Below are 72089 nucleotides of genomic sequence, written 5' to 3'. Positions count from 1 at the left end.
TGGAGCTATGGTGGTGATGAGAGGTAGGAGGTTGGACAATAACCTCTATCACATGGAGGGATTTGCGGTGACCGGAGAGTGTGATGCAGCAGCTGCAGCACAAGACTAGCAGGGGGCTTACAGGATGTGGCACTACCGCCTAGGCCATATGGGTGACAAGGGGCTGAGGGAGTTGAGCAGGAGAGGACCCATCTCTGATCTGGAGGATGGTGCTACAGGGAAGATCTGTGAGCCTTGCCAGATGGGAAAGCAGAGGAGAGTTCAATTCAACATCAGTACAACCCGCAGTGCAGCCCCTCAAGAATTAGTACATATGGATGTGTGGGGACCAGCCCCAGTTTTAGCTAGGAATGGGGCCAAATACTTCATGACCCTGATTGATGATTTCTCAAGGAAACTCTGGATTTACTTTATGAGAGAGAAGTCTGAGGTCTTCACCAAGTTCAAAATCTGGAGTGCTGAGGTGGAGGAGCAGGGGAGGAGCGTGAAGTGTCTGAGGTCAGACAATGGCGGGGAGTACACCAGCAGAGAGTTTCAGGACTACTGTGAGGAGTGTGGGATCAGGAGACACTTCTCAGTTAAGGAGACACCACAGCAGAATAGGGTGGCCGAGAGGATGAACAGAACACTTCTGAAAAAGGCACGATGCATGAGGCTGCAGGCAGGGCTTCCAAAGGCATTCTGGGTTGACACAGTTGACGCAGTGGGTTACTTGGTCAATCGATCACCTCACACCAGGTTGGATGGCAGGCTTCCAGAGGAGGTATGGTCTGGGAGGACAGTTGGGCTGGGCCATCTACGGGTATTTGGGTGCACGGCCTATGTGCACATTGAAGCTGGTGAGTGGAGCAAGCTAGACGCCAGATCATGCAAGACTGTGTTTCTAGGCTATCTGCGAGGAGTTAAGGGATACAGGCTGTGGGATCCCTTGAAAAAGAAGGTCATCATTAGTCAGGATGTGACTTTTGATGAGGAGTCAGTCCTACGGAGGCGAGCAGGCATGGAGGAGTAGCAGGAGCAGGAGGAGGTCCAGCAGGGCGCTGCTGGATAGCTTACCTCTTTGATTTTGCCTCTTGCAGGTACTACGGGAGGACATGACATTCAGGTGGAGAACCTACGTAAGGTGTCTCCACAGGTGGAGAGGACTCGGACAGATGATCGAGGTGAAGAGGTCCAGCAGGAGCGAGCTGGATCGAGGACTGATATCGGTGTTGCCCTACACAAGCCCAAGAGGACCATCAAGCAATCGGACCGATATGACTTCGAGGAAACGCTGTCATATGCCCTGGTGACAGCGAATGGAGATCCATATATGTATCAGGAGGCTATTGAGAGCCAGGACAGAGAGTGATGGGTCCAGGTGATGTCCGAGGAGATGCAGTCTCTCCACCAGAACCAGACGTGGCGATTGGTGCAGTTGCCACAGGAGAAGAGGCCCATTGGCTACAAATGAGTCTACAGTCCCAAGGAAGGGCCTTCAAAGCAGGGAGGTATCAGATTCAAGGTGAGGTTAGTGGCCAAGGGATACTCCCAGAAGGAAGGCATCGACTTCAACGAGGTCTTCTCTCCCATCGTCAGACATACTTCCATCAGAGTGTTGCTGAGCATTATAGCAGCTCAGGATTTAGGGCTGGAGCAGATGGATGTCAAGACGGCATTCCTCCATGGGCATTTGGAGGAGAGGATTTATATGGAGCAGCCACCCGATTTCAGGGATCCAAGATCAGAGGAAAAGGTTTATTTGTTGCAGAAGTCGCTGTATGGGCTGAAGCAGTCGTCGAGGCAATGGTACAAGCGGTTCGACTCCTATATGCGCAGCATTGGACTTTTCAGGTGCGAGTTTGATCCCTGTATTTATGTTCAGTCTCTTGAGGATGGTTCTAGGATGTTCCTACTCTTGTATGTGGATGACATGCTTATAGCATGCAAGAGTAGGAAGGTTGTGCAGGATCTGAAGGCATCCTTATCTCGGGAGTTTAAGATGAAAGATTTGGGCCCTGCAAGGAAGATCCTAGGCATGGAGATTTTCAGAGACTGAGCCCGGAGGGTGCTGCATCTATCTCAGGGGGGCTACATACAGAAGGTCTTAGAGAGGTTCGGGATGAAGGGAGCAAAGCTGGCGGAGCTGCCACTTGCCGGTCACTTCAGACTCTCGAAGACCATGGTGCCACAGACTGAGGTGGAGGCTCAGGAGATGGAGACGGTTCCTTATGCTTCAGGAGTTGGGAGCTTGATGTATGCGATGGTCTATTGTAGGCCAGACATCGCTCATGCAGTGAGTCAGGTTAGCAGGTTCATGGCGCAGCCTGGCAGGGAGCACTGGAGAGCTCTGAAGTGGATATTCAGATACCTGGCGGGTTCAGTTGGAGTTGGCATCTGTTACGAATAGTGAGGAGGTGCAGTGAGATACTCTGACATGTCTAGGGAGGCTCAAGGGCTGATTGGCGGTTATGTAGATGCAGACTTCGGTGGAGATGTGGATACCCGAAGGTCTACGACAGGCTTCATCTTTAGCTTGTATGGAGGTCCTATTTCTTAGAGATCGAGCCTGCAGCCTATCACGGCCCTATCCACTACAGAGGCAGAGTACATCGGGCTGACAGAAGCAGCTGAGGCAATTTGACTGAAGGGTTTGTTGACGGAGATGGGCCTTACTCAGGAGGCCATTAGAGTGCACTGTGACAGCCAGAGTGCACTTCTATTAGCACAGAACTCAGTCTATAATGCAAGGACAAAGCACATTAACACTCGGTATCATCAGATCAGGGAGCTTGTAAAGGATGGCGAGGTGGAGCTGGTAAAGGTACACACCAAGGAGAATCCAGCTGATGCACTTACGAAGGTACTTCCACGGGATAGCTTTCAGAGATGTGTTGAGCTGATTCAGCTGATGGACAGAGTGGAGCTGGTTGAGGCCTTGGGACACCAAGGTGGAAATTGTTGTGATCCAGGTAGTGTGCCCAAGGCCCAGGGGACCAAGGCTAAGGCCAAGGTCCATCATTCATGAGGGCTTCAGAGGCTCTAGGGCTAGTTGGGCCCTAGGTTGAAAGGCTGTGGGCCTTTCGGGTTCTTGAGGTCTAGGTTATGTGAGCCTCAAGGGACCAACTCTTTATGGGCCAGGTCTGGGCCTAGGATAGGTGAGATTAGGTCGAGTCATGGGTGTACATGGGCTTGGATTAACCTAATCTCCCATAGAGTTGGTCAAGGGAGTTTTGGGTTTGGGTCACTTGACCCTGTGTTTATATATACATGCACTGTATAGGTTTGATTAACCTGAGGAGATTGAATGCATGAGCAAGATCCCTTATGCTTCGGTAGTAGGGAGCCTCATGTATGCCATGCTATGTACACGACCTGATATAGTCCATGCTGTGAGTGTCACAAGCAGATATTAATCAAATCCAGACGAAGAGCACTGGACTTCTGTGAAATGTATCCTTAAGTACTTGAGAAGAACTAAGGATATGTTTCTAGTCTTTAGGAATGGAGAACTCCAGATTTAGAGATATACATACTCAGATTTTATGTCTGATATAAATGATCGAAAGTCGACATTTGAGAGTCTGTTCATTTACAATGGTGGTGCAGTTAGCTAGAAGAGTTCCAAGCAGACGATGATTGCTGATTCCACCATGGAGGCAGAGTATATTGCTGCATCGGAAGCTGCGAAGGAGACATTTTGGTACAAAAAATTTGCCACGGAGTTTGGAGTGATGTCATCGGATGCCATCCCTCTTTACTGCGACAATAATGGTGCCATAGCCCTAGCAAGGAGCCAAGATCTCACCAGAAGTCCAAGCATATTGAACGGCGATTCCATCTGATCCGTGATTATCTCGAAAAAAGTTATGTCGAGGTTAAGAGAGTCGACTCCGCACACAATGTGGCAGACCCACTGATAAAGCCATTAGGCCAGCAAAAAATTGAAGCCCACCTTGAGAAGATGGGACTTAGATATGTAGCCAATTGATATTAGGTCAAGTGGGAGTTTGTTAGATATGTACCCTAGATGTCAGATTGGCTGACACATTCCTATATAAATCTAAGGATAAATTTATAATTTTGACTATAAATTAATAAATGGGTTATTCTTCTATCACATTGTGTACATTGTGTCTGTGATACATCCTTTGAGTTAGTAGGAATGTCAATTCATATTTTCAAGAGTTGAAAATTTAAGGCATGAATTTACATAACTAACTCATAAACAGCTCCTGACCATAAGATCATCATGAGGATGGTGATCGATTTGGAAGGTTGGTGTACAATCATTTCCTTAGGGTAGATGTATCTTGAGTCTACGGTGTGGAGACATCGAAGTGAGAGTACAGGTATTCATTGAAAATGAGAGTACTGAGTGTGACCATATCGAGCAGTCATAAGGAAGTCTACCTTCTCGTCGATAACTAGCTCGATGCTGCAGTTGTGTGTCTAGTTCTTTGACCTGAGGTGCATCGACAGTTCACCTTAAGTGTGTTATAGTTTGACTACACCATAACTCGGTCTCCTAGCCATTCAGAACCTTGAGGTGTATGTTGGCTGTAGCATATTCATTGTAGGAACCAGATCGTACCAAGATGGGATCTATCAACCTCGATAGATGAGAGAAGTAGTCCTATGATGATCGAAAGATCGAGTCCTTAAGCCCATGTCCATGACAGAGTGAAATAATGAAAAAGAGTTTTTCATTAGGGTTTCACATCGAACTCGGATCGATCGATTGATTCATATGACTGATGTTGGGTTTGACGAGTTCACCTTAACCCTAATTCAGTCAGGACTCATGATAGAGGAACTCAATCACACAGGTAGCTAAATTGAGAGGTTCATCTTGAGTTCTGATGGGTTGCCACCATATACTGCTAGGTGTCACTGGTGGATTTTGAGAGCAAATAGAATGATCTTGATGATCGATCATTCTAATTGTCTGAATCAGAAGAGTTCTGATCCATCGAAAGGAGTTTTGATGATGTCGATGATGAGATCATGACATGTCTCATTATCATACAGAATTGAACCTAACTGGGTCATACTAACAAGGGTTAGGATCTGGATGTCATCAATTGGACTAACCCAATTGATTTGGATTAGATCCAATTAGGTTCAAGGAAATCATGCTAGCACATGATTGAGCCTAACTTTCTCCTTGTGTAATCTTTTCTATCTCGACTGAGCCAAATATGATTTGACTCACCCAGAGAACCTTGAGAAGGTTTCTCTTAATCTAAATGAAGCTTGTCCAGTTCAAAAAAATCTTGTCTTAATTTATGAGATGAATTTAAGACAACACCTGCTAATTTCTGTCACCTGTCATTTTCAATTTAGGACATCTGTCAAATGTTGACATATGGGTCTTAAACTGAAGGCCACTTGGCAAGAGCTCATTGGAGAGTTTTTGTGGAGTATCCAGATGCCAAATCCACATTAAATTGGACACCATAATCAGATTATGGCATGAGCCCAATTGGATTAAGTGGGCGCCCCAAGTGGATAAGGATGGAGAGTTTTGATCAACATGGACTAGTTGGCGCCAACCTTTCTTTGTGCTTATCCAAAGTTGGTGCCAACTCTTGGAAAGAGGGTGGGGTTTTTATCTGATGTGATCAAATGCAATCACTCCACCAATCAAAATTTTTTTGGATTAAATAAAATTTTTTGATTGATCGAATGATGTGGCACTACGCAGCGCAGCAGGATCTATATAAACCCTGTCTGCGCCTAGGGTTTCATGTGATTGTGCCAAACCCATCAAAGCTGCCACCCCTTTCCTCTTCTCCACATCCCATCTGTAGCTCTCCCTTCCCACTTCACATCCTAGGAGTTGGACGTCCATCTGGCAAAGGTCTAAGGCATGGTGACTCCTTGAATAGGAAGGCTGCAGGACTTCTTCGACAGGCTGCTGTTCCAACTTCTGAAGATCTTTCTAATCAGATTTAGTTTTAATTTTTAGAGTAGAAATTTATGAGGAGAAGATGATTCAGATCCTACCTGAGTGGATATTGGTAGAGGCCAGATGATTGCATGGCTAAATCAGAACCTCAGTCTTGCTGCGATCATCTACAGGGTAATCAGATTACCCTTGAGGTATTTAATATTTCCTCATGATTTTAGATTTATTTTAGAATTAATATTAAATAATAAAATTAGATCTAAAGATTTAAATCTATAATAAATATAGGATAAATTTTTTTAAAATTATTCCACCCCAGATTTGATGAAATCTGGAAGATCCTACAAGAAAAAAGGCAATTTTTCCTTCAACTGGTATCAGAGCCAGGTTCATGGCTCAGTTTCAGATCTGATTTAGATCTGATTTTAATTTTAATTTATTTAATATTAAAAATTTTAGATATCACATCAGATATGATAGGATCTAAAATTAAAATATTTAAAATTAAATCTAAGAAGATCTAACATGCATGAGAAGTATGACTAGACTAGGAATAGTTTTGATCTATGAATAGTCTTGTAAGTTAATATTTTAATGAGATTAAAATATAATTTAAATCTAATTTATTTTTTATTTTTTTGATGATATAAATATTATATTCAGATCAAAAATAGAAAATAAAAATTTGGATAATACATAAGATTGATCTGTTGCATGCCTAGACTAGTTGTAGAATTATTCTAGAAACTATCTAGAATAAATTTTATATTAAATAATTTAATTTAAATTTTATTTTTTAGATGTTACATGTGATGTATTAAATCTGAAAGCATGTTAATTAAATCAATTTTTGATACATAAGATGTATGCAAAGCATGTATTAGTTAGATCTTAAATTGTATATGTGATATGTAAATTTAGATCTAACTAGTTTTGTAGTTAAATTTATATTTTTGATTAAGGTGTTCCTCATGGCCGTCCGGTCATAAGAACAAAGTAGGGTTTAAAGGCCCTCTCCTCCTATTCAATGGGTATTCTTATGACGTGTAGGAGTGCTGCGCGTTCATCCTTAATCAGAAATCAAAATTTATGTTTCTGCAAAATCCTAGATCCTGAAATCCTAGGATTTATTTTATATATTTTGTTTATGAACCCAAGACTTAATTAATGAATTAAGCTTATGAAATTAAATTAGATCTAAAATTGAGAATTTCAGATCTAAGTCATTTTTATAAAATTGGGTTCAAGCTTGGGTAGCTCAATTAGGTCTAGCGGTTAATCAAACCGAATCAACAGTTGGTTAGGTGGGATTATAAAAGCTAATAATTGACCAGCCTAATAGGATTAAGTCTGGGTCAAGGTCGAATCACATTTAGATGTGACTCGATCAAGTTAAGACCTAATTTGGCTCAGTGGTTAGAGCCTGGATTGTAGGCTAACCCAATTAGTTTTGGTTCGACAATTTGGTGTCTAAGGTAAGTTGGACAGATGCGATCGATTAATTTTTAATTGGGAGCTACTCGACTTGAATGCATTCTTATCGAGTTAATGGCATATCCCTTTCACCGATCTCACTTACCAGGCCATATGTGTCGATCCAGTTCTGATAAGAGATGGCTAACAATTTGAGCTAACCCATGCCACTAGGTTAGTCATAATTGTTATGACTATGTCAAGCCAAGTTTAAAGAGACCTAAATCAAATCTCCCTAAGAAAATATTAAGTCTAGGTCTTCCACCATTGTGGATGTATGGGCCCTTCCCGAGGTTGATTGTTCTCGGCTGGATACAGTGGCTCAGTTGCACCGAAAAGATGCAACCATGTCCATTAGGCATTGGATGCTACGAATTAGAGGATGGGTTGGGCTCAATATTTCAGATACGGTGAGGGATCCAATCAAGAATCTAGTTCATGCAAATGGTGGGTTTGACTTAACTAAGGATTGGAGCAATATTCCGAATACGGTGAGCTTCATGAATTAGAGACCAAGTTTTGGGTGCACCATGATTAGAGAATCATTGGATAAGAGTTGTCCACTCATCGGTTGATCTATTACCAATAACTGTTAGGTGAGGTGATGAGCTAGTCGGTGAGACTGCACCACCCACTAGAAATCACTGATCACGGAGATTTTCACATCTCTACCAAGGGAGTGTAGGGATCTAAGAAAATAGTGGGAGCCTAATTTGTTTAAAAATAAAAATTCTAAACAAATTAGTTAAGTCTGATTACAAAATCTAATTAGAAACTTTTGACTCTCTATAGGAAATATATCTGCGTCCAACCCCTTGACCAAAATATTAGACACTCACAGATTGACTGGACCTAATTTCAAGGACTAGTTAAGGAACTACAGAATTGATCTAGGTTTTGAAAAATTGACCCATGTCTTGGACCAGGACCCACCTGCTATGCCAGCACGTCTGACTGCTGAACAGAGAGCGTCTTTAAAAAAGTGGATGGATGATGATAATAAAGCAAGGTACTACATGTTGGGTGCAATGTCTGATGACTTGCAGTGCCAACATGAGAATATTATGACTATCCATCAAATGTTGGCTCACCTACAAGAGTTGTTTGGTGAACAAAGTCGCGCAGCCAAGTATCAAGTCTGCCAAAGACTTTTTAAGGCTAAAATGTGTGATAGGCGTAAGCCAGCACTTTCACACCTTAGAGTCTGGGGGTGCCTGATTTATGTCAAATGGTTAGTTACAGATAAACTTAGACCTAGGACTGACAAATGCACTTTCATAGGGTACCCCAAACAGATCAAAGAATATTTTTTCTACCATGCTGATGAACAAAAGGTGTTCGTTAGCCTTAAGATAATCTTTTAGAAAAGGAGTTCCTTGGTGAAGGAATCGTTGCCTCTAAGGTTGAACTTGATGAAGTTCAACAGGTAGAAAGACCGACACCAATAGCTGAATCTGAGTCGGATTTGATTAGATCAGATCCGGAGCCCAATGTATTTGCACCATTAAGGCGATCCGGTAGAGTACCGCATCAGCTGGACAGATACTATAATTTTTTGATCTGGGATGGTGATTCCATCGAACTCGATGAGAATGATGAGGATCCGATCACCTATATGGATGCAATGCAGAGATCTGATTCTGAAAAATGGCTTGAAGTCATGAAATCTGAAATGGAGTCCATGAAGGTCAACGATGTATGGATATTGATTGACCCACCTGAAGGGGTTAAACCCATTAGGTGTAAATGAGTCTTCAAAAGGAAGAGGGCCGCAGATGAAAAGGTGGAGACCTATAAAACTCATCTGGTTGCCAAGGGGTATCATCAACATTATGGTATTGACTATAACGAGACGTTCTCCCCTGTGGCAATGCTCAAATCCATTCGGATAATGCTCACAATAGCTGCCCATCTGGATTATGAGATCTGGCAGATGGATGTAAAGATAGCTTTTCTGAATGGAGAGCTGACCGAAGAGGTGTATATGATACAACCTGAGGGGTTTACATCCACAGATGAGTCCAAAGTGTGCAAGCTTCAGAGATCTATTTATGGATTGAAGCAAGCTTCTCAAAGTTGGACATGCATTTTGATAAGGTGATCAAAACATATGGCTTCGTTAAGAACGGAGAAGAGTCCTGCATCTATAAATGGGTAAATGATCCAGTTATGGTATTCCTTGTCTTATACATAGATGATATTCTCTTAATCAAAAATTACATCCCCATACTACAGGGAATAAAAGTTTGGTTGTCATCGCAATTCTCCATGAAGGACTTGGGTGAAGCATTTTTACATCCTAGAGATGAAAATCTATAGGGATAAATCTAAAAGGATGCGTGGGTTATCCCAATCCACGTACATAGATACTGTGCTGAAGAGGTTCAGCATGGAGAATTCCAAGAAGGGCTATCTACCGATAGGCCATAGAATTTTTCTCTCTAAGAAGGATTGTCCGATAACTCTTGAAAAGAGAGAGCGTATGAGTAGAGTCCTATATACTTCGGTCGTGGGATCTATCATGTATGCCATGACATGTACAAGGCCAGATGTGGCATACTCACTAGGAGTAGTGAGTAGATACCAATCTGATCCTGAAGAAAACCACTGGAAAGTGGTTAAAGCCATCCTTAAGTATTTTAAAAATACTAAGGACCAATGGTTGGTTTATGGCGAGTCAGATCTGAAATTTATGAGGTTCACAGACTCTAGCTTTCAATCTGATCATGATGATAGTAGAAGCATGTCGGGTTATATCTTTACTCTGAATGGTGGAGCCATCTGCTGGAAGAGTTTCAAGCAGCATACTGTGGCAGAATCTATTTGTGAGACAGAGTACATTATAGCATTGGATGCCGCAAACAAAGCTGTGTGGCTGAGAAAATTCATCACCAAGCTCGAAGTAGCACCCTCCCTCGATGGTCCAGTCCTTCTCTACTGCGACAGTACTAGTGCCATAGCTCAAGCGAAGAAACCTAAAGACACCAGCGAACGAAGCACATTTTGTGCCGCTTCCACCTGATCCAAAAGATCGTGGATCAAGGTGACGTCGACCTTCAAAAGATCGACGGAAAGAAGAACCTGGTCGACCCCTTGACTAAAGCCCTGGCGATAAAGGAGTTCGACAATCATAAGTCGAAGACGGATATTAGATACTGTACCGAGTGGCTTTAGGACAAGTGGGAGTTGTTGAAAAATATATCTCAAAAGCCAATCATCAACCTGTTAACAGTTGAGCAACCTTGTATTGTAATTGATTTGTTAACAAATAAAATATATTTTTGGTATTTTTATCATAAGTTTTCATCTTCTAATGAACTTCATTGTTGTGATGAAGTCCTTAGGACTATTTAGGTTCGATAAAGAGAGGATTTATCGATTAATCCATAAAATTTTTTACGACCAAATGATGGGCTGTTAATAAGGACGATAGCTTCTATCGAGCATAGGTCGCTGTAGGCATATGGGTTGGTTGTCCTCTTAACCAAAGAGTATGGAGATACTGGTATGGCATACAAGTGAGATGTAAGGGTACATCATTATTGAACGTGACCAACTTCAGAGCATTCTACTGTCGAGAATGTCTCTGATGGGATATAGGTATAAGTATCCCTTAGACCTGAGATCGTCTCAGTGATTTACAAGCAACTCACTGTGCTTTGGTACTGGACTAACTGAATTTCTAATTCAGTGATAGAAGGCTTCTGGGCACAGTCAAGTACTTGCGAAGTCAGAGTGTGATCAAGATGGGATTGACCACTCTAAAAGTTGGAGAAGAATGAGTTGCTATATTTTAATTTAGCAAAATCTTGGCCAGGATAATCCATCAGATGGATTTGATATTTTGAAATACAATGTGGACAACCTGATCAGAGTTGATAGTTGAACTCTAAGGTGTCCTATGAGTATTTTGGTCAAGAAGATGAATTATATGGAAACTATATCCTCATGAGTTCTAAGGATGTTGTTCTACACATTCGACCTATCCAACCGTCGGGTACCATTGCTAGATGATCACTTTGATTGGTACAAAAATTTATTTTTATACTACTAACTTAGGTTTGAACCTATGAGGTCACACACATTAGAGTTCACGATCCAATCAGATGGTTGATCAATGATTGAGAATCGTTCTAGGGTTAAACGATCAATACGATTGATATTTAACCTAGTTCAAGTGTTGTAAGAGGATCGATTAGCAATTCGATTGCTAATTGGATTAATTTGATTAAGCCAATGGGCTAAGATTAAGTCTAATTGAATATGATTTAATTAAATTTAGTTTAGGCTTGATTGGATCAAGTCGAATTAGTTTATTGGATAAGCCAAGTGCAAGAAAAAACTAGTCCTAGTCCAATTAGGACTTGGGTCAACCTAATTTCTAATTTGATTAGAAAGTTAAATCAGATTTAAATCTAATTTAATTTGATTAAATTAGGTTCTTAATTAGGTTAAGATCTATTTTAATTGGATTAATTTAATTTTGATTTGATTTTGTTTGAGAAACCAAATTTGAACAAGTCATAGATTGAATCTTAGTAAGACTAGGATTCCACCTTGCGCCACCTTAGCCCCCCACACCCACTCTTTCTTATTTTGTGCGATAAAACCTTCTCTCCCAGGCCTTCATGCATGCCCAAAGCTTTTCACTCTTTCTCTCTTATATGGAATATGGTTGTGGATCAAGTCAAAGTAGGAATTAGTTTGGATTTCAAATTCTATGAGATAGAATTTTAGGAAACCAAAACTCTTTCCTTATGGTACTGATTTTATCTAGATTTTTTTTAGAATTTTTATAGCTTTTATGATATATATTGTGCACCCTTTGCTGGTGGTCCATGGCAAAAAAAGAAGGAGGGGGCACTTAAGAGTTGGGCACCCCTTGTCTTGCCCTGTTTGGATTTTCCTTGACAGTTATTTGACCTAGACAAGGATTCTTCATATCTCATTATTTAAGATGAATTTCTTCTTAAAACTTTCATAGATTATAGAGCATTGAGAGATCTTTGGGGCATATAAAAATTAGGAAGAAAGAGTGTTGGGGCATGGAGATATAATAGACCCAAAACTAAGTATCTGGGTTAGAGCAAAGAGAAGAAGAAGAGGGTCTTCTTCTAGGGTTGCTGAGTTCATCCCTTCTCTTCCTCCATCTGTGAGTTTTCTGAGAGTGTCTCACACCTAAAATTTCTTCTCCAACTTTTCATCTTTGGAAGAATCTAAATCAAGAAGAAGGAGGTATCTGATCAACCATCAAAGAAGGATCAACACAATACTAGCATACTGTGCTGATTTCCTAGATCAGGACTTCTGATCGTGATTCGTGAGCTCATGTGGATGACTCCTAGAGGTCGGATGCATGTGCGGCTTGCAACATCATCCTCAAGTCCAGATCAGCAAAGTTAGAACGTCTAACTTGCAAGGTAATAGATCTGATCTATTATATTTTATATACATTAGATGTAGTATAGAAACATGTTGATATGATCAACATATAATTCTTGCTCTTTATATTTTAATTTTTGATTTAATATCATATAATAATCATGTAATAAGATCTTAGATCTAGAGATTCTCTAGTTTTATAAGATAAATTTTGATTTATTTTAGTCTTCCGCTGCCTGATCTTAAAAAAGTTTCAAGATCTAATCCTGAAACTCTGGATCTAGTTCCTTCAGTCATGACACAGTACTGTAAAGACAATGACACTATAGCCCTTGCTAAGAAGCTAAGGGTCTCACTAAAAGTCCAAGCACATAGAGTAGCAATATACATGACTACCTCGAAAAGAAACATGTCGAGGTGCAAAGAGTAGACTCTGCGGACAACATGACAGATCCACTGACTAAGCAGTTGAGCCAACCGAAAATGGAAGTCCATCTTGAGAAGATGGGACTTAGATTTGTGGCCAATTAGCTTTAATCTAAGTGGAAGATTGTTAGATGTATGTCCTATAAGTCAATATGGCTGACATATTGTAATAAATTTAGGACATAATTTTATACTTAATACATTGATTTGATCGATAAAAAGATAAGTTTATTTTTTATTCAAGTATGATGTACCCTTGAATCATCCATGAAATTAGCTCTCGATATATATTCTCAAAGAGTTGAGAATTAGAGACATATATTTAATTCCTAAATGCTCTCGATCATAGGATCATCATGAGGACGGTGATCAATCCAGATAGACTGGTGCACAGATCGCTTCCTTTGAAATAGATGAGTCTCTAGTCTACAGTGTAGAGACACTGGATAATGAGTACGGATAGTTGTTAGAGAATAACTAGTACTGAGCATGACCATACGAGAGATCACTTAGATTTCTACTCGATCGTCAATGATCATCTCAATGCTGTAGTAGTGTGACTGGTCCTTTGACCTAAGATGATACTGCTACTCGTAGTGAGGCTGCTGAAGTTTGATTGACACATAAATATGTATCTCAATGAGCTCTTGTAATGGATATTGGCGATAGTTGGTCCACTGTAGGAGTAGAGTGTGCATCAAGATGGAATCTATCAACCTTGGTAGAAAGGAGTAGTCCTATGAGATTTGAGAGGCTAAGTCTGAGAATCTATAGCCACAATAGTGTGATTGATGGAAAAGAGTTTTCATAGAAGTCACAACTGAATTTGAGCTAATCGAATCTATCATATGACTGATGTTGAGATTTGACGATTTATCCATGACCTGCCATCAAGTCGGGACTCATGATAAAGAGACTAAATCACATGTTAACTATACCTAGAGATTCATTTCAGTTTTACAGGATTGTCACTATATACTACTAGGTGTCACTGGTAGATTGTGAGAGCTCATTAGGATTGTTCTGGATCAACAATCCTTGATGAGTTAGAGTGGAATTGTTCCGACCCATTAAAAAGAATTTCAATGATACTTTGATAGAGATCATTATATATCTCACTACTAGATAGAATTGAACCTATAGGGTTACACAACAAAAGAATTAGGCCTGAAATTAGCAATTTAGCTTATGAAGTATCAATTGGGTTTAGAAAAATTTGATTGGGTTCAAAATAACTTTGCTAGCACATGGTTGGACCCAATTCCTCTTTTCATTTGAATTTCTTACTTGATAAGATAATTCAAACTTAATTACTTACTAATAACCTACATGAATTAGATTCATAAGACTCCAATTATTGGATATTTAAGATTTTGGATCATATGAATTAAGGATGCAAGTCCCTAATTAATTTTCTTGATAGTTTATCTTGGGCACCACCTTGATTTGATCAAGTTGGACATGTCCTATGATTAGAGAGCCTTTTGATCTTATATGGGGCATCCCTTGGGTGTATTTTGGGATGTAAAATAATGAGTGCAAGGGCTCCAATTATTGGCACCTAAAGGGTCTCCTAAAGTAAGTTGAATAACTTAAGTTATTAGGAAATCCAATGCAAGTAGGACTTATATTATGAGATTGAATAGGATTTAATCCTCATGCCTATTTAAAGAGACCTCTCCTAATGTCCCTAGAGCATCCAACTAGCAGCCCACATCCACCTTTGGAGACTCCCATGCCCTCTCTTCCTCTCCCTTTCTCTTCTCTCTTTGGGACATCCCACACCTTCTCCTTGTTGGGCATCACACCTCTCTTCCATGCCAAGGCTTTGGGCATCTTCTTTTTTACTGGTTTCTGGTGTCTAGTAGCAGCACAAAGTAAGGAGAAAGGTTAGAGAAGAAGAGAAGAAGAACATCAAGAAAAGAGATCAAGTATTGATCGCGATCTAGGCTTCGTTCAGATTCAACAGGCTGAATTTTCTTAGAGAAGAAAATTCAATTTGAAGAAAGCTGTTCCAGGTTGATCCTGAGTGGATATTCATAGAGGTCGAACACTTGTGTGGCTAGAAAAAAAATTTTCTCTTTCAGATTTAGATTTGAAGAAAGAGATTGCGAAATAGGTATGTGAATTGATCACAATATGAATTTCAGCATATGTCAATTTCAGCACATGAACTAGATTCTTGTGGTTTTATATTTTTATGCATGCATGATTCAGATTAAAAATATTTTAATCTTATATTTCACTAGGTATTTAAAAAATAAAGTTTTGAAACACATATGCATGCCCCAAACCTTGAATTCCAACACCAATCCCCTAGATTTGGCAAGTGGGGCTCGCCCCCTTCTCATTGTGGCATGGAGGAGAGAGAGGTGGGGCCACACCCCTTTCTTATTTGGTTAAAAACCCTATTGTGGGGTGCCAAATACCTGACATGTATTCCTATGACACCTCTTGTACATGTTTAAAAGGACTGATTATATACCATTTATATCTGATTTATTTGGTATAAATCAGATTAAAAAGGTAAAGAATTCTTATGAGATAAGTATCCACCTTTCTAAGATAATTAGATTCCTAATATGTGTCAGGATAGTATCTATATAAAGGGAGGTCTCTAGGGTTTCTAGTTAATAGAACTTTTGGTCAACAAGATTCCTCTCTTCCTTCTCCATGCCTCCTCTCCTCCCTCTCTTCCTTTTGATGTCCAAGAGTTGGGCGTCCCCTCTTCCACACATCAAGAGATAATGTTTGGTGACTTAGAGATTGAAGATTAAGGAGAAGAAGAAGAAGGCTGCTGATCAAAGAGTTGATCTTGCAGTCTAGATCAAAGCATTGATCAAAGTGTTCAAGGCTCAGATTCTCTTTGAGAAGAAGAATCTTCTACAAGGAGAAATTAATTTGAGGTCAATCTCGATGGATATCCGTAGAGGTCGGATACATATGCGGCTCGAGCATCTATGAATCCGTGATCATCAAAAGCGGTGAACATCTACCCGTGCCAAGATAAAAAGATCTGATCTCATATTTATATTTAAATTTCAGATGGTATATATGTGTTTTCTCCTGAATTTGGGTAGGATTAGATTTGATCTATTGCATGTGGGGTTAAAGGGTTTAACCTATTTGTTTTTCGCTGTAGTTTTTCAAAGTTTTAAAATCTACATATGCTGCCTACCTGATTTTCTAACATTCATAGCATAGTCATAGCTCATAGAGCTATAAGTCTGAGGCATCCATGATACCACCATAACATATCTCCTACTCCTGAGTCTGAGAATCAGGTGAAAAGAGTACTATTGACATGATGCCTCAATCCATACGTTGTCTTTTTTATTCTTCCTCTAGCGTTCGATTAGTTATCTCTTATGAGTGGCATTGTGTGCCTGTGGTGATCTCATGTCTATGGTATCTAGCTCTTCACATCTTCATATGAGAGACAGTGTGTGCCAGTGGCGAGCTTGTACCTGGGTATCATGCACTTCTCATCTTCGCACGAGAGGCAGTGTGTGCCAGTAGTAAGCTTATGCTTGTGCCATCTTGCACTTCTCATCTTTTCAAGTGACTCGGGCTTTGTAGGGGTCTTGTAAGTTAGCCCTACCTTGGGGTCGTCGAGATCTTCTCAAGGGTCTGGTAAGTTAGCCCTTACAAGTGGTGTTGTGTGTCTGCGATGATCTTGTGCCTGTGGCATACACTCTCGGCAACCTTCTGAGGGTTTGATAAGTTATCCCTCATGAGTGGCATTGTGTGTCCATAGCAATCTTGTGCCTGCGGCATCTAGCATTTTTCATCTTCGTGCGAGAGGCATTATGTACCGATGACAAGCTTATACCTATCGCATGCACTCTCGGTGGCCTTCTGATGGTCTAATAAGTTATCTCTCATGAGTGGTGTTGTGTTTCTACGGCGATTTTGTGCTTGCAGCATCTAGCACTTCTCATCTTCATGCGAGAGGCATTATGTACTAGTGACGAGCTTGTGCCTGTGGTATGCACTCTCGGTGGCCTTTTAAGGGTCTAATAAGTTATCTCTTATGAGTGGCGTGTTGAATGTATGCCCTAAAAGCCAATCTCGACTGACACATATCATACTTTTAGGATATGATTTTATACTTATTGGACATTTATATTACCATTCATATTTTATGTATCCATGAATCATTTAAAAAATTCACAAGATGATGGCACATATTCTCAAAGAATTGAAAATTTGAGACATGTGTCATTGATAGTTAATTCCTAAATTACTCCTGACATAGGATCATCATGGGGATGGTGATTGATTCGGATAGATCAGTGCATGGATCGCTTTCTTCGAGCAGATGGATCTCGAGTCTGTGGTATAGAGACACTGCAGCGAGAGTGCAGGTGGTTGTTAGAGAACAACGAGCACTGAGCATGACCAACACGAGAAGTCACATAGATGTCTGCTCACTTGTTAGTGACTTTCTCGATGCTGCAGTTGTATGACTGATCTTTTGACCTGAGATGGCACGACTGCTTGCAGTGAGGCTGCTGGAGTTTGACTGATACATCAACATGGATCTCAATGAGCTCTTATAGTAGATATTGGCGATAGTTGGTCCACTGTAGGAGTGGGATATACATTAAGATAGGATCCATCGATCCTAGCAGAAAGGAGTAGTCCTATGAAATTTGAGAAGCTGAGTTCTTAAGTCTATGGCCATAGTAGTGTGATTAATGAAAAAGAGTTTTCTTAGAATCACATATGAACTCGAGCTGATTGAATCTATCATATGACTGATGATGAGGTTTGATGATTCATCCATAACCTGCCATCCGATCGGACTCACGATAGAGGGACTGTATCATATGTTAACTGCACCTAGAGGTTCATCACTTTTTATTCTGCTAGATTGCCACTACATACTGCTAGGTGTCATTGATGGATTGTGAGATCCACAAGCATCATCTTGATGATCGATGAGTTTTATGGACAGAGTTGGAACAATTTCAATCCATTGAAAAGAGTTTCAATGATATTATGATAGAGATCATAATATATCTTACTATCAGAAATAATAAAACCTATGGGGTCATACATAAAAAAAAAATTTTACTGATCAGATGATTGAATTATGATTATGAATCATAACAGAATTTGATTATCAATTTGATTGATGATTGATCCAATACAAAAGTTGCATAAAGTAACTCACTAAAGAGTTAGTGAGTTAAAGAAGAATTAATTAGCAATTGGATTGCTAAGCAGCTTAATTTGATTGAGCTATGGGGCTTATATCAAGTCTAATTAAATTGGATTTAATTTGACTTAACATGGGTTTAATTTGATCAAACCTGATTAGACTCAATTCTTAATTAGATTAGGATATATGAGTTTTTATTTAGACTAAAAATTCTCATTTTCATGGGTGCATCAAATTCTAATTAGATTAGGATTAAGTTGAGTTTGACTCAAGCACCAAGGGAGAGTCCAAAAGGACTAGGACTCTTCCAATTAGATGACATCTAATCTAAATAGTTTGGGCTCCAAATCAGATTTGATTTTTCATCTATTTGGGTCTAATCTGGTCTTAACATGATTAGGATTGATTGGAGTTTTATTGGATTTAAAATAGCCACCTAAAAGAAGAGTCCTAAGTTGATTAAACTCCCTTCTCCCATGTGCCATAAAAGTCCTACACCCAAACCAGGTATGATGCCATTCTTCCTTTAATATTTAGCATGTAAGAACCCTACATTATTCTCCCTTTTTGTGTAAAATATGGGGCATAAAAGACCTTGGTGTTGGCGGCATAAAATTTGCAAGAGTCCTAAGCATTATGGACTCTTATCTCCTGCCAATTCTAGAACTCCTTTTCACCTATTTAAAGAGCACCATATGGGATGGTTAGAGAGGTGATTTGCATCAGGTTTTTTACACCCAAAATTAGAGGACGTGCATGGAGAAAATCAAGGGGAGAGGCCATGGTGAAAAGGCTCATGGCATGAGGTTTGTTTTTGTTTTGATCCTTTCTTTCTTAGACAACCAAGAGTTGGTTGTTAGGACATCTCTCTCTCTCTCTTTTGTTCATATTTGGATATGGATGTCTTCTCTTTTTTTTATCCAAAAGTTGGATAAAATTTTTATATCTCTATTGTAGAGATTTGATACATGAATTTTAGAAAAAAAAGAGAAGAAAAGATTCTTCTCATGATCTCTAGCATAGAGATCAAGATTCTTCTATATTCTTCTTCTTCTCTAAGATTGTCTTGAGAGAAAAGAAGATTTTCAACTATCAAGATGCGATCTCTACAAGGAAGCTAGCATCCCGGTGAGATCAAAAGGCTTCTGATCAGATCAGAGTCTCGTGTGGATATCCGTAGAGGTCGGACACTTGTGTGGCTACAAAAAATCTTCGGAAGACATCCATGATCATCTATTTGTGGTGAAGATTGATCCATGCTAAAGTATATTCTTTATTTATTTTTTTTTATTTGATTTCTGTATCTGAATCTTATCTCACATATGATGATTCTATTTATGATTTGAAATTTTGATCTTATGCAAGCTAGGATTAAATTAGATTTAATCTAAAAATTTTAAATTCCACTGCATACTTGTTTTAAAAATTTTTTTGCATGCATAAAATCATGAAACTCCAACATGATGTTGTGTGCCTGCAGCGATCATGTGCCTACAGCATTAGCACTTCTCATCTTTGCATGAGAGGTATTATATACCAACGGTGAGCTTGTGCCTGTGGCATGCACTCTCGATGATCTTTTGAGGGTCTGATAAGTTATCCCTCATGAGTGATGTTGTGTGCCTACGACGATCTTATGCCTACGATATCTAGCACTTCTCATCTTTGTGCGAGATGTATTGTGTACCGGTGGTGAGCTTGTTCTTGTGGCATACACTCTCGATGGTCTTCTAAGGGTCTGATTAGTTATCTCTCATGAGTGACGTAGTGTGCCTGTGGCATCTAGCACTTCTTATCATTGCGTGAGAGGCATTGTGTACTGACAGCGAGCTTGTACCTATGGCATGCACTCTCGATGGCCTTCTGGTGATGTTGACCCTTTGAGACTAGTTTTTTGGAGGTCGTCTCATAGGTTTCACCTCATCTTTATGGCTTTCATTTGATCTTCACTTTAATTTAAATGCTTGAAGATCTGTTGTTCAAAAAGAATGACACAGAATAATAGATAAGATTCAAAAGCTTTTTACCATGAGAGTTGTGAGTACTGTTTGGGAGCTTTTTGGATTTTGCTTGACTCCTATTGTTTGTCTCAGTTTGGGCTTATTTTTAGCTTCAAATTAACCTAATTTTTACCCCAGATCTGTATCCTTGGACCTTAGATTTGCATATTTTATCTTGGATTTGAAGAATTTATCTCAGATTTGAAGGAGTTTACCTCAGATTTGAAGAATTTATCCTAAGATTTGAAGGAGTTTACCTCAGATTTGAAAGATTTATCCTTGAATTTGAAGAATTTATCCTCAGATTTGAAGGATTTGCCTCGGATATGAAGGATTTATCCTTAAAATTCAATCAGAGGTCGGGAGCTTAGACGCTCGGAGAAAGCTCAGAGCAGCACAAGCTCGGAGGAAGAAGCTCAAAGCGATGCAAGCTTAAAGGAAGAGCACTTGCAGTCGGCTCAGTGGGGCCAGGGTGATGCTGATGAGAGCACCGGTGAAGAGGTTGTAGATGTCACTACTGAAGGTGGCGTGCAGATAGGCCTTCGTCGGATGAGGATAAAACAGAAGAGATGGAGGTGGAGCTTCACCACGCAGTGGCCCTCACTGCCGCTGGTGGTACCGACCACCCTCAGAAGGTCAAGCTAGTCAACGAGTATCTCCATCTAGGCTCGCTTCTTCATGCAATAATCAAAATTTGGCCTAGAACATCAACGTCTCTGCCAGTGAGAAGGCTGCCCATGCCGCTGAGCTCGAGGACATCAGGGGAAGAAGAGGACCTCAAGGTCACTCACAAGTCGGTTCCCCGATGCTATCGGAGGTGAAGCACATTAGTGGGGGAGGCTTTAGAGCCTCCAGGCCCAGCTTCGATGTCGGGAGGAGTTTGTGTGCCATAGGAGATGCCAGTGGCACCACCAAGAGAGGTATCAATTGTACCACTGAAAGGGGTGTAGGAGTAGTTTGGACTGTCTGAATAGTGGCCATCAAAATCTGGACCTGCTGAAAGAGTAGGTCAAAATGATCTGTCGTGACCCACACTAGTTGGGTTGGCAGAGGAGCCTCCATCACTAGTGGCTACGTCAATGGTGCATGGCTTTCTTCAGCAGCAACGGCGATTCAAGAGGTGGTAGATCGCTTCGATTGTTTGGTGGCAGTTTTCATTAATCACATGTTATGAAAAGTAGGCCCTTCCTCTATCTGTTGTTGCTTAAATCGATCGAGGTCGGAAGATGGATACCTAAAAACCTCACATGGTGATGCTGGCATTGGAGTGACTTGCAAAACAAGTCCCAAACTAGAGGTTATGGCTCTGGTGACGATCCTCTGATGCTCAAATCAAAAAAATGAAGAACAAAGAAGCAACAACTGGTTCTCTAAAAGAGATTTGATTTGACTTACTTGGGTCCTCAGGGCTCTGGTTGTTCATATAGAAAGATATCGGATAGCTGGTTGTATAGCTGTGTGATCATGTGATCTCAAGATTGTTGGGCTATTAAAATTGCCATAGTGATAGAGATAATTTGGCCCTTGATTGCTCTCGTGAGATCAGGAGAGACTGTATTGAAAAATGTAGGTGATTTTATGTATGTATTTCAAAAATTTTTGAAATAAAAAATAGAGAAAGACAACTAGATTAATCAAATTAATCTAACATACATAAGATCAGATCATTAAATCAACCTACTCTAGGATCTATGACATGATATGTTGCATATAAAATCTGAAATAAACACATGATAAAATCTACATGCATGGATGTAAGCAGTAGATCAAACTACATCTATCTGAGTTTAGAACTCAATACCTGAGCACAGATCGACGATCACCACTACTGAGAGATATGGTAAAGATGATCCTTGCTAGTTGCTCACAGTCACACATGCATCCAGCCTCTACGAAATATCCACTCGAAGTTTCGATCTGATCGGTCTTCTCGAAAATGCTAGTTTGCGCGAAGACCTTCTGGTTGGCTGATCTGGACCCTTTCCTCAAATCTTTAGAATCTTTCTAGAGATTGAAGATGGACTTCTAGAGGAGATGAAGAGATGAAAGAAAGATGGAGAAGAAAATAATTTCTCTCTTATTTTTTCTCTTTTCCCAAGCTCATAGGAATAAAACCCCTAGAAACTAGGTTTTTGCGCACACCTAATAGAGAGAACTCTCCTCTCTTTTTTTTTGCACCAAGAACCATGCCCCAAAGCCCCCAAACATGAAGAGCACTCCCTCTTTTCTATTACACATGCAAAACAAAAAATAAAAACCTTTTATTTTGGCATGTAAGAGGTGGGGTGAAGAGTCCAAAGGATCTTGGACTCTATTAAGATGTGTCGCCCCTCTCATCAATTCACGCCAATACACATCCAAAAAAATATGGGATGCCCCTTCTCATATTTTTGGAATTCCCATATTTTTTGATAATAAATTAGTTCTCCAACTAATTTTTTATAGTAAAGAATTCTTATTTTGTTGCACAAAATAATGGAATAAAAAGAATGTTGGCGGCAAGGTTGTAGATAATGTCAAACATTATCTTTTATGGTATCCAATTCAAATCTCATTTGAATATACCAAATAAAATTAGTTCTCTTCCAATTTTGGATGTAAGAAAGAGAGGCTGAAGGACTCTTTAGCATTAAAAAATCTCATGCAAAACAATTTTGTGCATAAGGAAATATGGCATCCATAATTTAGTGCGCAAGGGAGAAGAGTCCAATGCTATATGGACTCTTTGTTTTCTTATTTGACTTTTAATCCAAATCACATTTGATTAAGGCCAAATAAATAAATAAAATCTAATCTAATTAGATTCATAATTTTTTAATCAAATTTTAATCAAATTAAAAATTAATTGAACCAATGTACTGATCAAATTGGGGATAATTCTCTCTTAGCGATTAGGTCATCTCATAACCTAATCAGGTCAAACCTAATTGAATCTAATTCAATTAGATTTTATTTAATTTTTTTTACTCAATTAAATTAAGATAATTAGTAATTTAATTACTAATTAATCTTTTATTAATTCACTAATCCTTAGTGAATAAGTTTATTGTAACTTTTGCATAAGGTTAATCATCAATCAAATTGACGATTAAGCCCTTGAACGAATCTTAATCGTTGATCAGCCACATGATCAGTCAAAAAAATTTTTTAAGTATGACCTCATAGATTCGAACCTAAGTCAGTAGTGCAGGAATAAATTTTTGAACCAATCGATGTAATCATCTAGCAATGGTGACCCGATGTCCGAATAGGTTGAATGATGGAGAAGCAACATTCAAGAATCTACTGGTGTATGGCTATTATAGAATTTATCCCTTTGACCCTAATGCTCGAGGACGATCTTGGATTTAACTGTCAATCCTAGATAAGTCATCCACATTGTATTTCAATCTTTTAAATCTATTATATGGATTATTCGAACCTAGGTTTTGCTAATTTGAAATATATTGATACATTAACTCCTACTAATTTGGAGAAGTTAATTCCATCTTGACTTATATACCGACTTAATAAGTACTTGATTGTATCCAGAAACCTTCCATCACTGAATTAATAAAACTCAGTTAGTCCGACATCAAAGTATAGTGAGTTGCTTGCAAGTCACCATGGTGATCTCAGATCGGAGGGATACTTATATCCTACCCTTCATGAGCCACTCTTGATAGCAGAGTGCTCCGTAGTTGAACACATTCAATGAGATGTACTCCTACATCTCACTTGCATACTATACCAGTGTCTCCACACCATTTGGTTATGAGGACAACCAATGCATATGGTACACAATGACCTACACTTGATATCACTATTATCCTAGTGATAGTGTATCGTTTGGTCGCGAACCAGTTTAAGGACTACATGATAAATCCTCTTTTATCGATTAAAGTAATCCTAAGGACTTCATCACAACACAAGAGTTCGTTAGAAGATGTAACCTTGTGATGAAAATGGCCAAATAACTTTTATTATTGATTGATTCATATACATTTATAATTAACACAATCATCAAATGATTGGCTTTAGAACACAATTCTCAATAACTCCCACTTGGACTATAGCCAATCAGTATAGTATCATATACCCATCTTCGATTTATCATTTTAGAACTCCTAGATACTAAGGCTTTAGTAAATGGATTGGTCAGGTTCTCCTTTTCATCGATCTTCTAAAGTTCGACATCACCTTAACAGATTTTTCAAATAAGGTGGTAGCGATGTAAAATGCTTGGTAAGCTAATGGGACTTCGGCTCTAAGGTATGAGCTATGGCTCCGATGCTGTACAATACAGCAGGACCATCAATGGAGGATACCACTCCTAACTTGCCAGTGAATCTGTACAATCACATGCTTCCTTACAAGCATCGAATGCTGTAATGCATTCTGCCTCACTAATTTGAATTGGCTATTTACTCTGCTTAGAACTTTTCTAGCAGATTGCTTCATTATTTAGGATAAGGATATACTCTGACACGTTCTTACTATTATTATGTCCAATTAAAAACTGGAATCATACTCTGCAAGTTTTAAGTCAGATTCTCCATAATCGAATCACTGATCTTTAGTATTTCTCAAATACCTAAGGATGACCTTTCAGTGATTTTCATCTAATTCTTGCAGGTATCCACTCACTATGCTAGTGACTATACTATATCCGATCTCATACATGATGTATATGATAGAACAAATTCTATCGATAAATACTCTATGTACGTTACACTGGGATAAGTCAAGCATCCTTTTAGATCTATCTCTATAGATCTTCATCCCTAGGATAAAAGATGCTTTTTTCAAATCCTTTATGAAGAATAATGATAACAGCGAAACCTTTTATTCTCTGTAATGTAAGGAATATCATTCTCGATTAAGAAAATTTTATTCACATACAAAATAAGAAATACACTCATAGAACTATTAACCCATTTGTATTTGTAGGGTTCTTCTTCATTCTCAACGAAGTGATCAAAATGCATGTTCCAACTCCAAAATATTTAGCATTATCACAGGAAAAAATCTCTTGTTACGGTCAATACTATAACGTTGATAATATCCTTAGACAACCAGACGGGCTTTGTAGGTCTTCACCTTCTCATCTGCGTCACTCTGATCCTATTGAAGATCTACTTAGACTCTATGGGTTTTACCCTTTCGAGTGGATCAACGAGTGTCTATACACTGTTGACCTTCACAGATTCTATTTCGAACTTTATGGCTCCAAGCCACTAATCTGAGTCGGACCTCTACATGGCATCCATGTAGATGATCAGATCCTTGTTGTTCTCATCGAGTTCAACAGGATCACATCCTGAAACTAGAAATCGAAGTATCTATCCGACGGACGCGGTACTCTATCGAATCTCTTTAATGGTGCTTCTACAACAGGTTCTGGTTTTAATCTAATCAAATCCAGTTCTCTAGGTTTACTAGATTGTGTCGGTTCTTCTATCTGTCGAACTTCATAGGTTTCACATTAAATGCATCAATTCTTTCACCAAGGTACTCCTTTTTCTAAAAAGAATATCGAATAAATTTTATTTGTTAGCAAGGTAGAAGTTATATTTTCTAGATTCTTTAGGGTTATCCTACAAAATAATATTCATATAGGATCAAGATCTAAGCTAATTGATCTGTAAATACTTTGACATAAATCAAACACTCCGAAATTCTATGGTAAGAAAGTATTGGCTTATGCTTAGTCCATATCTTATATGGAGTTATTGCGACTGATTAATTCAAAATCCAGTTCAAAACATAACAAGCAGTCTTAAAAGCATAACCTTAAAAGGAGACTGACAGATTTGTAAATCTCATTATGGATCAAACTATGTCTAACAAAGTTGATTCTAATAAGAGAGAATTCTACTCTCTTCTAGGTATATCAAAAACTCATCAAAAAAGCATTCTACTCCTTGATCTGATCGAAGAGTTTTAATGCTCTTCCTAGTTTATTTCTCTATCCTATTATGAAATTATTTGAATATTTTAAATATTTTAAATTTATAGTAAACATATTTGTAGATCCAATACATTAGTATGTATCAGATTCAGAACATCATTGGCTTATTCATCTTTTCCAGCAAAAGATGACTTGGTCATCTTACTAAGGAGATAGGATTGACAGATTGATAATGATTCATAATCATTGATATTGTGAATTATCTCCTATTGATCCTATTCTTATTTATATGATCGAGCCTAAATTGTCAAAGATATGAATCCATGACATAATTTACTTTAGGGTGTTTGATTAATGTGTACATTACACTAATAAGCTGTGACTATTCGTAAATGCTATTTCTCAGTTGTCCACATGATTTTGATATCATTCATAATGATATCATAAAAATCATTAGACAATGTGACAATCACTAAAATGATATTGTTAGAATTGAAAATAGACTCGATGATTTCTAAAACTAGGATTAGAACATAACTTCCATCTCCAATGTTCAGAAATCTCTTATGATTTTCAATCTTTCTACTAATCTGAAGTCGTTGCAATAATTTGTATGGACTTCTGATATCTAATACCTAGGTAGTAGTATCACAGATAGAGAAATCACTAGGTGTTATCATATAAGCACCATATCCAGCAATCCTTTGCTGATTTCTCTTTCTTGGCCTGTTCGGATCAAGAGACTCTACCAGACTAAGTTAACCTTAGATGCTTTGTTAGTTCGGGCTCATCAGTCCAAGCATGACTCTTTTGCATCTTTTTTTTTTCTTAAAAGATTGTTGCCTTACTGAAGATACATCTTCAGAGGTATAAAAGAACTCCTTCAATATTTGAAAGATTTTCTTCCACTGAGCATCATCGAATTTACAATTAAATTCATGTTCTTCGCTGCTCTCAAAAATACCACATGGTGATACGATCATTTGGCCACTTTTGATAAGTGCCTTAGATCACATCATATGTGTTGGACGTAGAAACATTAGGTGCCGGATCCATAATCATATATAGGATCATTCATGCTTTAGAACTATTTGCAACTTTCGATACCAACTATCGAAGTTGGATCCTATAAGTAAGTCACTATCAAATAGTGAACGGAGCAATGGACATCTAGTCATAACTGAAAGAAAAACACAAGACCTCTATGTTTATGAACTGATTAAGCCTAAAGACTTGGACTTTAGTCTAAAGGTTCTCCCACTATTTTAGTCGAATTGGTAACCTCTATCTCCAATCTGAGGAATTACCTTAATTCTTTAGCGGGTACTAGAATCTACACAGTTGCACATGAGCTCGACTTTGGCCGGCTCATCCATGTACATCTATAGATAGGTTCTTAACCAATTATTTCAGTAAATAATTTTTAGCAATAAGTTTCACCCTAGGTTTCATTTTAGTAGGTGATGGGCCTCCACTAAAAGTTTCGGTTAGGTCCAACTATTAACATGATCATACTCAAGAATCTAACTACCAAATGATCAGGCCCGACTTTGGTCGGCTAACCTGACCACTCACCAGAGAGACTTGACTGAGTCATCATATTGTGAATGATAATTTCAATAGCAGATGAGCACCAGACCTTTGGACCTCCAATGATCATTATACTAATGGACCCATTATCACCTAACTTAATGGAAGGCTATGATTTAGTTATCATCATAACTAACTCATTTTAGGGACTTAATAATTTAAAAGATTTAATTTATGAATTGAGAAGAGAGGAGATCAATCAGTAAATCATAATCCTTCTACTAACTTCACTAAGTCATTGAATTGAATTAGGGTCATGCTGGTTGAACTGGCACCTAGATCAGTCACACTGATCAACTTTAATGGCATGGGTCAATTCGAATCACCTAGTGGTCTAATCAAGACATAATTCACTAAATTGATCAGGTAAGTGAGATCAGTGGGAGGGTCTACTAAACTTGCCTTAGATACCATCGAAATGGTCAGGTAAGCCACTCTCAATTAAAAATCATTGATCGAAATGTCAAACTTACCTTAGACACCAATTGGTTAATTAATTTTGATTTGACCAATCTAATGAGTCAGATTCAACCACTGAGCCACAATCAAGGTCTATTTGGGCTAATCAAAGATATAGACTTGACCATCTATAATTATTGTATTAGTTCTAGAGAAATCTTGATTTAATCTAATTTAATATTTGGTTAGATTTAATCAATTTCTCTACATAGTTCATTAACTTTTTTATTCTAATTTTAGGTCTAACCCAATTAAGAGGACCTGATTTGAGCTAACTCATGCCCCTATATTTTATGCAATGTCATTAAATTTTAAATCACAATTCTAGATCTAATTGATTTTACACTTAATTTTTAATTAAATTTCAGCATCAACATGGATTTAGGTTTAGGTTTGAAATAATTTCAATTTTTTATTTTATAAATAATTTATAATAAATTTTATGCAAAAATTTTTTACTCTAAAACTAGGTTGACTCAATCAATATTGAGCTGGCTACATAAGGGGACTGGGTCAATCTAGTTCAAAACTGGATTGGCTCAATAATTGTGCGAGCACGATTCAAGGAGTTTCAAATCTGAATATCTTGAATAATCCTAAAATAGAATCAATCATAAACACCTTTTAGATTATATCTAAATTTTTTTATGATTCAAGATTTTTTTTTCATGATTAAAATAATTTTAATCATATAGATTGAATATTTTATTTTTCATACAACTTTGTATCACATACAACAAACCTAGGATTTCAAGATCTAGAGTTTTACAGAAAAATAAGTTCTTCCTTTCACATTCTTCTTCATGGGATCTAATCATATGGCACCCCTACATACCGTAAGAGCACCCCATCGAATGGAAAGAGATGGTCTTTAAAATCTTCTTGCTCCTATGACCGGACGGCTTGATGATCAATCCAATCAAAGTACTTACTAATCAGATCATCTAATCTCATCACATATTATATATATTTAAATTTAGATCTAATCAAAATTATATCAGATCTGATCATAATCTTAGATCATATCTAAATCAAATCATAAACATCACATGTAATAAATAAAATCAGATTTTATCAAAAATCAGCACAAACTAGGATAACCTTTTCACTGTAAGGAGTAAACTCTACAGTAGGATAACCTTATTTTAGTTTGTGTGATCTATCATTAATCAAATTTAGATCTAAGATATCACATATTAGATCTAAATAAAATTAAATTTTAGATTTAATATGCACATATAACATGTCATAACGAATCTGGCTCTGATACCATTGTTGAAAAATATAGATGATTTTATGCATGTATTTTAAAAATTTTTAAAATAAAATATGATGGAAGACAACTAGATTAATCATATTAATCTAACATACATATGATCAGATCATTAAATTAATCTACTCTAAGATCTATGACATGATATGTTGCATATAAAATCTAAAATAAACATATGATAAAAACTGTATGCATGGATGTAAGTAGTAGATCAAATCTACATCTACCTGAGTTCAGAACTCAATACCTGAGCATGGGTTGACGATCGTTGCTACTGAGAGACATGATAAAGATGATCCTTACTAATTTTTTACAGCCACACATATGTCCGACCTCTACAAAAAGTCCACTCGAAGCTCCGATCTGATCGATCTTCTCAGGAATGCTAGTTCGCACAAAGACCTTCTAGTTGGCAGATCTGGATCCTTTCTTCAAATCTCTAAAATCTTTCTAGAGATTGAAGATGGACTTCTAGAGGAGATGAAGAGATGAAAGAAAGATGGAGAAGAAAATAATTTTTTTCTTATTTTTTCTCTCTTCCCAAACTCATAGGAATAAAACCCCTAAAAACTAGGTTTCTACGCACACCTAATAGAGAGGACTCTCCTCTCTTTTTTTCACACCAAGAACCATGCCCCAAGGCCCCCAAACATGAAGAGCACTTCTTCTTCTCTATTATACACACAAAATGAAAAATAAAAACCTTTTATTTTGGCATGTAAGAGGTGGGGTGAAAAGTCCAAAGGATCTTGGACTCTATCAAGATGTGTTGCCGCTCTCATCAATTCATGCCAATAAACATCCAAAAAATTATGGGACACCCCTTCCCATATTTTTCCATAGTAAATTAGTTCTCTAACTAATTTTTCATCATGAAGAATTCTTATTTTATCACACAAAATAATGGAACAAAAAGAATGTGGGTGGCAAGGTTGTAGATAATGTCAAACATTATCTTTTATGGTATCCAATTCAAATCTCATTTGAATATACCAAATAAAATCAGATATCATTTAATTTTGGATGTGAGAAAGAGAGGCTGAAGGACTCTTTGGCATGAAAAAATCTCATGCAAAACAATTTTGTTCTTGAGGAAATTGGCATCCATAATTTGGTGCACAAGGGAGAAGAGTCCAATGCTATATGGACTCTTTGTTTCCTAATTTGACTCTTAATCCAAATCACATCTGGTTAAGCCCAAATAAATAGATGAAATCTAATCTAATTGGGTTTATAATTTTTTAATCAAATTCTAATTAAATTAAAAATCGATTGAACTAAAGTCCTGATCAAATCAGGGATAATTCTCCCTTAGCAATTAGGTCATCTCATAACCTAATCAGATCAAACCTAATTGAATCTAATTCAATTAGATTTTATTTATTCCTTTTTGCTCAATCAAATTAAACTAATCAGTAATCTAATTACTAATTAATCCTTCATTAATTCACTAACACTTGATGAATAAATTTATTATAATTTTTGTATAAGGTTAATCATCAATCAAATTGACGATTAAGCCCTTGAACGATTCTCAATCATTGATCAGCCATATGATCAGTCAGAAACTTATTTTGAGTGTGACCTCAAAGGTTTGAACCTAAGTCAATAGCATAGGAACAGATTTCTGAATCAATTGATGTAACCATCTAGCAATGGTGATCCGACGTCTGGATAGGTCGAATGATGGTAAAGCAACATTCAAGAACCTACTGACATATGGTTACTGTATAATTCATTCTTTTGATCCTAATGCTCGAGGATGACTTAAAATTTAACTATCAATCCTAGATAAGTCATCCATATTTTATTTTAATCTTTCAAATCCATCATATAGATTATCTGGGTCGAGATTTTACTAAATTGAAATATATTGATACATTAACTTCTACTAATTCAGAGGAGTCAATCTCATCTTGACCCACACACCGACTTAATAAGTACTTGACTGCATCCAGAAACCTTCCATCACTAAATTTAAAACTCAGTTAGTCCGACACCAAAGTACAGTGAGTTGCTTGCAAGTCATTAGGGTGATCTCAAATCGGAGGGACACTTATACCCATATCCTTCGTGAGCTATTCTTGACAACAAAGTACTTCGTAGTTGGTCATGTTCAATGAGATGTACTCCTACATCTCACTTACATGCCATACCAGTGTCTTCACATCATTTGGTTACGAGGATAATTAATGCATATGGTACATAATGACCTACACTTGATATCGCTATCGTCCTAGTAATAGCATATCATTTGATCGTGAACTAGTTTAAAGACTACGAGATAAATCTTCTTTTATCGATTAAAGTAGTCCTAAGGATTTCATCACAATATAGGAGTTCGTTAGAAGATATAACCTTGTGATGAAAAAGATCAAATATTTTTTATTATTGATTAATTCATATATATTTATAATTAACACAATCGTCAAACGATTGGCTTTAGGACATAATTCCCAATAGACTATTATCGATAGCATACTGAGTGGAGAATTTGAATACTCCTTTTGAATAACCTTAAAGTCCATGCTGGATTTTTTGGCCTTATTGAATGAGTGGTGTCACCTCATGGCAGATAAGGATCTCACCTATTAATTGCATAGGTTGTCAATCAAGAAAGATTTTAGCCTTCATGTGCTCTCTACGTGGGGACATTTATTGCTTTTGAGCTCAGCTCATATCAGCATAGATGCTCAAGATACCTCATATCAATATAGAGAAACTCATATCAAGGTCAGCTCAGCTCATATGAAGGTAGCTCTTCACAATATGCCTCATCACAGTATAGTCATAGCTCATAAAGCTGTAAATCTGAGGTATCTATGATACCACCATAATAGAAAGTTTTAGTTAGGCATGTCAGTTATAGACGTTGCCTTAATAAGCTTCATTGGAGAATTACAATGTTCCATGAAGATTAATTAGCACTACCTTTTGGGTTTCTAAATGATATTTAGTAATCTCTAATATTAAGACTGGAAGTTGATTTTGAAAAAAAAAAATTGCCCTTTCAAACATGTGCATTTGCATTTGGCTATTCACTATTATAATTAAATACTAGCTTATAACCCTATACGATGCATGGAATGTAACTTTCTTAATGATATTTGATTTTATTATCTATTTTATTAAATTTATTTTATATATATATTAAAAATAATTAAAAAAAAATTAAAAATTGTCCAATGATCTTGATTCCATAAAGCTTCTTTTTTAAAATAAATTAGTTTCAATGGGAGTCTATTTTGGGAAAGATATTTGCAATAAAAAAAGAAAAAGTTTTATATGATTTCTAGATTGTGTTGAGTGCAGGATTGGACTTGGGTTGGATTGGAGTTGCAATTTTATTGGCTCAAATCAAGCCAGAGGTAATTCTCCTGCAAAATGTCCTTCCATTCTATGGTACTTTTCCCAATCTAATTGTTATTATTAGTATCATTACCCTGCATCATTAAATACTTTAAGATTCTTGTATCAAAAGCAAGAAATATTTAAGATGCATGGTAGAGGCATAGCATAAATGCCAAGGAGTCCATGAAAGCTAGGTTGCACCTAAAGTGAAATCCCATCTCATGCAATGAGCCATAATCTACTCCAAAACCATCACTCCATTTACTTTTTGATGCCATCAAATAAAATAGTAAAAAATTAGGAAATAAATAGAGATGTTTATAGAAATCTTGCACACTCACGAGTCCAAATTGCAAATTCCAATAGAGTTTCAATTTATATCTCCAAATTAAACTTATCAACTCAGCAAACTTGTCAACCAGGTCCCATCATAATTCCATCGTGACATTCTTCCCTTTACCACTACAAAATTGGGTCTACTTTTTCACCTTTTCTCAATCAAAATAGGCCCCACCACTTTGCTGATGGAGAGTAAGGCCCATTTTCATGCCACAACCTCCTCATTTTCATTGCCGCTGCAGCCCTCTTCTCTGCCCTTTGTCGTCACACTACCATCCTCACCTTTTTTTTCTTTTTTTTCTCTAATCCTCCTCTCTTCAACCCATTCGCCCTCCACTGCTCCCTCGCCCTCCCCCTCTTTGATCGTGAACCCCCATCTACCATCTTCGCCACCACTTCAAATTTCCTCATCATCGCCTCTCCTCCATTGAGCTCTGGGAGTCTTCCTCCCTCTGCCTCATGTGCATAGGATAAGATGGTTACGACATGGCTGCTGGAGGCCACTAAGGCGGAGGAAGCCGAGGATGATGCACAACGTGGAAGGAAGACTCTCAGGTGGAGGCCACTGAGGATGACGTAAAATATGGCACTATGAGGTTTCGAAAGCACAGGGTGAAGAATACTTCTACAAGGTTCCGAGAGCCACCACCCCTCGGGCTCCCTCCTTGTCACCTCTCCACCACCGAGCTATGGGAGTCTTCCTTCATCCTGCCTCATGTGCACAGGATGCTAGCATTGTGACATGGGTGCCAGAGGTCACCAAGGTGGAGGATGCTGAGGATGATGCGCGACATGGGATGAAGACTTCTAGGTAGAGGCCGTCAAGGATGACGTGCGATGTGGCACCACAAGGTTACAGGAGCACAGGGCGGAGACTACTTCCATGAGATTCGAGTGCTTCTCATTACTGCCATGTGTCAAACAGAGGCTTTTCAATGGTGAGGCCTTGATTTTAATATATATATATATATATTAGATGTCAATGCATTTTATTTCATATGTTGTGGGCATATCCAAATCATCAACGAAATTTTACCTTCGTAACATCTTGAATTGATGAAAATAGTCTTTAAGTTTTTCCCTCATATTATTTCAAGAAAATTCTCAGACAGCCACTAAAAACTCAACAATTTCATTATATTTAAAAGATTCCCCCAAATATATTGTTTTCCAATGATAACTAAACTCAATAAGTAGTGTAAAGGGATCAAATTCCTTGTTGGTCCTAGATGTTGTATCATAATAGAAGGCCTTTCCAAATTGACTATAATTAATTATCATCTTTGCATGTGCCCAAAGTATATTAGCTATTTTTTCTCTAACACCTATTTATTACAAAACAAAATGTCATGTTTTTAATATTTGGGTTTGGAAGTATTTAAGTATAGTCCCCATTTCCTCATGTTTATTCTAGATGAAACTCTATATGTGTGTGTGTGTGTGTGTGTGTGTGTCCGTCCCTCATCAAGACATCTATCCGCATGCTCATAAGAACCTTCAATCCACTAGATCAATCTAAAAAGCCCATGCTTCTAATAGTTTATATTGTGATGGTACCATGACATGACATGAACATACGTTGAGGGACACTGTTTAGTTTTTAAAGTTATAGACTTGATATGTATTGATATTCTTATTAAGTGTATTTGTTATATGAACTTGACAATCAATCCTTATTCTAATACGATGGTTTTGTTTTCCTACACTTGATCATCACATTTGTTTGAAATTTTGAAAGTTTATTTTAATCTATGAGTTTTCTAAAGATTAGTTGATTAGCCTATTTTCTTGGATACTAGAACCAAGCCTCTTTGCATATTTGTTATAGAACTTGTATGCCTCCTTTTCATATTCAAACTCTATAACCTTCTTAGGAATGTTGGCAAAAGGAATTCCTCATAGCATTTGGCATTCTATGCTTTAGATTATCCTCCATAGAACCATCTATCATATTGTTTTGAGGTGTAAAGTAACTAGAAAAATGATATCAAGTGATAAATTGTCATAGGCTAGCAACTTCAACCTTTTCTTTTAATATTAAGTCATTTGAAATTCTACTTGTAACTATTTATGTTCAAAACTATTTATGTAATCTTTTGCAACTATTATATAGTTTTTGCATGATTAACAGATGACAAATACAATTTGAAAATGTTGATAAAAATATAGCATCAACTTGTAAATAAGTAAATTGTTTACCTTGTACAAGTCCCCTAACTAATTCTTTCCACTAAGTACAACACGGTCAAAAGATGATATGTCAAGCCACAAAAACTTATCCATCTATTTAAGATTATTGAGTCATTGTAGCACTGCTCTAACACTGACCATCACTTTGATAAAATGATTAGTAGGAGATGACTATCAATTCACCTTTTCATCATTTTTTTCATGTATAATGAATAGTTCATGGATGCACAAGAAAATCATTGACATTTTCTACAATATTTTTCTTCTTTATAATGACTTCTAGACATTCACTAAATCAAAAAAAAAAAAGGAAAAGAAACTTGTTCAACTATAAAATGTTTCTAAACCATGTAAACTTTTTCTTTTCAATTATTTTTCTCTTGTTTCTTTTCCATCTATGAAAGTTTTCAATAGCAAAAAAAGAGTCCATCCCATTAAGGTATTTTTTTTGTTACTTTTATGTATATGATTTATATTAGTTTGTAAATTTCAACATCTAAGGATGAAAATTATTAAAAATATTATAGTATTATTAATCTATAGAATGATACGGTGATGACAAAGAACACTGATTAGCATCATTTACAGATCCTTTTGCTTCACCATCTTGTAGATCATCAAAGATAGCTCTCGTAATCTTTTGATTAGTCATGCTCCACATCATTTCCTTCTCCAAGTGCAAGTAATAGCTCTCAAAAACATGTGAACTGACCATGACTCTAAAGTCCAACAAGAAGAGCAACTCTAGCTCTAATTGGTTTAGCTCTGTGTTGCTCACGCCTCCAACCCTTGCGAAAAAGGCATTATTGTGATGCCTGTACAGCAAAAAAATAAAGTACCCTCAAAATATTTAACTACATTGAATACATGCTAAAATTGTAGATACAAATTCACCAAAGAGATATCATGATTATCCAATATTAGATGGGAAAAGAATTGTGTCAATTTATGCTCATGTATTTAAAAGAGTAAAAGTTGGAAATTAAATATTAAGAAAATTTGTTTATGTATGATGAATGTGGTTAAAATATATATTCTATCACATATATACTCAAAATCATGATGCGTATCCTACCTTTCTTTTGAGAAAAAGATTAAGTAAAACCCAATAATTCATTAAGATAAAAATAAGTGTAGAAGGTAAAATGACAAAGAATGAATAAGAAAAAGAAAAAGATAAAAGAGAAGAAAATTGAAAAAAATAGAATAGAAAAATTAAGCTAGTATTATTTGCATTACAAAAGATATTTGAAATAATAACCTTTTCCTTCTCGAGACTAGCCCTAAGCTACAAATCTAACATTTTAGTTAATATCCTCAATCACTGCCATCTTAACCAAAAATAGACCTTTGTAAACTTTTCACCTTAGTGTACCTCTACTTGGTCAAGAAATATCATTATTCTATAAGAAAAAGAAATTTATTTTGAGACTATGACCGATGAGTTCTTCAAAAGACTAGCCAAAGAAACACCAAATATACTTGACAAAAGGACAAGTTACCCTATCTTTCTTTTGTGATGGTTGCTTTTTGTTCTTGAAACTTTAAACCATATATATGATTATATAAATATCCTACAACTAGGGTCCTTGAGAATTCATCCTTTTCATTAAAAATGCATTTTAGAACATTCTGTAAAATATCTTGTTTATTTTATAAACTCAAGCATATGTAGGGAATGGAAGTCTAGGCCTCACTTTCGCTTTTGCATATCACAGGTCAAATTTTTAAAGGAAACACTTTTAAAAATAGTTGAGATTTTTATTCTTTCATAAATTTCTTTCTCTTAATTTTTTAAAAAAAATTTTCGAGGCTCAAAACTATGAATTCATAGTTTTCCATTGTTTATAACTAGACTAGATTATGATAGATTAAGAATATATCTCAAAATAAAAGAGGAAATGGGTAAAAAAATGGTTAGCTATAGCCTAACCTTGATTTATTAACAAAAATAATTTTTAAATCATAAAATATACAAAAGTACTCCAAAACCCAAACCAATTACCAAAAAATTTCTTATCGTAGTTGATTTGCTAGGTCGTGCAATAAAATTGGAAGCTTATACTGATGTATTGCGAATGATAACACTTTCATGCATCACACCAATCTCTTGAGGCAATACTCATTATGGCTATGAAAGGCAAAATTCTTTAGAATCAAAGGCCAATCCAAATTATAAAATAGTTGTTAAAAGTAGTGATGGTGAAAAATTGGGTTGGGACCAATATGAGTTGGATTATGATAAGAGATAACTCATATGCCTATTAATCTGAAACTGACACGGTTATTAAATAGGTCAAAAATCCTAAATCAAAGCCAACATCAAAGCCAATATCTAGATATGAATGAGTTAGAGTAGAGTAAAAAAGGTTAAATAAATTTTAAATAAATAGATCTTAAATGATTTATATAAGTTGAATAAGTTTTATACAGATTAAGCTGTAACCATGTCAACCTAACCTGATCATTAAATGGATTTAAATAGGTTAGACATGTTAGTATTTTAAACTTGAACCCTTCCTTTAAAAAAAAAGGCTAACTTGAGTTGGCTTGTTTACAACCCAAATCCATGCATGTCAAGCCTAAACCTGCCTGCATTTTGCCAAATGTAGGTTGGGTCATAGTGCCCACTTGAGTTCATTAAAATTTCATTAAATGGATAGGAGAATGAGTAGTTAGCAAAATCACTTGTTAACTAGGATAAAAATAAGACTAATTGACTTAAGTAAATTAAATCCAACCAAAAGAAATCACACAGCTAGCTTTAAGAGGATCTAAAGTATGGAGAATAAGCAACATGAAAACCATAATTCCATAGTCTTCCAAAAAGAAGCTCAACAAATAAGCTATTAGAGCTTGCTAAATTATACATCCTTTTGCCTAATGAGACATGCCCTTCTATTGATCTAACATGAATTGAAGAACATTATTCTCCATAAAGTTGGGAAATACATTTCCTATTAGAAGAAGGATTTCTCATGATACTAAATTGACAAACAAGGATAAAGCACATTTTAGAAAAGATAGGATTCATGTTCTCCAAATAACCAACAATGTGGAATTCATTGTCTCAACCTAGTTGTTTGATCTATATTCATGTCTTTACTAAGCTGGAATGTTCGTGGTTTGGGAGATCCTATCAAAAGAAGGACTGTGCGAGACTTCATTGTAGTGAATGATTGTCATGCTGTTAGCCTTCAAGATTCGAAACTCCATGAATCTAGCCCAGCCATTCTAGGATCAATCTCAAGGGGAAAAATCTGCAGTTGGGCTGTTTATAACTCAATAGGTTCAGTTGGAAGTTTACTACTGAGTTGGAATGCTAAAAGATTTATTCTACTTAGAAAGGAAATTGGATAAATTTCTATAACTGTTCATTGGCTGGATAATTTTCTAAACACTACTTGGACTTTTACAACTGTGTATGGTCCCACTGACTATGATTTGAAAACCACCTTCTAGCACAAACTTAGACAAGTTAGAGCTGCTTTCAGTGGCCCCTGGATAGTGGGGGGGTGACTTCAATGCCACCATCAAGATGCATGAAAGGAATGGAGCCTCTCAAGCAAAGAAAGTGTCTAAAGCATTCATCTCCTTCATTCATGCATCTCATCTGATTGACTTACCTCTGAAAGATAGGAAATACACCTGGAGCAATCACAAGGAATCACCAATTTTGGCAAAGTCAGATAGATTCTTGGGGGGTGTTTGGTTGGGGAGAGTGGGGATCTGGAATCGAAATTAGAATGGGTGACTCTCATTCTAACAGTTTAGTTAGGAGGAGTCTCATTCTGATTTCGATTCAATGGTGGAATGGGAATAGCTCAATCTATATAGAACTCAATCTCTACTCTTCTCTATGGATTTAAATTTTCATTCTAATTTCGATTCTGATTTCGATTCCGATCACGAACCAAATACTTCGGATGATTTGACCATTTCGATTTCGATTCCGAACCATTTCAATTTTCATTCCCATTCTGATTTTGATTGTGAACCAAACACGCCCTTGATCTCCATTGAATGGGATGATCTCTTTCCTCATGCTCTACAATTTGCACTCGCCAACCCATGCTTAGATCAAACACCTGTGAAACTGACCATTACTACTACATCTAAGAGAAAAGTACTATTTAGGTTTGATTGAAACTAGTTATCTGAAAAATGATATGGCTAAGGTTATTGGTGATGCTTGAAACTCAATTGGCTCAAAGGACTCCGTGTCAAATCTAGTTTTCAAAATTAAAGCAACACAAAAGAGGTTGAAATCTTGGTCTTCAAATGTGAGGTCATAGGTCCGATGCAACAAATCTAGGTTGCTCCTCCTCATTCATGAGCTTGACTCAAAAGAAGAGGTCAATCCGCTTTCCCCTACTGAAATCAATTTGAAGTCACAATTCAAACAAGAGCTATGTCGCATATATAGAGATGAAGAGGTTTATTGGAAACAATGAGCCAAAGTCCATTGACTCAAGGATGGTGATAACAACACCTCTTTTTTCCACAAAGCTGCAAATGCACGTCGGAATTTCAATTGGATCACAAACATTAATGGGTAGGAAAATGAGGTTACTAATAGAAAAGGCATTCTCAAGGTATTCAAATAGAATTTCAAAGGTATCTTTGGCATGCATGGCCTCCACTCCTCAGTCTGATCTGGACTGGGCAGCCCTTTACCCACCCTCAAAACTTGATCTCAATTATCTTGATGCTCCTTTCTCTTTAGAAGAAATCAAAGCTGCTATTTTTAGTTTTCAAGGTGACAAAAGCCTAGTCCTGATGGATTTACCATGATCATTTTTCAGTATTTCCAGGACTTGGTATAGGTTGATCTCCTATCTTTCTTCAATAGATGTATGATGTCAATTTCGATCTTGCCAAAACAAATTATGCCCCTCTCACTCTCATTCCTAAGATTGAAACAGCCTCTCCGACTTTTAATTTTTCATCAATTAGCCTAATTCGTAGTTGCTTGAAAATATTTACCAAAGTGTTAACTAACAAGTTACGGCCTTTTCTAAACTCCTTTATCGATGCGGCACAAACAGTTTATATCAAAAGCAGATCTATCCTGGATAATTTTCTTTGTGCTCTCTGAGATTATTCATCATTTGCATCAAGCTTCTACTGATGATTTGATATGCAAACTAGATTTTTCTAAAGCATTTGATAGAGCATCTCGTGCTTATTTACTGAAGATATTGCGTTAGCACAACTTGCCACCTAGGTGGATTGGGTGGATACAAAATGTACTTTCCTCCTCAATAGTAGATGTTGTTGTAAATGGTAAAGTTGGAGATTGGGTTCATTGTAAACAAGATTTGAAGTAAGGTGACCTCCTATCGCTTTTTCTTTTTATCTTAACGGTCGACCCACTCTTTAGGATGTTTGAAAAGACTGCTTTAGAAAGCATTTTCAAGGGACTTTGTAATCTTTGGATAAGTGGTGGCACAAATTTTTTCAATATACAGATGACACTCTTATCTTATTTAAAGTAAAGAAAAAGTTTATTGCCATCTTAAAGATTATTCTCTTTAGCTTTGAGCAAACCTCCAACCTTGCTATCAATTTTTAAAAGAGTTCAATCTCCTTCATTGTGTCTTGGCTCTTCCAATCAAGTATCTCGGCTTGCCATTGAAAAGTAAAAGACTCTCCAAAGTTGACTGGATAGTTTTGATACAGCGCATTGAATTTAGATTGGCCACTTGAAAAGCTAATTCTCTTTCTTTTGTAGGGTGCCTAATGTTGGTAAACTCCATTCTCACCTCACTACCATTGTTTTGTATGTCATTGTTTAGATTTCCAGCTTGGTTTACCAAAAGGATTGACTCTTATCAATAATCCTTTTTATGGAGTGGGGCTTCTTTTACCAGTAGACTCTTGTAAGATAAATTGAAAAATTGTGTGCATGCAGAAGGGTGAAGAAGGTCTGAGGATAAAAGATATCACTCAATTAAATACCTCCATCCTTGCTAAGTGGGGTTGGAGTATGTTGTCAACTAAGTCTGATCTTTGGAAAAAACTCGTGCAATTGGCTTATCATAAAAAGGTTAGACTCTCTTGCAATTGGAAGCCTATACAACATTGCTCAAATCTTTAGCATAATGTCATAAAAGCTTTATCGATCTTTTGGAATAGAAATCAACACATAGTTAAGAACAACAAAGAAACTTTTTTCTAGAAGGATAATTGGACTTACGAAGTACCACTTCAAATCTTATTCCTAGTACTATAGTCTCAATGTTGTCGCAAAAATGACACTGTGGCACATTTTTTCCACCAACATGCCCACAGATGGAGAATTAAACCACCTTCAAACCCATCTTCTCAAGCCCATGTTGAATTTTAGCAGCCCATTCATTTATTAAATATGGTTACTTTCAACTTAGACGGAGATAGGATTTGTTGGAAAGCCAAGAACTTAGGTAATTTCACAACCTCTTCAATGTATTACTTCCTCAACTCCACTATTGTGAAATGCAAGGTTGCCTCCTGTCTTTGGAATCTATTTGCACCTTTAAAAATCAAATGTTTCATATGGCTTTGTTGGAAAAACAAATTGAATACTAAAGAAGTTGTTGGTAAAAAGCTTGGACAGAATTTAGGAGGTTGCTTGATTTGTGCCACTACACCAGAGTCTATTGAACACATCTTCTCCAATTACAGCCTCTTCTCAAATATTTGGAAAGCAATCAACTCCACTCTCTGAGTTTTTCATCTACAATCATCTCTCAAGTTCTTATGTTAGAAGTGGATCCTTAAGAATTTGGAAAAAAAAAAAACTCAGTCTATTGTTCTCAGAGCGTAATGCTCGTCTTTTCCTTCACAAAAGATCTTCTATTGACAATGTTGCCTCAACCGCTTTAAATTTATTCAATGATTGGTCGGTGTTCTCTAAACTTGCTGCTTTGCTCAATTTAAAATTTTTTTTTAAGTCCTCAAGTAAGTTAGTATTTAGCATTTAAGCATCTGATTACACTTATGAATCGAGTTAAACCAAGCATTTTTAAAAAAAAATTGATGTACAGATTAAAGAGTTTGTGAAATATCGAGGGATCAAATATTAAGAAAACTCGATAAAGAGTTAAGTTTAGAACTTAAACAGTTTTCTTGAGCATTTCTAAATTTTCTTACCAGCGTCAAAAAAGAGTTTACTTCTTATGGGCTTGTATAGGGCAATTATACATTTCTTCATATATATATATATATATAAGTTTTCAAGTACTTCATGCTGAGTAACCGGGCCTCTTTGCCTAAGCAAGCATTGAGTTTCTCGTCAAAAGATATGAAGGGCAAAGAAGCTTGTTGTAAAGCTAGCTTTAACTCGTAGTCTGTTTGATTCGAGCAAGTAGGTCCGAAGGGTATTCTATACTTAGTGCCCTAAAGCCATCTGATTTAAGAGTCATTGGCTGAAAACTGGCTACATGGGTTAAACAGAAAGCTTAAGGGATTAAGATACTCAATAGCAGTACAACATTAAAAGAGAGAGAGAGAGAGAAAATTAATTAATAAATGAAGGACGGAAGTAACAATATATTTATCCATATGTAGGTTAATGATTTGGAGATAAATGTAATAATAATTTAGAAAAATTCAAAAAAAAATTTAGTATTCTTAGTTTAACTCTCATATTAATTAATATTAATATTCCAATGACATATCTCACTCACACTGTACTGGACATCAGTGATTCAAAATTATCTAGTGAAATTTGAAACTTTAAGTTAAACGGTACTTAATTCTAAATTTTTTTTTACTCGAAGACGAGCAAAGTTCAAGTTGGAGGGTGTGATAAATATAAAAATATCAAAATATATACTAATTAACTTTTATTTCTTAATAATTGATGCTTTTTGCTTGTGTTTTACAGGAAAAACAATCAGCAATACAAGAGCTTGATTTGCAGGTTAAAAAGAAGAAAATTGGAAACAAATTGAATTTAAAATGAACTCCGAATGATGATCCAAAGATAGGCCTAAAACTATCTAAAAGCCCGGCCCACAGAAGGTTTGCTCGGCCCAAAATATGGCTTAATGCGGACTGGTGTATCTTCAGAAGGGTCCACATGGGCGTGTTCACAGTGGACATGGGGCGGTCCACAGAAGGTCCATAGAGAGATGTTTAAACATGATTAATGAATGAAAGAAGAAAGCAATTTAAATATAGCTTGTGACGGGGTTTTAAATGTTGGGGTCCACAGCTTCTTTGGGTCCACAATAGCAATTTAAACTAAGAAAACAAAGCAGCCGGCTTCCATGGGATTCAAATCAAAACAATAAAGTGGCCTTTGGTGGTTTAAATGGTTCAGGGCCCACAGGGAATTCAAAAACATATGGACGCTGGGATCTCACGTGAAACACGATGCCGGGATGCGGATAAAGTCTTGAAATCTTAAGACGGTGGGAATTGAAAGTCCTTGGACGTTTATAACTCAAAGAAGTTGTGCTGTAAAAATAGAGGAGTTTGAAATAAGAGAAGAGCAGCAAGCAGAGATCGAGCGAGTGGCAGCACGAGAAGAAGAGCATTTGAAATAAGAGAAAAGCAGCGAGCAGAGACCGAGCGAATGGCAGCACGAGAAGAGGAGCGAATGGCAGCGGAATCAGAGAAAAAAGATAGGAGCAAAAGAAGTAAATCTTGATGTGTGGCTAAATTTTTTCAATCCAGAAATGCAATGAAGTCTGTAAATAAATTTTTTTTTTCATATATTTAATTTTTATATAATAAAATTATATTTTTATTTTATATATTTTTATTTTTTTAAGATATTGATTTAGTCTACACGGCCTATACCCTTCACTGACGTACCATGATCCCTTGATACGGTACGTATCTAGGAGAGATAGATCGTGCTATGTTAGATTAAATTTTATATCTTGTTATTGAATTTAGATAGTTTATACTTTGACACGATGAGCTGTGATCTACTGATACAGTCTGTACCCCTTAAAAAATAAGCTGTACTAATACATTAATCACAAGAATTAATATTACAATATAAAAAAAATCTAATTTATATGATGGATTCGATATTTCTGAATTATTTCTCTAACTTATTTTTTTTTATAAATTAATTTACACTGTTAATTTAATTCTATTCTATTTCTTTTTAATCTTTCTACAATCAATTTTTTTTTATTTTTTTTTTTTTAAAATAATTATCTTAGAACTCTGTAAAAATGATTCCGACTCACCTTATCTATATAGTTTAAGTTAGTTTTTATTTTTGACCATCTACGATAACGATCAGCTGGAGTTTGGAAGACTTGAACTGCTGTAAGGAACTGAATCAATTTTTTATAAAAGAGGCTTGGGTTGCTGTTTTTCTTCCTCTATTATTTTCCTCTCCACTCTTGACCAAGATGGTTGACTGTTATGCTTATGCAATCCTTCAACCCTCACATCTTGCTTGAACTTTTTGTAGACCAAATAGTATTTCTGAATGAGATTAGAAAAACAAGAACATAAATATTCTTTCATCCTCTCTTCCGCATGTGCCTTAATCACATCACTCTAAAGAATTAAAAACTTTTATATTTTTCCCCTTGAGTTGTCTTCCTCTCAAGTTTTCATCTTTAATAAAAGTCTTATGAATCTAAAATTGCTCTTAATTAATCATTAGAAGGTTTTAATTCAACCAATGAACACCCAACTTAACAATTAGAAGAAAAAATTAATCTCACTAGCAAAAGGGTTTTCTGGTACTTTGATGGCACATGGTTCTAAAACCTATTGCAACATTTAATGAAGGATAATTTTATCTAAATTAGGGCTTTTGATAGATAGGCGCATTAAATTTTATCACAGTTACCTTTCTTTGATGCAGTATTCCAGTATTTGATGGTAGTCCAATGATAGTCCAAAAATCATACAAAATTTATATAATATATATATATATATATATATATATATATATATCACAGTTACCTTTCTTTGATGCAGTATTCCAGTATTTGATGGTAGTCCAATGATAGTCCAAAAATCATACAAAATTTATATAATATATATATATATATATATATATATATATATATATATATGTTTGTATTTCGGATATTGAAGCAAGTCCCATCTCATATTGAAAAAATTCAAATAGATGTTAGAAGCCTAAATAAAAACCCAAGTATTCATATAAATGGCCTAAGAATATATAAGCACCATAAAATTCCTATCCTATCGGACATAGAATTATTATTCCCTCAATAGTTATCGACAAAATAAAATAAATATAAACAAGCAATCACATACCATATAGGAAGAAGTTTTATAAAAATTTACCAACTTGCCGCATCACATGCAATGTTTCTGTTTCCGTTTTCTCCTTATTATAATTATTTGGAAGATAATTATTGTTCTTCTAAATGCCAAAGTTTGCTGCATGTGATAGTATGGAAGCCATTCAGTCATTGGGGTTCATAAATATTTGTTGGAGTGTCTTGATTGAACTCCAACCACGCTCACACTCTCTTCATTGTTTGATCAGAATCGGGGGGACAAAAGTTAATTAGTCCAGATCGTCCAAAATTTAAAAGAAAGCAAGAAATAAAATAGCTTACATGTCGTCGAGAACCTTGGAGGCGATCAGGACGCTGGTGAGGATCAGACGGTGGACATTGAGCGATACGACGAGAGATCCCGGGTTGCGGTGGACCGCCCGATCGATGTACACGAATCCCACCACGAAGCATGAGGGGCTGCATCCGGTGTACCGATGAATCCGCTCCAGGTACTTTCCCACGCTGATACTCGGCGGCCGGGCTGCCCGGAACGCCGCCAGGCCCCGTTGCCGCCTTTGCCACCCGTCCTCCGCATTCTCCGGCCATCGCTCCGCCTCCGGGCCGATCCTGTCGTTCCGCGCCACCAGCCGCTCCAGCACCTGCGTCAGCACCGCCAGAACCCTCGGCGGCGCCGCCTCCGCCTCCTCCGTTTCGCCGCCGGGCTCCATTTCTCGCACTGCGCGCGGTCTCCCTTCCCAGTACATATCTTGAGGATCCTTGATATTCAGACTCTTGTTTTTCTATGTGTCCAAGGAAGGGAATTGGAATCTGCGGAGCAGGGAACAGAAATGAGTAGAGTGAAAATATCAAATCAGTGGGGAGGCGGAAGTACGACGGATTTAATGTTTTCTGTAATTGACACGTGGCGTGATGTTGGGGTGGATTGGACGAGTGGACCTTCGTGATGAAGCCGTAGCCGGTTTTCCTTTTATCATTATTATTAATTATTTCAAGGGACAGGAGGGAGAGGGAGTGGATAAGGTTAGGTTACACGTTCCGGCAATGGAGTCCTGGGTAGTTTTTTTCGGGGCAACCGAAAGGAGGAAGGATGCACGTTAGCAGATGGATAGCATTCTGTACGGATATTAAAGTATTTTATTTTTTTTTTGAAATCTATCTTCTCAAAACGGATGCTGTATAATCAAATGATTGGTGGCGTCCCGAAAGATGGAGAATTATTTTTTTTTTTGCCAAAAATACAACTGGAACCCAACAGATATACTATACGTGGATAGTTTCAAAAATTATTTTTAGTAAATAATAATCAAATAAGATATTAAAAAATTAAACACAAAATATATTTATAATTTTATATATTTTTATTTTTTTTAATTGAGAATGATTATATTAAAAAGTTCTAGCATAAAATAGATATATTACAGATAGAAAATCTCTATTGCTCGCATCAATCTCGGTAGCAATTAATCTGGGATCGACTATCGATCCATCTATCAGCTAGCAAATCTCAACTACGATTGATCGTCGTGCATCGACCACCGACCTCTATATCCAACGACCTTCATGCATCATCCAACGACCTTCATGCATCAGCCGCCGACCCATGCCTCGGTCAGCCCTCATGGGTCAGCCATCGATCTATGCTTCAGTCGATCTCTGCTTAGATTGCCATACTTAGAATGATTGATCGGAAGTACCTACATACTCCCTTCAAATCACACAACTGCTGAGAGCAACTATTTATGGACCAAATAAGGCAACCACAACCGCTAAATCCTAAAAATCAGACTGAAAATCTTGGAATGACACATTAGAAGAAGTCGAGATAGCCTTCCACAACTCTTCTCTCCTACGGCTCTCGTCTCAATTTATAAATAGAGATAATCAGGAGACCCTCACGATACGTAATTATTTATTTTCTCGTACTCCTTCTCATCTGTTAGTAAATTTCTGACTTAAATATTGGAGGGTATTGCCAAAGTCAATTCTGATCAGGGACTTCTTTTACAGGTTCGACCACCGTCATCTCACTATCGCCGCTCAACTCCAGCCCAACCAACCCAAGTCAAAAATCTGTAATAATAGATTGACGTTAAAGAAAAGTTTCGATCTTAATTTTTAGGAAGAAGTATGAGATCTATAGCAATGCCACCGTGAATAACTTCCTTACGATGTTCCAATGCCATGATAAGCCAGCTAATAGAAAATCCGATTGAAAATTATGCCCCGACTCAATAGCTGGAGATGCCTTTGCAGCCCTCCCAGCCAGCTGCGGGGGTAAACTAGGATCAGTTCAACATGCTCGTCGCCTAAATACAGGTGTTGGCCGCAACGATGAATGCCACCACGAATAACTTCCTTACAATGTTCCAATGCCATGATAAGCCAACCAATAGAAAATCCAATTGAAAATCATTGCCCGACTCAATAGCCGAAGATGCCTTTGCAGCCCTCCCAGCCAGCTGCAGGGGTAAATTAGGATCAGTTCAACATGCTCGTCGCCTAGATACAGGTGTTGGCTGCAATGATTAATGCCATGCAATAATCTAGCCTGGTGCAAGAGGCACCCCAATAGCAATCACCCCAGCCTCCCCCTTGGAGTCCAAAGGAGGAAGGTAGATGTAGTTGAGTTGACCTCAAAGTCTCAAGCAGAGGAGATGCTCTCTTACCCTTCACTCTAGCAAGGGATCTATTCTGGGCTGATCTTCATCGTGCCAAGTCTATACGACTCGTGATGTTGACATGGACCACAAATTCTAAGGGATGAATCGATAAATTGAGGCACTGCAACATCAGGTTGCTGACTGAAATGATCAAACCAATTTTCATATAGATCCACCTTTTAGCGATAGGATCATGTAAGAGCCACTGCCCACCAACTTCAAAATACCTTAGTTGGAGAACTATGATGGATCAATCGACCTAGTGGATCACTTGGAGAGATTCAAGGCTCTCATGCTTCTTCACGGAGCAACCAATGAAATTCTACACCAAGCCTTCCCCTCGACTCTCAAGAAGACAACACGAGAGTGGTATTCGGATTTGAAATTGTGCTCCATCTATTCATTTAACCAGTTGAGCTAGTCATTCGTAACCCACTTCCTCAGCAGTAAAAGATAGGGATGGAAATTTGATCCCTGATAAACATCAAGCAGAGGGAAGAAAAATCACTCTAAGCCTATATGAGCCATTTCAATATGGCCATCCTAGAAATACGTGATCTGGACCATTTGGTCGTGATGACCATCCTAAAAGGTGGATTTCAGAAGAACTCCCTCCTCTTCTCCCTAGAGAAAAATATCTGAAAGACTTCACAAAAATGCTAGATCAAGCGAAAAAATATTATCGAATCGAAGAAGCCTTCGGGAAGCATGGGACCTCAACCGATGTTATGACTAAGGAAAAGAAGGAAGATTCGAAACTCTCCCTAATCGGGGGAATCCCCCAAGTAGTCGGCTATGGTCCAAAACTCTGCCCTGACATCGATGATCCATAACCTCTCCTCAGGGCTGATGACCTAGAAGCCCTTATGGACAGCTTCATCTTGCCGAGGAGGTTCACAAGCTACACTCCTCAAAATACATCCAGGACTCCAGTGCTCATGAAAATTAGGGAGCAGCTTCCTAAGGTAGAGAGAATGCGGTCTTGATCAGAATAGCATAATTGACATAGGTACTGTCTCTACCACCGTGATCATGGCCACAACACCGAGAACTGCATCTAGCTTTAAGATGAAATCAAGGAGTTCATCTGATGAGATTGACTGGATTGTTTCATCCGATGCATAAGAGGAGAACATAAGGACCCACCAAGGGTGCCTTGTCAGCTAGAACAGCCACGACAAGAAGATCCAGCAAAAAATTGACCTACAGTCAACGTAATTAATGCCATTACTGGGGGGCATGATGGATTAAAGCTCTGGGAGTCTACCGAAAGGCAAAAGTTTGAGGAAGCTATCACTTTCCCCGAAGAAGATACGAAGGAGATTCAGCTCCCGAACAATGATGTGGTGGTTGTATCTTTAAATATTATAATTATGATGTACGTCATATCTTAGTAGATAATTGAAGCTCAGCTAATATTTTATTTTATGATGCATTCTCCAAAATAGGCATTATCTCGGATCGATTGGGTAGACTAGATTCTCTTCTTGTAGGCTTTACTAGAGACACCATACTGATCGACGGGGTCATTATCCTTCCAGTCATGGCTGGTTTGGAGCTCTGATAGTCTACTACCCAAATTGATTTTTTGATCATCAAAGCGCCCTTTGTATATAATGCTATCCTTGGGCGATCGGTGTTGAATGCCCTTAAAGCCCTGGTATCAACCTACTATTTCTAATGAAATTTCCAACTAGGCATGGGGTTAGAGAAGTTTGAGGAGATCAGACGTTCGCTTGGCATTGCTACACAATCACCCTCCAGAGAGCTAGATTATCCAATGCTCTCCTTATTGAAGGGCTAGACACCTGTAATGAGCTAACCGAAGAATGGGGTGTACCAGTGGAGGATCTTGTCACAATTCCCTTGCATGATGGAAGTGACAAGCACATGGTTTAGATTGGGTTGAACCTAAACGAGGTAACCAAAAATTAGCTCGCTTCCTTATTATAGAAAACATGGATGTCTTTTCCTAGTCGGCTGTGGATATGTCAGGAATCGACCCTAAAGCCATAATATGTCGGTTGAATGTGGACTCCTTGTACCGATCCATCAAGCAGAAGAAGCAAAGCTTCACCTCAAAATGGCAAAAAGCTATATCCAAAGAGGTAGATGAACTAATCAATACCATTTTCATTAGGGAGGCGACCTATCCAGATTGGCATGTGAATGTAGTCCTCATGAAGAAGACAAATGAAAAATTGGAGATCTACATAGACTTCATTGAACTAAACAAAGTTTGCCTAAAGGACAGCTATCCTCTATCTTAGATTGATCAACTAGTAGAATCTACATTGGGCCATAAGCTCCTAACCTTCATGAATACTTTTTCTAGCTACAATCAAATCTGGATGGCATCTAAAGATGAGGAGAAAACTACTTTTGTAACCGATCAAGATCTCTTGTATTACAGGATTTTGCCCTTTGACTTGAAAAATGCAAGTGCACCTACCAGTAGCTAGTAAATAAAATCTTTAAAAAATAGATCGATCGAAATATGAAGGTGTATGTGAATGATATGCTGGTTAAGAGTTAAGCCTCAAAAGGTCACATCATCGATCTCAGAGAAACCTTCACCACTCTCGATAAATACCAGATAAAGCTAAATCCTACAAAGTGTGCTTTTAGGGTCACTTCTAAAAAATTTTTCAATTTTATGGTTTCACAATGAGGCATCGAAGCTAACCCAGACAAGATCAAGGCTATACAAGAGCTGAGTCTCTTGAGGTCCATAAAAGAAGTCTGCCACTTCATGGATAGGGTAGCTACCCTCAACCAATTCATCTTCCCATCGACTGAGCATTGCCTCTCCTTCTTCAAGATTCTGAAGCAACCAAAAGAGTTCAAATGGGCCAAGAAAAGTCAGCAGGCATTCGAGGAGCTAAAAGTCTATCTCAGTTTCCCGCTACTCAGCAAGTCAAAGCTAGGTGAAGAGCTGTTCTTTTGTTTAGCTATCTTCCAAATTGCAATAAGCTTGGTGCTCATCTGTGAAGAAAATAAGATCCAAAGGCCAATCTACTATATCAGTAAAACTCTTCATGATGTAGAGATCAAATATTCAAGGCTCAAAAAGCTGATCTACGCCCTCATCATCTTGGCTCAAAAACTTCGACCCTACTTTCAAGCCCATACTATCATGCTTCTAATTGATCAGCTCTTGAAGCCCATCCTGCATCAACCAGATGCATCGGGTCAACTAACAAAGTGCATAATCAAACTCATGGAGTTTGATATAAAGTTCAAAATCCATCTTTTTGTCAAAGCATAAATACTGGCCAACTTCATCTTGAAATGTACCATACCTGAAGAGAACCCCATGAAAGCCAAGTCTGTGAGAGAAGACCTATTCGAGGAAGAGATCGAGGAACTGTGGGTTATGCACATGGATGGATCATCAAGCTCTACAGAGTTAGGAGCAGATTTGATCCTCATTGGATTAGAAGGAACCATTGCGGTGTATGCCTTGTGCTTTGAATTCCAACCATCAATAATGAGATAGAATATGAGGCCCTCATTGTTGGATTTAAAATAGTGAAGAGTTGGAAGTACAAAACTTGAAAGTCTATAGTGGCTCCTAGCTAGTAGTTAGTCAAGTTCGAGGACACTATGAAGCTTGAGAGTAAAATATAAAAAGATACCTGCATAAGGTAAAAAATCTAATCTCCATATTCACCAGCTTTAATATTTAGCATGTGTCGAGGTCAAAAAATTCCCAAGTTGACCTACTATCTAAGCTAGTGACTTCAACACTAGGGACCTACCTAAGGAATCTCTCTTTAAGGTAGTAAAATAGCCCAGCACTAAGGAGCCCACTTCAATACTACAGGTAGATAACAAGCCGAGGTGGATAGACCCTCTAGTCCACTTACTCAGAGATAGGATGCTGTCGTCAGATCTGAAGGAAGATTGAAAACTCAAAAACTAGACATCCCACTGCATCCTCTATGAAGGTAAGTTGTATAGAAGGTCATTTTCTTTACTACTCCTTAAGTGCTTATGCCCCTCCGAGACTGATTATACCCTATGAGATGTGCACGAGAGAATATATGAAAATCATTTGGAGGGTGGACGCTAGCCTATAAAGTGCTTCGATAAGGATATTACTGGTCCACTATACAGCAAGATGCGGTCAATCTATCCAAATGATGTGATCAATGCCAACAGAAAGCTAAAATCTAGCATTGACCTGTCATACCACTGACTTCTAACAGTGTGCCCTGATCCTTCATGCAATAGGAAATGGACATCCTCAGACTATTTTGTCAAGCATCGGACTAACACAAGTTTCTGCTCGTCGCTATCGATTATTTTACTAAGTGGATGAAAGTTGAACCTTTGATATATATCACTGAAGCTAAGGCAAAGAATTTTGTTCGAAAGTCCATCATATACCGATTTGGGCTTCCATGAGTGCTAATCATGGATAACAGCCGCCAATTCATCGGTGTGTTAGATGTGTTCTCTAGAAATCAATTATTGACTAATACATTTATAATTTCAGGATCTATTTTTATACTTATAAAATTTTTATTATTAATAAAGGATATTTTTATCTTCAATCATATTTATGTGTCACTGATTTATCTTAAAAATTAATAAAAATAATTTTATATATTCTCAAGATGTTGAGTATTTGAGACATACATCATTAGTGATTAGTTTCTAAATACTCTCAATCATAGGATCATCATGAAGGATAGTGATCAATTCATTTAAGATCAATACATAGATCACCTCCCTCATGGACAGATGAGTCTCGAGTTTGCAGTGTAAAAACTAGAGTGAGAGTGCAGGTGGTTGCTAGAGAATAACTTACACTGAGTGTGGCCAACATGAAAAATTATTTGGATATCTACTCACTCATCAGTGATTTTCTCGATACTGTAGTGGTGTGAGTGGTCCTTTGATCTACGGTGTGTTGGCTATTCACAACGAGGCTACTAAGTTTAACTACACATTTTTTTGATCCCTAGTATTCAAATTTTTGCTGTATATGTTGGCTACAGTAGGTTTAAGTTCGTTGTTAGAGTAGGATGCACCTAAATAAAATTTATCGATCTTGATAGAAAAGGGATAGTCCTATATGATTAACAAGACTAAGTTCAGAAGTCTTCAACCGAAGCAAGTGTGAATACTGAAAAAAAATTTTCATGAGATTTATAGATGAACTCTAGTTGAGCCAATCTAGCATATGACTGACAATGGGGTTTGACGAGTTCTTCATGATCTTTGTCAAGTCGGGACTCATAATAGAGGAACTGAATCATACGGTAACTGTACCTAGAGATTTAGATTTTTTTATTTTGTTGGGTTGTCACTACATATTGTTAGATATCACTGGTGGATTGTGAAAATTCACTAAGATTATTTTCGGATCAATGATCCTAAAAGAAGAGTGCTCTATAAGCTAATCATATGAGTGATGCGGTGGGATTTTTCTTTATAATCTTTCAATTCTTGTGATGATATTATTTATATATGAGGTATTGATTCATCATTTTAGCTACATCTTACTATGTTTAAGATTATGATGAACCTCAAAGATTAGGGCAATGATTTTAAGAGACATGAATGGGTCATTTTTGTGAGACCTAACATTTTAAAATTCTAATCTTAAATATTTTTGATCGTGGGAGCATTGAGTAGGAGATCAATATTTCGAAAAGACTGACACATCCTATGTATGCTCGATGGAGAGAGTGGCTGATCTTACTAGCCACTTATGTGAGGATACTAATATAAAGATGTGGATGCTTATTAAAAAATGAGTTCACTAAATTGACTCACCAATAGAGAACATCTTATGGAAGTCTTACTTGCATATCAAAAGATCGTTCTCTAAGTAGGAGTTGTCCAAGTGATCCTTAGACTTGAGATCATCATGAAATCTTATGCATATGAACCCATATTTTAGTTTATACCTAGGCATGATATTAAGACATGTACAGGATATTTTAGATATGGAGTAGTGTGTATGGAGCTTGTGAGTCGATTAATAAAAAATCGATCGCTTTTAGTAAGAAGAGATGACATCCTATGAATTCTCATCTCTAGATGACTCTGAAAGTTTCTGACCAAAGCAATATGAAGATTAGATAGGGTTTCTAATATTTCATTAGAGTTATCATTGGTTGATGGAGAATTGATATGAATATATCTTTAAGTTTGACATAATTCTATACTCATGAATATATTCGGGATGCAGGATAATCGAAGGATTGAATTGCATGGTAACTTTTCATTGAAAGATATATTTGATATTTCTATCAAATTTTATATTTTTTAGATAGTTATAATATGTTGCTAGATGTCAATCTTGACTTATAGATTTGATTGAATTAAAAAATTTAATTCGATCGTCAATTAGAAAGGATTCTAATTGCTGAACTCGAATTAGCTCATTTTGGACTTTAATCGATTAGGAGTCTAATCAAATTAGATCAACTTGCATCTAAACCTAATGCTAGCTAGATGTGAAATCCAATGAGTCACACACATAAAAAAATTGGCCAAGGATCATTCTAATAAGATTGATTGAAATTTGGATCTAATCTTAGTTTTTGATAAGTATGATAGCACGTGTGAAAATTCTAGCTTCTTGAGAGACCAAATTGAGAGTCCTTCTGTGATTTGAATTCCATCTCAAAAGAAGGTGTCCCTTATAGATTTGCTTCCTTTTTGAATCTAGATAATACATGGCAAAGTTTCACACAAATTTGGAAGCAGAAGAGATGCCAATTGCATCTTTTTTTGGGCGCGCATGCGTGAGGAGTGATTCGACATACCACACCCTGATGAGTCTTTCTGCTTGAAGACTCTTAGACAAGTGATATGTGAATCAGATATGCCTTTTCAGTAGGGACATGGCTTCTCTGTTGGTGCCTCCTCTGTTGCTATAAATAGGGGGTGGCAGATGAATTGATCATTCAATTCTTACATCCTTTATCCACTCCCTCTCTTGTTGGTGGATGTCTGGCCAGGACACCACCTTTCAGAAACTTTTCGATACTACATGATATAGTAGGAAGAAAGAAGAAATAAAATAAAAAATAATTAAAATATGTGAATCAACTAAAAAAGGGCTCGCCTCCACGGGACATGCAAACTTCACTATGAAAAAAAAATATTACAAGAGGAGATTTCACTCTCAACCCTCGTACACTCAATTTCTTCCTCACAAAAAGTTCTCCCTCACAAAAGCTCTCTCTAGGAAGACCCCCTTGAACCCTTGAAGTGACTGCTGTCCAGGAACCTCCTTGCTCTTTCTTTCCTCAATGTTGCACATCTCTCTCTCTTTTCTCTATGGGTTCTGTTGGTACAGAATTCCACCGACGTCGGAAAAGCTGGAGTCGAGGGGTCGCGTTCGTCATCGGGACCTGCAAGGGAAGTCTAAACCGGAGTTGGGGGTGCTCCGGCAAGATCCTCCGATGCTCAAGTCAGTACTCTACCTCAACAAAAATGGAGTGCTCGAATGAGAATTTTAACAGAGTTTCGAGATAGAATTTTGAGCTTCGAGAAGAACGTATCTGGAGGTTCCTTTTTTATAGACGGAGAGTATAACTAATTGATAGCGACGTCTGTAACCGTCTGGTAGTGGGCCGTTCGGAGCCACATGGAGTTTGTTACGGAGAGTGGAGTGGTGTCTATTGTCGCGACTTGCCAGAGAGTGGTGAAGCTACATGAAATCCGTTACAGGGAGTGGAGCAAAGTAGTGGCCATTGTCGTGACTCGCCAGAGAGTTTGGGTCTGATGGCTGAAGCTCGGCTGGGACGTCTGATGGAGCAGAATGACTCTCTGTCTCAGCAATCCAGGAGAAGCTCGGATGTTTCTGAGGTTGCTGACGAGTCCACTGTTGTCGGGTGCCTTGGGCACTGATGCTGCAGGCGAGAGTCATCTGCTGTAGAAGCTCGGATGGAGAATTTTCTTTGGTGAAGTTCGGTAGAAATCCAATTGCCAGAGAAGCCCATCTGGGATTTGCCTGATGTAGAAGCTTGTCTGAAGATTGTCCATCGGAGAGGTCCGGTTGCACGAGGAATCTGACAGAAGGTCGGCTGGCGCTGTCGAAGGTTGATGGTCGGAGAGATACGAAAGACACCAGAGACAGTCGGTCACTATAAAAATCTAACTGCTGGAGCACGTCCGTTGTAGAAGTTTGCCCGGAATCCAACCGCTGTAGAAGTTTGGATGGAGTCCGATTCCTGTAGGAGTCCGAAAGGAGACCGCTTACCGTAGAAGCCCAGATGGAGATCGATTATCGTAGAAGTTCAGAGTAGACCGCTTATTGTAGGAGTCCGGATGGAGACTAGTTGTCGTAGAAGTTCAGAGTAGACCGCTTATTGTAGGAGTTCCATCGCTGGAGAAGCTCGATCTTTAACGAAGTCCGAAAGAGGTTCAGAGTAGAGATCCTGCTGGTGGAGGCTGTTCGTTGTAGAAGCTTGTCTGTGATCCACCCACTGTAGAAGTTCGGACGGAGCCCAGCCCTGGTAGGAGTTCAGATGAAGTCCACCTGCAATAGAAATTCGGGGTAGAGGTCTGGCTCTCACAGGAGCTTGGGTGAAATCCAGAAGGCGATCGACCGTCGTAGAAACTTGGATGGAGTCTGGTTACTGTAGAAGTCCTACTGTTGGGGAAGCTCGGCCATTGACGAAGTTCAGAGGAAGTTCGGAGTAGAGTTGATCGTGGCTGGAAGAAGTTTGGAAGAGATTCGGAGAATAGTCGATCACTATAAAAAATCGATTGATATTGAAGCCCAAAGAGCATTTGGAGCAGCCCAGTACGTGAATGGAGGAGCTCATTATCGGAGAAGTCCGAATGGTAATATGGAAGCTCAATCGGTCGAGGGAATTCAGAAAGATGCCATACAAGGTCGGAAGCCGGAAGAACCCTGGAAGGTTCGGCCCTTTGCGAACTTCAGCTGGGGCTATTTTATACCTAACACCAGTCCCCCTACTTCCGAGTTCAGGTTTAGACATGTCACTTTCTTGAAAAATAAATTCATCCAAGAAGGAGATAGTGGAAGGACTATTGAATTTAGAGAAGTTTAGGACCTACAAATTGATCCAGAAATATCTGCGGTTGGACTATAAGGAGATCTTCAATCAGAAGTACCCAAGGATGAGGTACATCCATAATACACACCTCCTCTCTGAAGGTCAGATAGAGTACATCAAGCACCTCTAAGATATGATTTTCTTATTGAGAATGATAATTCGATCAACATCATTTAGGATGATGATCCATTGACCTATTCGAAAGCTATCATGAGTAGAGACTCAGACAAATGGCTAGAAACCATGAAATCTGAAATGAACTCTATGTATCCTAACCAAGTGTAGATCTTGGTTGATGCGGCTGAGGGTGTGATCCCAAAGAGTACAAGTGGGTCTTCAAGAAGAAGATCGGAGCAGATGGTCAAATGAAAACCTACGAAACTAGTTGGTGGCGAAGGATTTCAAATAAAGATAAGAAATTGACTATGATGAAACCATCTCACTAGAGGCTATGCTCAAGTTCAATTCAGATTTTGCTTGCCATAGCTACATACTACGACTATGAGATCTGGTAGATGGATATCAAGACCACTTTCCTCAATGGTAATCTTAAGGAAGAGGTCTATATGACTCAGTCAGAGGATTTTGTCTCAAGTGGGAGAGCAAATCAAGTATGCAAGCTAAAAAAATTTATTTATGAATTAAAACAGGTTTCGAGGAGTTAGAACATCCGATTTGATATGGCAGTTGTTGCTCCTTGAATTGATTTTGATGATTACAAAGTATTTGAGGGGGTTACTAATAATTTTCGCTTGAAAAAGACTTATTGTATTTCAGGGGTAAAATTATAATTTTACCAAATTCTGATTTGAAAGCATCAAGAGCAAGAACAGAAGATTTGTGATTCATTGGAGAAAATTTTATAATTTTTAGATGTGTATTTTGAAAGATATTCATGTTTGTAAAATTGAGTCGACCCCATGAGTCGACTCATGGCATAAAGGGCTGAATGGCACGCAGAATTTTTTGGCTGGCACAGTCTGTGAGTTGACCCCATGGGTCGACCCCCAAGCATGAGTCAACCCCATGAGTCGACCTCTGCTGTTTTTTGGCCAAAATTATAGAACCATTATTTTCTGCTATTTTTCACAGAGGTCGACCCCATGAGTCGACCCATGAGCATGAGTCGACCCCATGAGTCGACCCCTGTGACGAAAAAGTTTCGCAACGGCTAGTTTTTAACCCATTTTAAGTACATTTAATGCTCATTTAATGTGGTCTAACAATTCTATTTCAGCCCAGATTGCTCTCCACCATTATTTGAAGATATATATAGGGACTTAAAGGAGGGAATAAAAAATATAGAGAAAAAAAGAAGGGTTTTAAAAGAGGATTCCAAGCATACTTTTCAGCCCTAAACAAGAGCCCACTCAAAGCATTCAAGAAGCTTTTAATTCAAGTTCACCAACTCCTTAAGTGCTCATTCAAGTCTCCAACCACCTTGAGAAAATCGAAAAGAGCTTTCTTCTATTTGAGTAAAGTATATTTAAATCCTCATTCGCTCATTAAAGGAGCTTCTTTTATATTATCTGTGTTGTTAATTGTAATACTCCTTTTGAGTTATTATTTTTTATTTTGGAAGGGTTCCAAAATATGGGAAGGTTGATCCGAACCTTGAATCAGATTGTATTGAGTTGGCTTGTACCCAAAAAATAAGTGGACTAGCTTGGGATAGCTAGAGTCAGAGGTTTCGACGAGTGTATTCAGGTTGAATACAAGTTAGTGGATTAGAATTTCCAAGTAAGAGCTTGGAGAGTGGATGTAGGTGCAAGATTGGCACCGAACCACTATAAATCCTCTTATTTGTATTGTGCCTAATTGCTCTTCTTTAGAACTTCTTTATTCTCTTGGATTCCTGCATCCAACTATTACCCTTGCATAAATTACACTCTCCTTACTTATCTTGCTATTGTTAAATAATCTTCATAAGTTAAAAGTTAAGTTTAAAATTTTTAGAAACCCAATTCACCCCCCCTCTTGGGTTGCATAGCTGGGCAACAAGTGGTATCAGAGTCCGGTGCTCTAGCCCTACTTTGATCTAACCAATCAAAGAGCTAAAGATCTATGGCAACTCAAGTTGGCACTTCTCTAACCGAAGGGCAGTCCACTAACCGACCTCCACTTTTCAATGGATCCAACTATATCTATTGGAAAGCTCGGATGAAAATCTTCATTCAAGCACTCGACTATGATATGTGGAGTATCATAGTAAACGACCCTCACACACCCACTAAAATTATTGATGGTGTGGAATCAGCCAAACCCGAAAAAGATTGGGATGAGGTTGATAAGAAAATGGCTCAACTAAATGCTAAAGCCATGAATATTTTATATTGTGCACTAGATGCTAATGAATTCAATCGTATCTCAACATGCATGTCTGCTAAGAAAATATGAGATAGATTAGAAGTAACTCATGAAAGAACTAATCAAGTGAAAGAATTCAAAATTAACATGCTCGTGCATAAATATAAACTTTTTAAAATGGAGCATGATGAATCTATAACTGAAATATTTACTCGCTTTACTGATATTATAAATGGTTTAAAAAGTCTTGGTAAGTCCTATTCTAACAGTGAGCTCGTAAGAAAGATTCTCAGGTCCTTACCAAGAACTTGGGAAGCTAAAGTGACCGCTATCCAAGAAGCCAAAGATCTGAACATCCTACCTTTGGAAGAGCTTCTTGGATCACTGATGACACATGAGCTGAGCATGAAATAATATCAAGAGGAAGAAGTCAAAAAGAAGAGAACAATCACCCTCAAATCCATAGCTCAACTTGATGAAGAAACTGATGATACCAAAAATGAAGAGCAGGATGAAGAGATGGCTCTCATTACTAGAAGATTCAAGAAGTTTTTGAGGAAAAAGAAACAAGGAATGAGGAAGAGGCCACTCACAAAAGGGAAACATAGCAAAGAAAAGGATAAAGACCAACCTCTTATCTGCTATGAATGCAAGAAATCGGAACACTTTAAGTCTGAATGCCCACAACTGAAGAAGGGTCTCAAGAAGTACAAGAAGAAGGCCATGATGGTCACTTGGAGTGGAAGTGATGACTCAAGCTCTGAAGAAGAAGACTCAAATGAACAAGCCAACTTGTGCCTTATGGCACATGAAAATGAGGTAAATTCCAAAACTCCTAGTGACTTTACCTTTGAAGAACTTCATGAAGCTTTTTATGATTTAATTGATGAACTAAAGAAACTAGAGATAAAGAACAAAGATCTAAAATCAAAAAATCAATCTTTACTGAAACAAAATGAGAGCATTTCAATAGAAAAATCTACCCTGTTTCAAGAAAATCAAAATTTAAAGAATAAAATTGTCAAGCTAAAATCAATAGTTGAAAAATTCACCTTGAGTTCTAATAAACTTAATATGATTCTTGAAAATCAAAAGGCCGTGTATGATAAGGTTGGACTTGGCTATAACCCCTTAAAGAAACAAAAGTATTTAAAAAATATCTATGTAAACTCTTCAAGTAACAAGTTTTCTAATATTACTTGCTTCAAATGTGGTAGAGTAGGACACAAGTCATACACTTGTTTCTCTAACAAATCTATAAACTCAAATGTAAAGAAAATATGGATTCCAAAAGGAACTATTATGACTAACCAAAAAAGACCCAAGAAAGCTTGGGTACCTAAAGCAAAAACTTGACTTTTGCCTGCAGGTGTGTCTAGCATCCCAAGGAGCAAACAGGAAATGGTATCTTGATAGTGGATGCTCGAGACACATGACTGGTGATGAATCTCAATTCATCACACTTGATGTTAAGAATGGAGGGATGGTCACCTTTGGAGACAATGGTAAAGGAAAGATCATCGGTATAGGTAACATTGGTATCACCCCCTCCAAGTACATTGAAAATATTTTGTTAGTAGATGGTTTAAAGCATAATTTACTAAGCATTAGTCAATTTTGTGATAAAGAATATAAAGTTATTTTTGAATCTTCTGTTTGCATTGTAACTAGTCCTATTAATGAAGGCATTAAATTTGTTGGACATAGACATGGTAATGTTTATATGGTAGATTTGAATGATCTATCCAAGATAAACATGCAATGCCTAATATCCTTGAATGCCAAGATTAATGAGACTAGTTGGCTTTGGTATCATAGGTTTGCACATATTAGCATGTATTCACTTTCAAAACTCATTAAGAAGGAATTGGTTCTTGGTTTGCCAAAATTAAACTTTGAAAAGGATAGAATCTGTGATGCATGCCAACTAGGTAAACAAATAAGAGTTTCATTCAAATCTAAAAATGTTGTTTCAACTTCTAGACCATTAGAGCTATTGCACATGGATTTATTTAGACCTACTAGAACTACTAGTCTAGGAGAAAAATGATATGATTTTGTAATTATTGATGATTTCTTTCATTTTACATGGGTTTTCTTTTTGGCACACAAGGATGAAACTTTTCAAGTTTTCTCTAAATTTTATCGAAAATTCACAAATGAGAAAGGATTTTTAATTCAAAATATTCGAAGTGATCATGAAACTGAATTTGAAAATCAAGATTTCAAAAAGTTTTGTGATGAAAAAGAAATTGGCCACAATTTTTTAGCACCTAGGACACCCTAACAAAATGGGGTAGTAGAAAAGAAAAATAGAACCCTAGAAGAAATGGCTCGTACCATGCTATGTGAAAGCAACCTTCCAAGATACTTTTGGACGGAAGCTATTAATACAGTATGTTACATATTAAATCATGCTTTAATTAGACAAATTTTAAAGAAAACTCCCTATGAGCTTTGGAAATGAAGAAAACCTAATATTGTATATTTTCATATTTTTGGTTGCCGATGTTTTGTGTTAAACAATGGTAAAGAAAGACTTGAAAAATTTGATGCAAAATTCGATGAAATGATTTTTCTTGGTTACTCCTCCTCTAGTAAATTTTTTAGAGTTTTTAACAAAAGAACCTTAGTAGTAGAGGAGTCAATACATGTTGTCTTTGATGAAACTAACGATCTTCCTTCAAGAAAGAATGAAGGTGTTGATGATGCAGATCCTCTTATAGAAGGGATGAAGGAGATCACTCTAAAAGATTCAACAATTCAAGATGATGAGGAACATGAAGACAAACAGGATGAAGGAGGTGAAGAACAACAAGAACAACCTCAAGGTACAAATGATCTACCCAAATAATGGAGGTATGTTCACAATCACCCCAAGGAACTAATTATTGGTGATCTTTCACAGGGTATAAGAACTCGTTCTTCACTTAAAGATGCATTCAATCATTTTGCTTTTGTCTCTCATCTTGAACCTAAAACCATTGAAGAAGCTGAAAAAGATTATAATAGAATTAATGCAATGCAAGAAGAACTTAATCAATTTGAAAGAAATAATGTATAGACTTTAGTATCAAGACCTAAAAATTATTCAATAATTGGCACAAAATGGGTTTTTAGGAATAAATTAGATGAACATAGAAATGTAATAAGAAATAAAGTAAGATTGGTTGCTAAAGGTTATAATCAAGAAGAAGGAATTGATTTTGATGAGACCTTTGCACCTGTTACTAGATTAGAGGCAATTAGACTTCTACTTGCATATGCTTGCTTTATGAAATTTAAATTATTCCAAATGAATGTCAAAAGTACCTTTTTAAATGGATATATTGCTGAAGAAGTCTATGTAGAACAACCTCCAGATTTTAAAAATCATGCTTTTCCTAATCATATTTTTAAATTAAATAAAGCTCTATATGGTTTGAAACAAGCACCCAGGGCTTGGTATGAAAGGCTAAGCAAATTTTTACTTAATAATAGTTTTTCAAGAGGTAATGTAGACACAACCCTTTTCATTAAAAAAAATCAAGATGATATATTAGTTATACAAATATATGTTGATGATATTATTTTTGGGTCTACTAATGAAACTCTTTGTCAAGATTTTGCAAAGCTCATGCAGGGGGAGTTCGAGATGAGCATGATGGGAGAACTTACATTCTTCTTCGGACTCCAAATCAAACAAACACAGGAAGGAATCTCCATCACCCAAAGCAAGTACACAAGAGAATTACTCAAAGATTTAGAATGGAGAACTCCAAAGTAATTGGCACACCCATGAGCCCTTCATGTAAGCTTGACAAGGATGAAGAAGGTAAAAGTGTAGACTTAAAATTTTATAGAGGTATGATTGGCTCTCTACTATATTTAACTGCTAGTAGACCTGATATTATGTTTAGTGTTTGTCTTTGTGCTCGATTTCAATCAAATCTAAAAGAATCACACTTGAATGCAGTTAAAAAAATCCTTAAATATTTAAATGGTACACAAACTCTAGGATTATGGTACTCTAAGAACTCATTAATTAAATTAATAGGATATTCAGATGCTGATTTTGCTGGATGTAGATTAGATAGAAAAAGTACTAGTGAAACTTGCCAATTTTTTGAAGTTAACCTAATCTCTTGATTTAGCAAGAAACAAAATTTGGTAGCACTGTCTACGGCCGAGGCCGAATACATTGCAGCCGGAAGTTGTTGTGCTCAAATCTTGTGGATTAAGCAACAACTCGAAGATTTTGGTATCAAACTTAATGAAACTCCTATAAGATGTGATAACACTAGTGCTATAAATCTTACTAAAAATTCAATTCAGCATTCTAGGTCTAAACATATTGAAATCAGGCATCATTTCATAAGAGAACATGTTCAAAATAAAGACATAATTCTTGACTATGTTTGTACTGAAAAATAATTAACCGACATCTTTACAAAGGCCCTAAGTGAAGATAGATTTTGTGAAATTAGGAGAGAACTAAGAATCCTTGATCCATCTGCTTAAATGTCTCTCTGATCCCAAGGGATCAATGTCAAAAACTCTTTGAACTTAATTCTCATCATTTTTCTTGGGCTTAAAAGCTCAAAATTATCATTCTCATAATTAATCTTTGAGTAAATATCCTTCTCCTAAAGTTTCAAATTTTTCGAAAATTGTTTCATCATTTTTCTGAATTTCTCTGTGCCATGAGTCGACCCCTAGGGTCGACCCAAGGGCAAACTTGTAATTTTTGGCCAAATCCCACGGGCTCTCTCTTTTTGTTGAAAATCCCTCCTTGAGCCGACCTGACACACCGTCTTCTTCCTTCCTCCAAGCCATAGGTCCCCTTCTCTTCTTCTCCAAACCCAAGTTTTCCCTCAAGACTCTTCTCCCACCGTCTCTTACACCTCAAATCGACCCTTAGGAACCAAGTTCCTCCCCTTCTCCCTCTTCATTTGGAGCGGTTTGAGCATGCTCTAGATTCTACCCATCTCTTCCAAATCGGGGTATCACTCCTCCAAAAATCCCTATCCTTCCACTAGAAACCCTTCATCTCTCCCTCACATTTGCTCTCCCAAGCTCCGTGCTAGTCTCGTCAGTGCAAATGGCTCCGAAGATGAAGCTTCTACAAAGGAGGAAATCAGTCCGTGGGTTGGAGGAAAATGTGCGCCAAAAGAGGTTACCTACCGAGACCACTTCAGCTTCACACCCTGCTGCTACTTCAACTCCAGCTTCAACAAGGTCACAAATTAGCCCTAGTAAGATTTCCTTATCTGATAAAAAGGTAGAACCCAGCAAAAACATAGATTTCAGATTTTTTGAAAAGGAAGGATTCTCTATCGGATCAAAAATCAAGGATCAAGGTTGGGAATTCTACTGCTCACTTAAAGAAAATACCTATGTGGATCTGGTTAGGGAATTTTATCTGAACTTGAGCTATGGCAATGAAATAGTAAGATCCACTGTAAAGGGTATAGAAATCAATCTAGATCCTATGCTTTTGGGAGAAATACTTCATTTACCCTGTGAGGGATACACAAATATGGAACTCCCAGTTAAGGAGGAGGGAATTAATGTGATTCTAGGAAGAACCTTCTCGGGAAGCCTAAACAAATTAGAGGCCAAGATCCTTTCCATTGAGATGAGGATACTACATCAAATGGTAACTGTTGGGTATAAAATACCCACAGCCGAAGTCCTCAGTAGGATCGGCTCCAGGAGGTCCGCCCAGACTCCTACGAGAGCCGAGCTTCCTCGCCAACGTCAAACACCGGCAAACTTCGTCCGGACTCCTACAGGAGCCGAACTCTGCCGACAACTTCGACCGCAAGTAGACTCCGCCCGAGCTGGGCTCCGTCCTCAACGTCAACTGCTGGTAAGCCCCGTCCGGACTCCTACGGGAGCCGGACTTCGCCTTTAACTTTAATTGCAGGAAGACTCCGCCCGGACTCCTACGGGAGTCGGGCTTCGTCCTCGACTCCAACGGCTGCAGACAGACTTTGTCCGGACTCCTATGGGAGTCGGACTCTGCCAACAACTTCGACCTCAAGTAGACTCCGCCCGGACTCCTACGGGAGCCGGGCTCCGTCCTCAACGTCAACTGCTGGTAAGCCCCGTCCGGACTCCTACGGGAGCCGGACTTCGCCTTTAACTTTAATTGCAGGAAGACTCCGCCCAGACTCCTACGGGAGCCGGGCTTCGCCCTCGACTCCAACGGCTGCAGACAGACTTCGTCCGGACTCCTACGGGAGTCGGACTCCGCCGACAACTTCGACCTCAAGTAGACTCCGCCCGGACTCCTACGGGAGCCGGGCTCCATCCTCAACGTCAACTGTTGGTAAGCCCCGTCTGGACTCCTACGGAAGCCGGACTTCGCCTTTAACTTTAATTGCAGGAAGACTCCATCCGGACTCCTACGGGAGCCGGGCTTCGCCCTCGACTCTAACGGCTGCAGACAGACTTCGTCCGGACTCCTACGGGAGCCGGACTCCACCGACAACTTCGACCTCAAGTAGACTCCGCCCGGACTCCTATGGGAGCCAGGCTCCGTCCTCAACGTCAACTGCTGGTAAGCCCCGTCCGGACTCCTACGGGAGCCAGACTTCGCCTTTAACTTTAATTGCAGAAGACTCCGCCCGGACTCCTACGGGAGCCGGGCTTCGCCCTCGACTCCAACGGCTGCAGACAGACTTCGTCCGGACTCCTACGGGAGCCGGACTCTGCATCTGATTTTGATTGCAGGGGATTCCATCCGGACTCCTACGAGAGTCGGGTTCCGCCCGCAACTTCAGCTCCGAGAGGGCTCCGCCCGGACTCCCACGGAAGTCGGGCTCCATCCACGACCCCAACTGTAAGGAGGACTCCGTCCGGACTCCTACGGGAGTCGGACTCCGCCCACCACTTCAGCTCCGAGAGGGCTCCGCCCGGACTCCCACGGAAGTCGGGCTCTATCCACGACCCCAACCGCAAGGAGGACTCCGCCCGGACCCCTACAGAGGCCGGACTCCGACCGCTGCCGAACTTCAGCCGATGGATCTGCGCCCCCTGGCAGGCCACAATAACAACCATGATCCTGCTCCACTTTCTGCAGCAGATTCCGCACAGCTCCATCACCCCTGACAGGCCGCAGTAACGGTCGCAGCCCTGCTCCACTCCCTACGGCGGATCCTGCACGACCCCATTGCTCTCTGACAGGCTGTATCAACAGCCATGATTCTGCTTCGCTCCCTGCGGCAGGTGCTACGTGACTCCACTACTCCCTGGCAACTAGCTGCAACAGACGCCGCTCCACTACCTGCAACAGGCTCCACGTGGCAGGCCATAGCAATAGCCACGGGTCTACTCTACTACTCTTCGCAGCAAATTCCGCTTGACTCTGGGCAGCCGTCTGCCAGACGGTTACAGGCGTCGCTGTCAATCTGCTGCCCCCTCCGTCTATAAAAGGGAAACCCCATATACGTTATTCCATAAGCTCTCATTTTTCATCTCAAAACTCTGCTAAATTCTCCATTCGAGCACTCCATTCTTGTTGAGGCAGAGAACTGACTTGAGCGTCGGAGGGTCTTGCCGAAGCAACCCCACCTCCGGTTTAGACTTCCTTTGCAGGTCCTGGCGGCGACCGCGACTTCCCCGATTCCAGCTTCTCCGACGCAAGCAGATTTTTGCACCAACAGGATTAGAGAACTGACTTGAGCATCGGAGGGTCTTGCCGGAGCAACCCCACCTCCGGTTTAGACTTCCTTTGCAGGTCCCGACGGCGACCGCGACTTTCCCGACTCCAGCTTCTCCGACGCAAGCAGATTTTTGCACCAACAGGATTGACGCTAGAGGAAGGGTGCGTTTCTTCGCAATACCCTTGTTCTTAAAGGAGTGCTCAACGGATCTACTTCCGGCCATCTTTTCCGGCACCCACTCCTCCTTCCCTCATCTGATGCCTTCTCGCGAGGCCTTTGCACAACTACCTCCGGCTATGGTCGCCGATGAGGAGTGGCCGGATGATCGGCCTCTACCGGATTCCGTCAATGCCATCTCGGGAGAATCCCGGTGGGAGGCAACCAACATACCAGCTGCATCCCCCAAGCGGCAAAAAGTTGAAGAACCCATAACCTTTACCGAAGAAGACACCCAGGGAGTCCAATTCCCTCATAATGATGCGGTCGTAGTTTCCTTGAATATAGCAAATTACGACGTCCGTCGCATTCTCGTCGACAACGAAAGTTCGACCGACATCTTGTTCTACGATGCCTTTTCAAGGATGTCCGCTCTTGGCGGTCATCTGAGGCCGATTTGCTCCCCCTTGATAGGGTTTACCGGTGACGCTGTTCCGACGGAGGGAATGATAGCTTTGACTGTGGCCGCGGGTCAGTATCCAAAGCAGTCCAGGGCTCTGGTGAATTTTTTGGTGGTAAAGGCGCCATCCGCCTACAATGCAATCCTTGGCCGACCCGGCCTCAATGCTCTCAGAGCTGTCATTTCAACCTACCATTTGAAATTGAAGTTCCCCACCAACCAGGGGATCAGAGAGGTCGGGGAGACCAAGCCCTGGCCAGACATTGCTACAACATCGTCTTGCAAAGAAGCGATCGGGCTGACCCCTGTCCCATCGATGGATTGGATGCTCGCGACGACCTCACCGAAGAAAGGGGCGGCCCAATCGAAGATCTGGAACCAGTTCTCCTGAATGATGGGAACGCGGAGCATGTGGTGTTAATTGGCTCCAACCTGGGGGAGGAGGTGCGGACGCGTCTTATTGATTTCCTCTGAAGGAATGCGGATGTTTTCGCTTGGGTTCCGGCGGATATGCCGGGGATTGACACGGAAGTCATGGAGCATCATCTGGCAGTCGATCCGAAGCATCGACCGACAAAAGAAAAAATTTGGAGTCATGCCCCAGAGAGGCAGAAGGCGATAGCCGAGGAAGTGGATAAGCTTCTCAAGGCCGGATTCATTAAGGAAGTTAATTATCCTGATTGGATTTCCAATGTTGTTTTGGTCAAGATAGCAAACGGCAAGTGGAGGATGTGTATAGACTTCAAAAAGCTGAATAAGGCTTGTCCAAAGGACAGCTACCCCCTTCCCAGAATCGACCAACTGGTGGACGCTACCTCAGGCCATGAGCTCCTCACTTTTATGGACGCGTTCTCCGGCTATAATCAAATTAGAATGGCATCGGAAGATGAAGAAAAGACAGCTTTCATCACCAATCGTGGCCTTTACTGCTACAGGGTCATGCCATTCGGCCTCAAGAATGCGGGCGCAACCTACCAACGGCTGGTGAACAAAATCTTCAAAGAGCAGATCGGCCAAAACAAGGAAGTCTACGTGGACGATATGCTTGTAAAAAGCAAGTCTTCCAGAAATCATGTCACTGACCTCGAGGAAACCTTTGGCGCTCTTCGAAAGTACAGAATGAAGCTGAACCCAACTAAATGCGCTTTTGGGATAACCTCAGGAAAGTTCCTGGGTTTCATGGTATCAGGGTGTGGGATTGAGGCCAATCCAGAGAAAATTCGTGCTATCCAAGAGATGACCGCCCCAAAGTCGATCAAGGAGGTTCAGCACCTCACAGGGAGGATAGCGGCTCTTAATCGCTTCATCGCGAGGTCGGCCGAACGATGTTTGCCCTTCTTTCAAACCCTCAAGCAGTCGAAGAACTTCTGTTGGACCTCTGAATGCCAACAGGCGTTCGAAGAATTAAAAAACTACCTTAGCTCACCCCCGCTGCTGGCAAAGCCTGAACCTGGGGAGGAACTATTTTTATACCTGGCGGTCTCTCCCATGGCCCTTGCGGCCGTCCTTGTCAAAGAAGAAACGAAAGTCCAGCGACCAGTCTACTACATTAGCCGCGCGCTGAGGGACGTCGAGACCAGGTACACCAAATTAGAAAAACTGACCTACACCTTGTTGGTTGCAGCTCGGAGGCTCCGACCCTACTTTCAAGGGCACACCGTGACGCTACTCATCGATCAGCCGATCAAGGTGATTTTGCACCGGGCTGACGCCTCTGGAAGAATGGCAAAATGGGCGATCGAGCTCACGGAATTTGACATCAACTACAGACCTAGACCAGTAGTAAAGGTCCAAATATTGGCAGATTTCATAGTAGAGTGCACCATTCCAGAGGAGGCCGAACCTGAGCAAAGCAAAGGTGACGATCTGAAGTCTCAACCGAACTCCCCCAACGAAGAAGCCAATCCCTCCGATTGCTTTTGGACCCTCTATGTGGACGGATCTTCCAACATGGCAGGCGCGGGTGCAGGCCTGATCTTGGTCAGCCCAGAGGGAGTCATCGCGGAATACGCTCTACGTTTCAAGTTTCCCGCAACAAACAATGGAGTGGAATATGAAGCTCTGATCGCAGGATTAAGGATCGCCAAAGAGCTGGGAATAGGTCAACTCTGGGTACACAGCGACTCCCAACTAGTGGTGGGACAAGTCAGCGGGAGTTATGAAGCGCGGGAGGACAGTATGGCCAAATATCTTGAGAAGGTAAAGGAACTTACCCCCGTCTTTAGCAGTTTTGACATTAGGCAGATTCCAAGACTGAAGAATACCAGAGCCGATCTTCTCTCCAAGCTGGCGACATTGGCTCCGATCGAATTGCCCAAAGGCATCCTCTTTGAAGTTCTAAAACATTCGAGTACAGAAGAATCGCAGCCCGTAATGGAGATCGACCACGAGCCCAGCTGGGTCGACCCGCTGATGACCTATCTTAGAGATGGAGTTCTCCCCCAGGATGCGAAGGAGGCTCGAAAGCTCCAAAATCAAGCCTCCCGGTACATCCTTTATGAGGGCAAATTGTACAAAAGATCATACTCCTTGCCCCTCTTAAGATACCTCCGGCCCTCGGAAGCTGACTACGTCTTATGGGAAGTACACGAGGGAGCTTGCGGAAACCATTTGGGAGCTAGATCTTTATCCCACAAGCTACTCCGCCAAGGATATTACTGGCCAACAATGCATCATGATTCGATTGAATATGTCAAAAAGTGTGATCGATGCCAGAGATACGCCAACATCCAGAGATAGCCTGCCACCGAGCTCACACCTTTGAGTGCCCCATGGCCTTTTGCACAATGGGGGATGGACATCCTTGGCCCCTTTTCCATGGCATCTAGACAAAGGAAGTTTCTCCTTGTAGCGATCGACTACTTCACCAAATGGGTCGAAGCCGAACCACTAGCAAAAATCACAGAAGCGAAAGTACAAGATTTCGTCTGGAAGTTAATTGTGTGTAGGTTCGGTCTGCCCAAAACACTAATCACTGATAATGGACGGTAATTCACGGGAGCAAGATTCGCCAAATTCTGTGAAGATCTAAACTCCTCCCACAACTTCACATCAGTAGCCCATCCTCAGGCGAACGGCGAAGCTGAGGTGACTCACAGAACCCTTTTGCAGGGGATTAAGACAAGGCTTGAAAAAGCAAGAGGAACTTGGGCAGACGAGCTTTATCATGTGCTATGGGCGTATCGAACTACCCAAAGGTTACCTACGGGGGAGACCCCCTTTGCTTTAGCCTTCGGAACGGAAGCCATCATTCCGATCGAGCTTAAACTCCCGTCGGCACGAGTTGTGGCATTCGACGAGCATCAAAATTCACAAAGTCTTAGAGCCAACCTCGACCTACTGGAAGAAAGATGGGAGATCGCTCAGGTTCGAATGGCAGCCTACAGACAGAAAGTTGCTCGATATTACAATGCTCGGGTCAAGAACAAAGCCTTTAAAGCAGGAGATCTAGTGCTTCGACGAGCTGCTGTCTCGCAACCTCAGGACTGGGGGAAACTCGCCCCAAACTGGGAGGGACCTTATGAGGTCAAAGAAGTAGTCCGGCCCGGAACTTATTATCTTAAGGAGCTTGGAGGAGCCGACCTCCCGCGACTATGGAGCTCAGAAAACTTACAGATGTACTACCAGTAACTTCGTTTTAATCAAAAGTCACATACCCATATGTCTTTGGACAATTCAAACAAACTGTATCAAAAACAAAAGGGCAACCTCATAAAGTCGAAGGCCCGATTCCATTTAGACCGGATGGGGGGAGAGGCCTTACAATGCCCATATGTGCCCCCACAGCCCTGTTAGGGACAGGAGGAGAACCTCGCCCTAACTTGAGCAAAGTCGAAGGCCCGGTTCCATTTAGACCGGATAGGGGGAGAGGCCTTACAACGCCCATATGTGCCCCCACAGCCTTGTTAGGGATAGGAGGAGAACCTCGCCCTAACTTGAGCAAAATCGAAGGCCCGGTTCCATTTAGACCGGATGGGGGGAGAGGCCTTACAACGCCCATATGTGCCCCCACAGCCCTGCTAGGGACAGGAGGAGAACCTCGCCCTAACTTGAGCAAAATCGAAGGCCCGGTTCCATTTAGATCGGATGGGGGGAGAGGCCTTACAATGCCCATATGTGCCCCCACAGCCCTGTTAGGGACA

The 72089-nt window shown here is 38.9% G+C and overlaps 1 protein-coding gene across 1 annotated transcript; it reads right to left on the bottom strand.

Annotated features, from left to right (window-relative positions):
- Positions 1-35939: 35939 nt before the first annotated feature.
- Positions 35940-46395, bottom strand: LOC105033524 (cyclin-U1-1). The gene is made up of 2 exons (XM_010908378.4): positions 45984-46395; positions 35940-36245 (listed from the first exon to the last, which is right to left on the bottom strand). The coding sequence occupies exons 1-2, from the start codon at positions 46370-46372 to the stop codon at positions 35963-35965; spliced, it is 672 nt and encodes a 223-aa protein (XP_010906680.2). The 5' UTR covers positions 46373-46395; the 3' UTR covers positions 35940-35962.
- Positions 46396-72089: the final 25694 nt, after the last annotated feature.

The sequence above is a fragment of the Elaeis guineensis genome, chromosome 5 (genome assembly GCF_000442705.2).
Source record: "Elaeis guineensis isolate ETL-2024a chromosome 5, EG11, whole genome shotgun sequence".
NCBI classification, from domain to species: Eukaryota; Viridiplantae; Streptophyta; class Magnoliopsida; order Arecales; family Arecaceae; genus Elaeis; species Elaeis guineensis.
This window is presented reverse-complemented; position numbering and strand designations above follow the sequence as displayed.

Coding starts and splice junctions, on each gene's coding strand:
- LOC105033524 (XM_010908378.4), bottom strand. CDS start 46,372: ATGGAGCCCGGCGGCGAAACGGAGGAGGCGGAGGCGGCGCCGCCGAGG. Junction 36,246..45,983: donor TCCAAGGTTCTCGACGACAT/GTAAGCTATTTT, acceptor TTTGCTGTACAG/GCATCACAATAATGCCTTTT.